This window comes from Mya arenaria, chromosome 5, assembly GCF_026914265.1.
Source record: "Mya arenaria isolate MELC-2E11 chromosome 5, ASM2691426v1".
Taxonomy (NCBI): domain Eukaryota; kingdom Metazoa; phylum Mollusca; class Bivalvia; order Myida; family Myidae; genus Mya; species Mya arenaria.
The window spans coordinates 42,638,294-42,694,448 of NC_069126.1; the positions used below are offsets into that span (position 1 = coordinate 42,638,294).

At 34.1% G+C, this 56,155-nt stretch overlaps 2 protein-coding genes across 2 annotated transcripts; one reads left to right on the plus strand and one right to left on the minus strand.

Moving 5' to 3' along the window:
- Window positions 1-1,587: 1,587 nt before the first annotated feature.
- Window positions 1,588-33,014, plus strand: LOC128236072 (uncharacterized). The gene is made up of 10 exons (XM_052950892.1): window positions 1,588-1,737; window positions 4,666-5,123; window positions 24,269-24,356; window positions 24,858-25,021; window positions 25,649-25,958; window positions 26,889-26,975; window positions 28,822-28,955; window positions 29,576-29,905; window positions 30,563-31,254; window positions 32,568-33,014. The coding sequence occupies exons 2-10, from the start codon at window positions 4,994-4,996 to the stop codon at window positions 32,805-32,807; spliced, it is 2,175 nt and encodes a 724-aa protein (XP_052806852.1). The 5' UTR covers window positions 1,588-1,737; window positions 4,666-4,993; the 3' UTR covers window positions 32,808-33,014.
- A 1,738-nt stretch (window positions 33,015-34,752) lies between these two features.
- On the minus strand, window positions 34,753-38,372 carry LOC128233416 (pyrimidine-specific ribonucleoside hydrolase RihA-like). The gene is made up of 5 exons (XM_052947082.1): window positions 38,284-38,372; window positions 37,780-37,993; window positions 37,298-37,475; window positions 35,777-35,913; window positions 34,753-35,380 (listed from the first exon to the last, which is right to left on the minus strand). Exons 1-5 carry the CDS (start codon window positions 38,313-38,315, stop codon window positions 35,135-35,137), a joined length of 807 nt encoding a protein of 268 aa, XP_052803042.1. The 5' UTR covers window positions 38,316-38,372; the 3' UTR covers window positions 34,753-35,134.
- Window positions 38,373-56,155: the final 17,783 nt, after the last annotated feature.

Genomic DNA, 56,155 nt, shown 5'->3' on the forward strand with positions numbered 1-56,155 from the left:
TAATCTGGTGTCACTGCAGTGTGTCAAATTACCTTCGTAACTTTAATAGGCTAATTCACATTTAGGGCTGTGTTCAAAGAAAAGGGACTGCATCAGAAATGCTTTGACGTTTGGCAACGAGAGCCAGATACCGATCAATAAACAACCCTTTACGGTACACATGATTTGTAAGGGCCGGGGTGGGCCAGCCTGGGGTCACCTGGGGCTCGTGGTCGGTTGGGTTTGAGGTTCACTTAAAGACTACTTAAACTAAACATCTACGGTCAACATTTTTCATAATCGATCACAAGTACACTAGTTTAATGTTTAAATCATAAGGATTCTGCTACAAATAATGAAATGGACATGCTATTGCTTACAACAGTTCAAAGTAATTGTACCGACGTTTTATGTTCACAATGGCAGGCGACGAGCCCGTAATTTCCATTGTGAGTGCTCACTTTCGCAAGTTATTGGCAAAATCAAATAAGGCTAAGCATTTTCTATTGTTGGTGCCTGTGTAAATAGCTTCATGTGATATAAAGTTTTGAAAATTGGAATGTAATATGCAGAACAAATGTCAAAATCGTTATTACGTCATTAGGGATTACTTTTTTCCCGTCCATACCATGTTGTTTTTTTTCTTCTTTTTTTATAGTTTGTCATCTTTGTTCCAAATATCATTGTATTTGATCAGGAATTTTACATAACATTTAGGATCTCTGGTATGATACGGACTTTTTTCGAAAATATCATTATTACAATAAAAAGAAACTCTTTTGTATAAGTCAAAATGACAAATTAAAAATAAAAGCTATTTTATTTTAGCATTTTTTTACCACTGAATAGACGACGATTTAAACTTATGCCAACGTCTCAAAATAGTCATTCAACGTTAATTACATCTTCTCAGGATGGCAAATCGTTAAACCTATATATTCTTTTCATGGCCTTGTTTCATCAGAAAGTGGATTAATCTAAGCTGATGCCATCATCACAAATTGAGTTATATCCTTAAATGTTCTCTTTTCAAAGTGCCAAATGTGGGACCTGTCTAGATGTCATTCCTCGCAGGTCTCGCGGCATTTAGGGTACGAAACTACTCCTTTGCCAAATATCCCATCAACTGTTGGGGGTTAAACTCCCTCTTTGAATTAAAAATTGTGTTTTTTTAAGTCACACTTGAGGATGAAATGGGATCAAGCCATAATGCAACCACTACAAGGCGTGGGCAGACCTTTATAAACTCAACAACAACATCAAAGTGCCAAAGCGAATGTGGAACTTTAATTGCCTTTCCTTTGGCCTTAAATAGCCGTCAAAGAGAGGATGTAAAATAAAAACTTATATCATCGTCACATATTGGGTAAACATCATTCCCGATCCATATTCCGTAATTTTCTGTTAAACAAACAAACAAACAAACACACTGTGAAACCTATTTTTTTCCTTGGCCTTATTTAAGCAAAGAGAGGATGAATATAAAACCGATGGCATCGCCACAAATAGGGTAAACATCATCTCCGATTGTTAAAGCGACTGTTTGTACAGCCCGTTATGGTTTAACAAACCGGGCAACATACATCAATTGGAGTATATTAGGTTAATATTAGGCTTGCGGTTCTTGACTTAGTGATAACAACCAGCGGAGGAGAGTGCTTTCTGATATAATCCATTATGCTGGTATTCGATGTAATGGTTAATTAGTGTCTTTGGATGTAACTTCACTTGAATGTATGGATTTCTTATTTCATAGACGTAGGTTTCGATTTATTGTAATATGTTATTTTTCTACGTATTTTGTTTTATATTAATTTGTTTAAATGTAATTCTTTTTCATTTAAAAGAATTACGAATTGAAAATAATTGATCATTATGATGATGATTATGATGATGTTGGTGATGATGATGATGGTGATGATGATGATTATGATGATGATGATGATGATGATGATGATGATGATGATGGTGATGATGGTGATAATGATGATTATGATGATGATGATGATGATGATGATGATGATGATGATGATGATGATGATGATGATGATGATGATGATGATGATGATGATGATGACAATTATGAATATTATTATTATTATTATTATTATTATTATTATTATTATTATTATTATTATCATTATTATTATTATTATTATAAATAATAATAATAATAATAATAATAATAATAATAATAATAATAATAATAATATTTTTTTATTTTTATGATTATCATCATCACCATTATTTTTATCATTATTATTACTATCATTTATGTTTATAACCATCACTCATAATACTTCGTCTATCTATAATAAACAGCCTTTGAACATATTCAGCTACAAAATATATTCATGTATCTATGTAAGTAATCGAATATTTGCAAGCTAGAAATGAAATAGCATAAAAATGTAAAAATGCAACTTCTTATCTTCACAAGGGGAGGATTTTTATTGCTGAGTCCAATTTTATTGCTAAAGCTCTGATATTTATTATCAATGTAAATCAACTACAAAATGCAAATTAGAAGTATATATCTGGGGATATGGATGCATGGTTTTAACAGGTTTAGGTTTTACATAATTGTTTTTAAGATATCAAATTGTATCCATGCCATGGTTGATTTAGTGATGGATTAATACTTTTTTACTCTGAGGCTATTCTATTTAATTGTTCTTTTAATTGATTGATTGACTGATTAACTGACCGGTTGATTGATTGATTGAAAGACCGATTGATTAATCATTGACTGACCTATTGGTTGATTTATTGATTAATCTATTGACTGATTGATTGGTCGATTGATTAATTTACTGACTGATCGATTGATAAATTTATTGATTGATTGATTGAATGATTGATTAATTGACTGACTCATCGATTAATTGATTAATCGATTGAATATTCATTGATTGACCAATTGGTTGATTGATTGATTGATTGATTGATTGATTGATTGATTGATTGATCGATCGATTGATTAATTTTATGACTGATCGAATGATTGATCGATTGATTGATTGATTGATTGATTGAACGATTTAATCATTTATTGCTTATTGTATCTTTTTTTTCAAAGAACTATTCACGTACTTTTCATTTCTGTTTTCTACGATAGTTTTACATTATATTTTAGCTTTACATAATTTACGTAAATTAAAGATTGATAACGATTTTAGTACCATAAATCTAATAACCTTTCCTTGTTTTGACAAATTGTGAAGAAAACATCATCTGTCAATATATAAAAAAAATGAAAAATTGAATGAAAATATAAAAAGAGATATATTATTCAATATGACAATGATTAATCGCATTATGGCATACGTCTAATTAATAGATTAAATGGTCTCTAACATCGGGCTAAGTGCGGATTTTTATATAACTTAAAGATAATTATTGTATTCATTTTATTTGTAAACCTTTTTAATGCTAAGTTTCATTGCATTCAGATTTCATTATAATTAATGAGTCTAGCGACCGCCGCTGACGATGTTTTATCAATACACAAAATTTGGGTATAACATACGTTTTTAAAAGTTGAGTATTTGAGCACTTCGTTTCGATTGTTAATTATCAATTCGCTTTTTGAGTTTAAACAGATATCGTGAGAAGTAGGTTGATCGTGTGTAAGAAAGCTATCTGCGAAGCATTTTATTGAAATAAGTTTTTATTACAAGCTAGGATTGTTCCGTCGTCTTAATAAAAAAGTTTTGTTTATTAAGATTGAGTTTGAAACACAATTTTATCTAAAATGAAAAATCCCTTCGTAATGGTTAAAGCTTGTTTGTATGTTCAAGCAAAAACGATTTGTTTGATGCGACGTTTACTATTGTGTAAACTACCCACAAAGTGTGCCAGCCACTGTTGATGTATACCGGTTCACCTGATTTAAGTCAATAACGGCTGACTGCTGATTAACTTAAATAAATAATCTGGTAAATTATGAGTATAATTATTCTGACTTTTAATTGGACAAAGAATGTGTTGCCCACTTATTTTCCATTTCTATTTGATACAAGCTATTAAAGGAAAGAGCGTCAATAAGTGAATGCCAACGTTCGTCTGTTTTTCTTCATCGTTATAACAAGGGGAAAACCCGACAATTTTACACTTTGACAGACCTTGTATTAGATAAAAAAGCTTACTTTCTTTATGCACAGCGCTAAATGCCTATCGAGTGCCTCTATACTAAACTATGCGCATGCGCGAGCTTCTAAAGTTCTTGATAAAAATAAAATGGCTACTTTGTATTTTGGTGGTTATTTTCGTTACAAAATGGACATTTGGTGGATGTAATCTTATCATGGATTTTCTAATATCAGAGCTGTTCTAAATGATTAAATGTGAATTCGTGCGGCGATTCAATTGGAGGTTGGGGGGGGGGGGTCTTTGTTCTTTGTCAGTAAAGATCGTATGGCGTAAGATCGTAATATCGAGGCGTAACTCCATTTTGGGCGTTAGCTGCGTTTTAATAAAAGTATCGTTATAATTATATCACATCATTTCTGCCGATGGTATAACCCGGGCGCTTTTCAGCAGCGTTAATGTTTACGACTAAGATAATCTTTTTAAAACGGGACCCTGAACACGACAGCATCTTATTGGCCTCATCAAATACAAAAAAGCAAAACAAAGATTTAAATCTTGCACCTCTAATAATCAGACATTCCTTTTCTTTTTCAGTTTATTGAAAATCAGCCTGTCGGGAATCGAAAAGTATGACAAACTACCTGGTTCTATAAGACTTTGACAAGCAAAGGAAAGACGACTTTGCACTTGCACTATTATTGAAGACGAATTCCACAATTTAGGAACATTCTGACGCTTTAATCAAAATAACACTTGATAGTTGTGTTATTTTATATGTATATTTGTATACTTTAATAATGTTCTATCATACATGAATAATCGATATATCGGACAAAAGTCCATATAAACCTGCTGAAAAATGACAAACTTGTGAACGACGTCTTTGCTACTAGATTAGTTTCTGAATTTCATCTGTGTGAAAATGGCAAATACATTTGAAAAAGTGTTAAATGTAATTGGAAAGAAACCAGATCTTCGACAAGATTTTGAAATCCAGGATTTGTTACCATGGTTACGGAAGAAGTCCAAGTTGTTCTCCACATTAAAAACAGGTAAAAGTCGGCTTTTTTTTTCAAATGCAGGCATTCATATTTCATTTGCAATCGTATGGTTTCTGAAACGTTTCCTTGTTACCCGATAAACTGAATATGGGTGTACTATCCATTCGAAGCCATGCAGTGTATCCCTTGAAATAGAAATTGTGGGGCTGTTGTTTACGAAGCTATAGTCTACACATTTAGACATTGTAGTGATAATTTTATCAATGACAAATATGTTGTTGTAGTATTTTGAAACAGGTGACAGGACTCAATTTAGAGGAATAACAGTAATGACAACCCCCAAAAAGCCACACCCCCACCCCAGCCACGACAAACACTTAGCCCTCAAACATACACCCACACTATTCCCGTTAAACTGTCCAAGTTAACTTTTTAGTATTAAAGGCGGAAATGAAATATGAATAGAACTCAATAGGAAAATTGTTTGATATTAATCTACAAATATCTTTCTGTTTTGGGGGAGCGCTTGTCAAAAAAATGCACCTGCCTCCGAAACGCGACCATGTTCAATGCAAAATCCTGGACCGCTGCTATTCCATGACTAATATTTGTTTATTAAATTGTTGGCGCGTGTTACTGAAGATTGCATTCGCAGTTCTAAAAAAAGACAAAATAGAAACCTTAGTCAATATTATCAAAGACTACCATAGCAAATTTTCAACGTGTATTATAATGGTTACTCATTCAGCAAACGTCTGGTTGACATGACACAGCGGAAACAATCCGAGTCATTGACACATATTAAGAGTAAGGCCATCATTAACAATTAGTTTGAGAAGTTGCGAAACATTTCCTGAACGCGTACGTATCGATGGTTGTTCATTCAAATAGCGTCTAGGTCATAGGATGTAGCGGAAACAATCCGAGTCATTGACACAGATTTATAGTTAGGTCATCTTAAGCAATTAGTTTGAAAAGTTGCTAAACATTACCTGTACGCGTACAGACAATTGTGAAAGAGCCACATCACCATGGACACCATCAAGTTTATACTGACGCCAAATTAAAGCAACACATTCATTAAACACGAGCGCCGTGGAGGGAACGCCTACGCGTACAGTCAAACCCCGTTGGCTCGAATTCCTCGTTGGCTCGAATTCCTCGTTGGCTCGAATTCATCGTTGGCTCGAACTTGATGTAAGGACCGTTTTCTTTATACTGAAAGTTAGCATTCCCGTTTGCTTGACTTGTCCGAGGCTCGAGGTAAATTCGCCGGTCCTTGGAAGTTCGAGCCAACGGGGTTCGACTGTACCTGTTTTGTTTTTCAGTCGAACAAATGGCATAATTTAGCCTTATAGTCAAGATTCTGGCAATATTTGTATCAAATTGCATTCATATATCATCAACGTTTATAGCGTTATGGCCGAGTTTCTGGCAATAAAAGTACCAAATTTCATTCAAATATCATCAATGGTCTTTAAGTTAGATCAAAATTAAAAATGTTTGCACTCCGACGACGAAGCCGACGCCGATGAGCTTGACGGGTCACTGTAAACAAATAATTGTTGAAGGTGTGGCCTTGAAGTTACCGTTTGAACAGCTGAAGCCGATACACTGCTTATCAACAGGAACAAGCGGAAATAATTTGAGTAACTGACACAGAAATACAGAAATAGAAGTTATCGTTTTTCGATTGTTAGTGACCGTTACTGACCAATGCGAACAAAAACAAAAATGTCATCGCTCGGACATTCCACTTAACACGGACATGTGTGACATTGTTCGTATTGACATGGGGCTTATGTGATAATCTGGCCTTATCGCCCTGGCTGATAAATGATACTTTAAAATCTCAATTTCATGTAGCGGACTTCTTTGATAGCCAATTTAGGTTGCAGATAGTGGAATTTTAAGACGTTCAGAAATTTCTGTAATTTTATTTTGTTTGAAATGTATTTACAATTATAATACCTTTAAAGTTATATTTTTAATAATAATAATCATCAGGTCAATAATAAAACATTCGGAACACCTCGGCCACTCTCCATCGAAAACAACCTCTTTGTATATGGACGGTTTGCTATGTCAGAAATCTTAACATTTAACTACGCTGCAAGTAGATCGCGTAGTAATTTCAATTAAGCAGTTCAACAAAATGACTTTACTCTTGGGAATCCAAATTAGTGATGCAAGAAAACACTTAACTTGCAATCAATTTTAACTAAGTATTACAAATGCACAACACAATTAATTAGGACTTTTATCCAATAGTCTTTGAATTACTTCTACTGATGTACCGGCATACATCCGAGGTTGTTTTCAATGGGAAATGACCGAGGTAATCCGACTGATATTAAATTTAATGACATGGGGAAGGCGTGTTTAAAACATAAATATAATTACCTAATAGCTTTTACATACTACTCAAAACTTGTACTTTAGAAATAATTGACCATGAAAAAAGTTGAAAAGTTCAAATCAACCCCTTGACTTTTTGAAATGTTTTGAAAATAGGACAGAAAAAAACGATTAATTATTTGCAAAATAACCTAATCTGTTATCGAATCCGGAAAAAAATCAAGTTGAATGTTGACATGGGTTAAGCTGTTAATACAATATTAACGCAAGTTCCTTGTGTTATCTTTGACAATTGTGGAATGGCGAAATAATGATTAAGGTCGATGACTGTTGAATCATGGAAATCATTCTAGCATTCCTCTATTGTCTGATACCATTATTAGGGTCAATTTATCTGCTGAAAAGTTGCGCAATGTAAAAAACCGCATCTAATCTGCGTAGTATAATGTATGAATTCCGTATTTTTATAAGGAAATTTGCTATATAATAAGTATGAAATCGGCGCTACCCGGCTACCGATTGAATTGCTTAGTATAACAAGATTTAGTAATAAATTCCAGAGTGTTGTCGCGAATGTCTCCATTTTAAGCACTACAAGCATGCGCGAATTGCTAAATACTACGATACTATAACAAAGCAATTGCTTTAACTGAAAATTCGGCATTTCGATTTCATCAAATGCTTTTAAAATTATGGAATCAGAATCTGTCGGGCGATCAAAATGGCAGCGATATGAGTATAAGACAAAACTATAAAGACATGTTGCACAACGTTTGTTGACGCCATTAAATGTAAAATTAAATAAAGATAAGGTGTAAGATAAAGCCGATGGAGGTGTGGGGTAGGAGGATGGAGGTACATGTAATGCACCAGTCAATTGTAACCACGGTCCCCAAGGTGCGGGGAATAGCGGGGACTTTGACTTCCGGTCCAGCCAAGCCCGGGCAAAATCCCCGCCCTGGGGACGAACCGTCGGTAAAACCCCCGCCAAATGCCCCCGCACTACAGGGACTCTAGGTAAGGCCCATTCTCCTCTATATTTGGGGCGAAGACAAAACCACCGCATTCACTCGGCACTGCGGGGCCACCTGGCAGGTAAAAACGCGGCCCATTTCCCCGGCTATCCCCGGTATACCCCCGGACCTTGGGGGGGGGGGGGCGTGGTTGCAAGTGACTGGTGCATAAAGTAACCCCGCGAAGACTTAAGTGCCCTTTTAAAAGTTGACTTCAAAGACAATATTTGAGCATATATCAACATTTGTTGAATGGTTCCTGCCGTCAGTATCTTAGTTTAAAATAATTCAAATGAATTGCCAGACTTTATTCGATCAAAAATTTTATTTTACAAAACATGGGCGAGTCCCTTGAAATTGCCTTTAGTGTTATAGTTTTAAATCACTTACGATATAAAATTAATGTACTCAAATTCTTAACGAAAATAAATATTGACAGTGATATAAAGGTCGTGGCTTTTACGAGCAAATATCGATGTTTATAAGCTGTTGATATTTCATGTATAATTACGACAAGAGTCTCAATCACCAAGCCTTAGCGAAAACATGTCGAAAGAGTTTTGTTTTTCTGAAACAATAAGTAATAAAACACTGCATTTTAGCGCATGTATTGAGTATTCGGTGGAGGTTTGGTGCGCCAACTCCCCGAAAATTGACAAAGTTAACATTTTTTTATCATTGTTGAAGACTTTGTATAATGCATCACACAATAATGTACCATTACAGGCTAACTATAGCCAAACATTTCTCGGGAGTGGACTCCAAAAATAATGACACACACTTTAATCAAGTATTTTGGGTTATGTGTGAAGCGTCGTATTCCCGAAATTACACCCCCTCTAGCTCGACACTATAGATCCGTCCCTTATTTCCAAGCAGACTCTTATTATAATTGTTTGAAATATATTGGTTTCACAATACAACATTTTAAAGGAATTGTTACCAGTGAGTCATCGAATACCCCCCCCCCTTCAGGTTGTGAGCGGCATATCATTTAAAACTTCCTTTATTTAGTGGGAGCGGGGACGGGTTGGGTTGTGGGAAATTCCCCTATTACAGCCGCCTTACGTCATTTCCTGATACCAACCCGACGATACTATTGGCTGCATCCACTTTATTGGTCAGTTATTAAAAAAGAAATCCGATTAGCTACATCGTTCTTACATCCAATTAAGACCAATATTAAAAACCACACCAGAACACTAAACACTACTTGAGCTCAGACTGTTGTGGAAATCTCCGCTATGGGTACAAATCCCGATTCAAGTACTTTCGCTCTAGATTTTTCTTCTCAGAAGCAAATGTACGCAGCTACTTACTGCTATTAGACATAAAAGTAGTGTCGGTGAGTACGTTAACAAATCATGCAACTCGCATACTGTTCAAATATATTATTCGAGCTAAGGCGGGACACTTAAATAAAACCATCAAATTATAAAAACTTAACTGAGATTTTATGATAGGTCTTACTGAATTCAGAACATCGTTTTTTTATGTGCTGCAGTTCTCCTTATTATAAAATGAATTAATTATTTATGATAAACCACACAGAAAGATTTAATGATACTAGGTAAGAACTTTGAGCTATATTTTCCTAATATGAGTTTATTTTTCATGATATTTAAAGTGTTCTTGTATATTTAACTACTCTCTGATTTACTATAAACGTCGTCAAATTTTGCTCTTTTACGGAACTGATATACATAAATGATATGACAATAATCCCCATGCAAGCTATTGAACCTATTTGATTTTGTTTACAAAAGTCCATAAATTAATAAATCCAAGCACTTTAAGTACATTAACCCCTTTAACTGGACGTATAAGTCTGATCTCAAGTGGAAAATCAAGTGCTTTATCGTAAATCCGCAATCAAAAAACCGCAAAATTAATTCGTAAAGAAAGATTAATACTTTGTAATTAGTGTTAAGGACTGTTCAGTTGATTTATAACGGCTGTGGGGATATCATATAAAATATATCTTAATATTTGATGACGCTTATAAACAAAAAGTCTTTCACCACGATTTCCCCTATTGAGTATAAGTAATGTCACGTTTATATGATGAAATTGTCGAGCGCTTCCCCCAACATTCTTCGAAAGTGGTCAAGCATGTCCGTTAACTAACTTGCACTTTTACTCCCAAAAAAGATTTACCACAATTAATCACATTTTTTTAATATTCCAAAAAGGATAATTAAATGTCGAAACAAATTGTTCTTATGAAGGATACCGAGTTTAATTAGAAAGAAATCAGCATAAAATACAGTATTTCTTCCTTATGAGACTTTAGTAGACCACAGTAAATCTTTTAGCATTCACCAATCATTTTATATGTTTGGGCATTCTGCTAATAAAAACACAGTTACAATCTAGTTATCAGATTATTTTTTTTCCATAAATGCATTATTTAGTAAGAAGCTGAAGTTTTATCTGTCAAAATTGATGTTTTTCATACATGTGTATGTATTCATTTTGAATAAGAGCGTCACTTTAAAAGAAAAGTAAACTTATTGCATCTGAAACTATTTCTACTGAGCATACCATACAAAAAGTGTATACTTTTTAGCTTTTTGGCTAAAAGGTTATGGAAGGGTACTGGACCCTATTCTTTTTGTAGCACCCTAAAGCCCTCATGGGGACCAGTAATATTCACCCTTCTGTCATCATAGAATTATATGCTTACGGTCATAAACTATTTCTTCTGTTTTGATTGAAACTTAAATAAAAATGATTATGATAAATTTCATATAAGCTTGACATTTTTTGCCAGTTAAAAACCTAATATTACTTCAATTAAGCATACTTCTTAACATGTCTTTAAAGTTGAAATTCTTCAAAGCCCGACACAATGTACCCATTTTTCGCTTTGCTGCAGCACCATGTGTGTGTTTTTAAACCTGGTTAAAACACTATGTGTTCATTGAAAGCCCCCAATATTTCACGTTGTCAAAGCTAATTAATATGTATTCCGCCTCCTACCCCACCCTCATACTTGTTTAAATAGTTTAAGCAAATGCTATGCAAAATGTTCTAGTTTTCATTTTCCATTGACGCACTTCATATATATTTCTAATTGGGTTCAACTTACTTAAACCTTGCTTCAGTTTGTTTAAAGCTGCACTCTCACAGATTTACCATTTTTACAACTTTTTTATTTTTTGTCTTGGAAAGAGCAAATTTTTGCGTAAATATCTGCAAACCAATAATAAAAGAGTGCTGACAAAAAATCAGATCGCAGATTTTTATAATTCCGTTCGAAAAATAATATTTTATGGCTTACTAACGGTTTAAGAAAACTGCATAATCATCAATTTTTGAACTTAAATATAAAAATCTGCGATCTTATTTTTTGTCAGCGGTCTTATATAACTGGTTTTCATGGAATTCGCAAAGATTGGCCTGTTCCAGGACATTAAATAAAAACAGTTGTCCAAACGTTCTATATGTGAGAATGCAGCTTTAAATTAAGCATACTTCTTAACAAATTCAAATTCTTCACAGCCCGACGCAATGTGCCCATTTTTCGCTTTGCTGCAGCACCATGTTTTTTTTTTAAAAAACCTGGTTAAAACCCTATTTTTTCATTGAAAACCCCCACCCTTTCCCGTTGTCAAAGCTAATTAATATGTATTCCGCCTCCTACCCCACCCTCATACTTGTTTAAATAGCTTAAACAAATGTTATGCAAACTGATCTACTTTTCATTTTTCACTGACGCACTTCATAGATAGTTCTAATTGGGTTCAACTTACTAAAACCTTGCTTAAATTTGTTGAAGAGAACTTTATCTACTTTTATTTATACCACTTAACGAATGATGCCAAACATTTGATAAATATTTATTTTATGTAAATTACTGAATTTCAAGGTAAAGTCAAACTATCGATCCGTTTGAAACTTCCATGGAAAACAATCATTAATGCAGATGCTTATTGGAGAATCGATACGGACTGCACCGATTCGGAAGTGCATACTCATTGTAACATGCCGTATTTCTTTTAATTGACTCATGACAGTGAATCAAAGCATGGTTATGCTATCTCAGACCATTGGTTACTTTCCGTATTAATCGGGTTTGAAGCTGAATGGTTTGTAATTTAAAACATACATTCTGAACATGCTGGAGATCTAAAAACGACAGTAGCATGATACGGGATAAGAAAACGACAGTAGCATGATACGGGATCAGAAAACGACAGTAGCGTGATATGGGATCATTAAACGACATTAGCATAATACGGGATCGGAATACGACACTAGTATGATACGGGATCAGAAAACGTCAGTAGCATGATACGGGATAAGAAAACGACAGTAGCATGATACGGGATAAGAAAACGACAGTAGCATGATACGGGATCAGAAAACGACAGAAGCATGATACGGGATAAGAAAACGACAGTAGCATGATACGGGATAAGAAAACGACAGTAGCATGATACGGGATAAGAAAACGACAGTAACATGATATGGGATCATTAAACGACTGTAGCATAATACGGGATCGGAATACGACACTAGTATGATACGGGATCAGAAAACGACAGTAACATGATATGGGATCATTAAACGACATTAGCATAATACGGGATCGGAATACGACACTAGTATGATACGGGATCAGAAAACGACACTAGCATGATACGGGATCAGAAAACGACGGTAGCATGATACGGGATCAGAAAACGACACTAGCATTATACGGGATCAGAAAACGACAGTAGCATGATACGGGATCAGAAAACGACACTAGTATTATACGGGATCAGAAAACGATACTAGCATGATACGGAATCAGAAAACGACACTAGCATGATACGGGATCAGAAATCGATATTATCATGATACGGAATAAGAAAACGACACTAGCATGATACGGGATCGGAATACGACACTAGTATGATACGGGATCAGAAAACGACAGTAGCATGATACGGGATCAGAAAACGACAGTAGCATAATACGGGATCAGAAAACAAATCTTACTTGATCTTCTGTTTTGTTTACATTTTCACCGCATTGTTTGTACACCTTAACCGCATAAGGTCACTCCGTCGAATACACAGTGGTTACGTTCAACTAATATACATGTATAGTTTTTTTTATCTAACTTTATTTAATGTGTAATACACATGGAACCTTCCTATCATATATAGTGTAGAGGTCATGAAGCACTAAAAATCAGTGTTTTTGCGTACAAATTGGTCAATTGTCTAAAGGAAATATAGGGAATTTATTAAGTAATCTGTGAACAATACTTGCACCATAAGGGATCAACAAAATGAATTCGTTTCAGTATTTAGTTTATAAAAACATTAATAAAGCAAAAATAAAGAATAACCTTCTAAGCGCTTTTTACCAGCAAGAGTGCATGTGCAAATCGCTAAATTACTAACGTTCCAAACCAATTTTTGACTTAAAAGAACTTTAAGTCTAATTCCGACTTCGTGTGTAATGAAATCATTATCCATCCGTTGATCCACTTGGGGAAGACATGAACGTTAACATTAAACAAATGAATTAACTTGTGTAAAATGCGGATCACCACGAAAAAACTGTAGAGAAAGCGGTACCTGAAATGGCAGAATTCAATAAACAATATCATAAGTTTGTGTAAAATGCGGACCACCACGAATAAACAGTAAAGTAAGTGAATACCGACAGGGCAGAATGCACTAAACAATAGTATTAGCTCGTGTAAAATGCGGATCACCTAGAATAAACGTTAGAGAGGGTGGTTACCGACTTGACAGAATGCAATTAACAAATTTATTAGCGTGTGTAAGATGCGGATCACCACAACTAAACGGTAGGGAAAGCGTAATGATTTCTCTGTTATGTAATACCGACTGAAAATAAAATTTGGTTTGATTTGATTTGGTATCCGACAGGGCAGAATGCACTAAACAATATTGTTAGCGTGTGTAAAATGCGGATCACCACGAATGAACCACAAATAAAAGGTACAGAAAGCGGTAACCGACTTGGAAGAATGCACTTTTAAGAATATGGTTTTAATTTATGAATGTTTTCGTCTAAACAACGATTTAATTAACAAACTCGAATATCAGTGCATTTAGTTGAAATGCAAATGAAACTGCATGCATATTCAAAGTATATACCACAGTTTATTTCTTATACCGTTATAAAAAAAACAACCGTCTCCATTATCAACAACAACAATGACAACCATATAAAAAACAACAGCGGCAGCAACAACAGCAGCATGAAATCAAAACCACAACTAAAATTGACAAAAATAATAACAGCAGGATTAACACCAAAGCAATCATCATCATCATCATCATCATCATCATCATCATCATCATCATCATCATCATCATCATCATTATCATCATAATTATAATCATCATCATCATCATCATCATCATCATCATCATCATCATCATCATCATCATCATCATCATCATCATCATCATCATCATAACCACCACAACCATCACCACCACCACCACCACCACCACCATCATCATCACCACCATCATCATCATCATCATCATCATCATCATCATCATCATCATCATCATCATATGATCATCACCACCACCACCACAACCACCACCACAACCACCATCATCATCATCATCATCATCATCATCATCATCATCATCATCATCATCGTCATCATCATCATCATCATCATCATCATCATCATCATCATCATCATCATCATCATCATCATCACACACACAACAATTATCAAAACTACTACAAACAACGACAACAACTATTTAAAAAAGTCAAAAAGCTTATTTATAATTTGAACACGGTATTCTATGATATACATGTATATAATTTAAAGCAATGTCCTGAAATATCTATAAATATTTATTATGTACTATAACTCTACTACACTTCAGGAAAATAAATCAAACCATAAAATTAGCTTAGCAAATTTATTTAAGTTAAGTGATAAAACACGCCATTTGCCTTGTTAATAAAGAAACATTGATGCAGTTATAGGTAAACATATATTTGATTTTAGCTCAATAGCGGTAATAAATTTTGAATTCAAGATTTATTTCGGTAGCCAAGTTTCACAAACATGGACAGTTCATTTCGAGGTGTTATGTTTGTACACTGCTTAGTGTACTTATACTTTTGTGAGACGTTTGACATATTTATAGATGTACTTTATGATTCAACTTCCACACCTGTTAAACATTTTCCGAATAACAAATGAAAAAAAAAACGACACTGTATTCTATTTTGGTTAAGAAGTGTTTAATTAAATCAACTTGAAGTGACAGACAGAAAGAAACCCAGATATTTAGTCTGGTATGCAGGCAGCGTGCAAGCCAAACAGACGGACGGGTATTAAACAGGCAGGCAGGCAAATTCTGAAAACATACATCCATTTTTTTCTTTATAGCAACGGCCAATTGTAAAAGTGACTGAAAGCTCTTTAATTTCAAATGGTAGAACTAAAAGTCAGGGTTAAATTTGAAAGCATCTTCCAGCCTGAGGCAAGTTTCTGTTGTCTGTGTCGTGGTTTTTGGTATCACCATTCTGTCCGCAATGGATTAATCAAGATAATAAAATAAATAATTTATTTTGTTAATATCAATTACGTTAATATACCCAACGTTTCCAGGCAATTAAATCGCTTAACGGCCTTCAGTGAGTACCACGCTTATGCACCAGTCAATTGTAACCACGCCCCCCCCCCCGCCCCGGGTCCGGGGAATAGCGGGGACTTTGACTTTCGGTCCAGCCGTGGTTACAATTGACTGGTGCATTATTTGTTAAGATTTACATCTTAAAATAGATGACGCCATGATTTGGTTCCCCGCCTGCTGGAAACTGGTTAAAATCCAATTACTTAAAACGTAGTATAAGATTATAAATACATACCGATTTGACCTAAACGGCAGCTGAAACTTAAAGCTACTGCAATGATAGCTATTAATCACAATTTCTTACATATTCTGTCAAAAACATGATATATTAGTTCGCCACAGCCCGATACGATGGGCCGATTATTCAGACCTCTGTTAAAGTTAACAACATGATTAAGAACAACGTTGTTAACTTTCAAACTTGAACTATTTCGTGATGTTCTCATATACTTAAAAAAGAACAAGTACAGCTCCAATATGTGTCTATGATCGTGTTAGAAATACAGTTGAACCCCGTTGGCTCGAACATGCTTGGCTCGATATTCTTGTTTGCTCGAGCTCGATGTATTAGACCGATTTTTTATACTGACGGTAAGCATTCTCGCTTGGCTCGAGTTCCCCAAGACTCAAGGTATATGCTCCAGCCAACGAGGTATGACATCACTGCAGATCAAAAGAGCATCTATTTAACTTACAGAGCAATGAATACTTTAAAGCTGCACTCTCACAGATATACCATTTTTACATTTTTTTTATTTTTTTGTCTTGGAAAGAGCAAATTTTTGCGTAAATATCTGCAAACCAATGATATAAGATTGCTGACAAAAAATCAGATCGTAGATTTTCATATTTCCGTTCGAAAATAATGTTTTATGGCTTAAACCGTTACTGACGGTTTAGGAAAAATGCATAAAACATCAATTTTTTAACTTAAATGTAAAATTCTGCGATCTATTTTTTGTCAGCAGTCTTATATAACTGGTTTCCATGGATTTTTGCAAAAAAATGGCTCGTTCCAAGACAAAAAATAAAACAGTTGTCAAAACCTTCAATCTGTGAGAGTGCAGCTATAAAGTTAACATTCATGTTGTTAACCGAGTTGTTAACTTTTACTTATATTTTAACATTCGGCCCAATGTACTCTTTTTACCTTTATCCCATTTTCTGCACTGACCTTCCCTTTTTAAAATCCGCTAAAACCTCTATAATTACAGACTAACCGTGGTTTGTTTAATTTATGCAACCAGATATAAGATTGACGGGCTATATTTGTTTAATACACATCAAATATGTGAACAGTATAGCAATGCTTTTGGCGTGTTGAAGGTGCAAATATTAACGTCATGTACATAACTATATACACCTAATGACATTGACTGATTAAATATGTTATAGTTCATATCTGTTAAATTTTCGTCTGAACTATTGCATGACTTCAACATAATAAGTAGACAACATATCGATTTTCTATCAATCGGAACTCCTCGGCCATTTTCTGGCGAAAACAACCGCGGATGTATATGGACAGTTTACACTGTCATAACTATTTACATTTAGTCGATTTTCAAAGCTTTATTTTTATTTTTGAAAAATTCAACACGAATTTTTTTCTCGGACTTGAATTTAAATAAAAGCAACAATGTTTGTTACACGAACAATATTTAAACGAAAACAAAAAGAAAAGGGTCCAAATGATAATTGCATATGATTTATTTTTTTGAAAAATGGTTCTTTTTTTTAAAATGAGCATTGTTAAAAATGTATAGAAATAATAACAAGGTTGAACAGTTACTTTAAGTAGCTTTATGAATACAGTTCCTTGAATACATCGCCAGTGTGTGTATACCACGTGATAAATTGCGTCATAAATGCTACGTCGGAAGGCAATATTTTGATTTGAAAAAAGACTTTAAACAAACATATCTTCACTATTTATTTACCATTTTAAATGAAACATAGCGCAGTCTACGCAGCTTACGGAGCCCTGCCTTCGGTCTTTTACCAGAGATTGATTGAGAGTTAAGTTTCTTCGTACACTTCGACAAAACTTTTCTCAAAACGACCGTCTGACGGAGCACTGTCAAAACATTATTTTGGATACAGGTTTGTCTAAGTGTTTGGTGAAACTTATCACCCTATCGAGCTCCGGTAATAAAACAAATGTGGGGCTCTTTAAGCGGCATAGACTGCCCTTTGTTTCATTTAAAATGGTGTAGTATAAGAAAAGTAATCTTTGTTTTAAGTCTTCATTTTAAGCAAAATATTGCCTCACGACGTTGCAACTATGACGTAATTTATCACGTGGTATACACACACTAATCGCATCTGACCGAATCGTGCAATATCGAATTTACTTCAGGATTTTGAAGTTATACAGCCCTACAGATCCACCGACTATCTTAAGATTCCCTATTTATTACAAAAATACAAGATTTTGAATAATTCTTTTATTTAGTAACAGGCTCTTGTCTATGCAGATAATAAATAAACATTTAATTGTTTAGTTTTTGTTTACAACGCTGGTTTATGTATTCTTAAATTTCTAATTCATCATTTATATCGTAAACTTAAAAAAACGACTGTATTTTTTTTTCTTTTTTTTTGATAATATATTTTTTTTATGATATGAATGCTTGGTCGCTAGGCGAAAGAACAGAGTCACAGAACGCTAAACAAAATTAATACTAAGTTTTGGCACGTTTTTTTTTTCAAGACGTGACATTTGATTAAACATAATGTAGCTACAAAGTTTGTCTTTTAATAATTATAAGACCTGTATTTGCGATAATGTTTTATTCAATGTGTTGCAGTTCATCTATTAAATTGCATATTAACAAGGTGTTATAGATCTCAATTGGTAATATTAATTAAACACATGTATGCAATATTGGGTTAAAATAGAATAAAATGCATGCTCGAAAGAAGAGTAGAGTAAAGCGTCTTTCATCTGCATGCTACAAGTATTTGTTAAATATTTCAAGCATATAATTTCTAATTCATAATAATTTCAAAAATTAGTCCGTGTCATCCGCAACATCGGTCATGATTGAATATTGATGAAAGCCATTTGTTTGGTGCATGAAAAGAGCATTATGTAGCTATTTTAGGGTTTATTTCACAGCGCTGTGATATTTTGTATCCTAACACCAGGAATTTGCAATATCAAAATTTATATAGTTTAGCACCAGAGGAAAAATAACGAGTGTTTAACAATTTATCGATTTAGCGCAAATAGTTTTAAATAAATGCTTAAGAAAGCATTTTAAGATACAATTCAAGTCGATGCAGGTAGTTCAAGAACTAGTCGAGTTAGCAAGTATAGACTTTTTAAATGAACGGTTGTCGAAGTGGATGGAAATTAGAGCAGTTTTTCGTAAAGTTATTTTTTTTACTTGGAGTTTAACAATTTATCGAATTTACAAATAAAGACGCTTAAAAAGGGCAAATTATTTATATTATAAAATTCAATGAATAGAATGACAGTTTTGTGTTTATCGTATCTTATTATATATTTGACTGCCCAAAGACGAGATTCCCTCAATTTATCGAAGTCACAAATCAAAATATTCAATAGGCCATTAAAGCTGCACTCTCACAGATTGAACGTTTTGACAACTTTTTTATTTGTTGCCTTTGAACGAGCCAATTTTTGCGAAACTCTATGGAAGCCAGTTATTTAAGACTGCTGACAATAAATCAGAACTCAGATTTTGATATCTAAGTCCAAAAATTGATGTTATATGCATTTTTCTTAAACCGTTAGTAACGGTTTAAGCCATAACTCATTATTTTTCGAACGGAATTAAAAAATCTACTATCTGACTTTTTGTCAGCAATCTTATATAATTGGTTTTCAGATATTTACGCAAAAATTTGCTCTTTCCAAGACAAAAAATAAAGTTGATAAAATGGTCAATCTGTGAGAGTGCAGCTTTAAGGTGCGCAATGTTACTCGAGGAAAATGATGACAGTTTCTGATCATTCTTTTAAACTCTGCTGAGAGTTCAAGAATTTCACAAATTAACACATGTAAAAGGCTTTAATTTGCAGTTAGGGTTTTCATGTACAATACAGCTTGATAATGATGAACATTTTCTCGTAAAGATATTGCAAAAACTTTTTAAGTATATTTATTATGTATCATACCGCCCCAAACATTGCTACGTATGGAAGCGTATATCGTATATACTGATTATGCGATAATGTAGTCAGGTCGACTTGCGGTTAAGTCGATAAGTGTTATTCATACGCGCTTCCATAGATACGTGTTACATAAAGCTTATATGTTAAATGGTTTTGAATGCCTTCGGTTACTTTAATCTTTTAAAGCTGCATTATGGAGCACATACTGGTTGATATTGTTGTCAGGTAAAAGAACGACCAATCGCCTTTTTCTCAGACAAAAAAAAACACAAACAGTTAAGAATCTTTTACATTGTTCCTAATTTACAGTAATTGATTTAAAAGAATGAAATCAAAATTAATTCTGCTATGTTTTCGCTAGGTAGCCCCGTTCTGGTAAACATAATGTGACGTTATGAATGTGTTCTCTCTTTGGTCGGCGCGTTGTTTTCTTTTTTATCGCGCAAAGGGGGATACATTGCCTATTTGGTGATATGAAACAGCGACATTTGTACTAATCTGGATAAATAAAGATGTTCCGCCCCCTTTGAGCTGGACAAGAGTCAAAACTCACTATATGGAAGTCGCTGGGACCCCGGGAAATACTTCGAGATAACGAACAATCAATGTAAACGAAACACAAAACATGTCTAACTAAACCAAACACATTCGAAAACAGTTCGATATAACCAGAATATCGAGATAACAGACTTCGACATAGCGAGTTTAAACTATATTATAAAGAGTAGCCCCAGGATTGAGTGGGGTGGGGCGGGGGTATCTAATGTTACCATTGAGAAAGAGCCACCGCTGGTCTTCAATTTTTAATTAAAAGTTTGAAAACAATATTTCAAACGAATTAATAAATATCTTAGATTTGAGAAATAACACTTATACATATCGAATCTACCTGTCGTATTTGAAGTAGATCTACACCACGTTCCCAGATTAGGCATAATAATATGTTTTGATAAAAACACTTTACGTGACATACAATCTAGCTAAGGACCACTTGTGCTGATAAATGAATGAAGGTTTTAATAAAATAGACTAGTTTGTTTTTAAATAGCTATAACACAGCTAGCTATCTATGTCATTAATTCTAATTGCAACTCTAACAGCGCTGCATTCCATGGATTATTAATACTTTTGAGTTGCAATATATTCTGAACGGAATTGCCATTTGTGATAAATTACGACATTCGATCTGTGTGAACAATGTCATTTAATCCTCGTGATTGCATGCTAAGGCTTATTTTGAAATGTCTGGTATTAAAGATAAATACGTTTTAAAATCGTTAAAGACAAAGTGCTATCATTTCTCCTTCAGATTATTCCCATTTTGTAAAGTATACAAAACAGTTTAAATACAATGTCGATATAAAGCGGTATTCATAAAACTTCTTAAGTCCATTTCTATTCTCAAGTACATTTTTTTTAACTTCAGTCAGTTTTTTAACTTAAGTCAGTTTTCTACCTTCAGTCAGTTTTTTAAGTTCAGTCAGTTTTTTAACTTAAGTCAGTTTTTTTAACTTCAGTCAGTTTTTTAACATTCAGTTTTTTAACTTAAGTCCGTTTTTTTAACTTCAGTCAGTTTTTTAACAGTCAGTTTTTAACTTAAGTCAGTTTTTTTTAACTTCAGTCAGTTTTTTAACTTCAGTCAGTTTTTTAACTTAAGTCAGTTTTTAAACTTCAGTCAGTTTTTTAACAGTCAGTTTTTTTAACTTAAGTCAGTTTTATAACTTAAGTCAGTTTTTTAACTTCAGTCAGTTTTTTTTAACAGTCAGTTTTTTAACTTCAGTCAGTTTTTTTTAACTTAAGTCAGTTTTTAAACAGTCAGTTTTTTTAACTTAAGTCAGTTTTTTAACTTAAGTCAGTTTTTTAACAGTCAGTTTTTTAACTTTAGTCAGTTTTTTCAACTTCAGTCAGTTTTTTAACAGTCAGTTTTTTAACAGTCAGTTTTTTTAACTTAAGTCAGTTTTTTAACAGTCAGTTTTTTAACTTAAGTCAGTTTTTTAACTTCAGTCAGTTTTTTAAAAAAGTCATAGTGTTTCAGCATAAAAGTATCTAATGTTGATAATACCTTTGAAACTAAACTATTTCTAACATTGTATATAACAAAGTTATTTTTATCATATGATAAGAGAGATGATTTACTTCGGAAAACGCCTTAAGATGTATTATGAATACCGGCAAAAGTACGAACTTTTTGATAAAAATCATTCACAAAAAAAATATGTCTTATATAACTTAGTTATTTAAATCATAAGAGAAGTTATTAACTTAGGAAAACGCCTTAATATGTATTATGAATACCTGCAAAAGTACGAACATTTTGATAAAAATCATTCAAAAAAAAAATGTCTTATATAACTTAGTTATTTAAATCATTAGAGAAGTTATTAACTTAGGAAAACGCCTTAAGATGTATTATGAATACCTGCAAAAGTACGAACTTTTTGATAAAAATCATTCACAAAAAAATATGTCTTATATAACTTTGTTATTTAAATCATTAGAGAAGTTATTAACTTAGGAAAACGCCTTAAGATGTATTATGAATACCTGCAAAAGTACGAACATTTTGATAAAAATCATTCACAAAAAAATATGTCTTATATAACTTTGTTTTTTAAATCATAAGAGAAGTTATTAACTTAGGAAAACGCCTTAAGATTAGAAATTACTTAAGATGTTTTATATATTCCGGCGCAAGTGCGAACAATCGGCACAGTGTGTTCAAACAACTCGTATTTCAATAAGGCCGAACATATTGTTTGTTTCTGAATGTACGCCTTTTTCGTTGTACATTTTGACCATCGTATTTATATTCGTATAATTAAATAAGGATTTATTCTTATGTCTGGCGTTCATGCAGTATCAACGCATGGGCGCGATTTGGGAAATCCATGAATCCTCATATTTACATTTTCCCCTTTTTCATAACTGTTTTTGGTGCTTATGGTTTGGTTCGTTTCATATGCGCGAGTCCCAGATCTTTCTTGCAAAACTCCATCAACGGAGGTCACGAAAAGTCGACAAGTTCATACAACTTGATATTGTTGCCGAAAAAATAAGAAATATGTTTAAGACTTGAACGAATTATTTGAGTTATTTTGCTTAAAATGGTTTCCGTATCGGTTTAAAGGAAAAAAAGCGAAAACAGATGAAAATCTTGTGATACTTATGGAATATCTGATCAATGTTTCGTGAACCGGAATAGTTTTTGTTCTTTTTGTTCAAGCTCCTAGCAAATGTATTTGTTTTCCGTGTCATATTCGAATGATCACAAACGAAAATTTAATTAGATAGGATTTCCTTTTGTTTTACCACTAAAACCAATACTTGTAGATTGGATTTTCATTTCACTGTCTCGTTTTTCTAATGGCCCTTTTGTTATTGTAAATTGCTATTCGTTGCCAGTCAGTTTTTCTCGTTCCATTCTGATGCAGATATCATTCATCATCTATTCTGCATCACTCATAATGCGGAAACATAACGATAAACATCATTATCTGATTTGTAAGCGTAAATTTCTGTCACAACTCGCATCAGTCGTCATCATATTATGGTACAGTTTGATTTCTTTTTTAGTTTAAACATTATATATTTTACAACGATTGTGAAGAAAGTTAACATAACTTATACTTATAGTTTATACTTCTCGTTGGATGTTCCGCGATAGTGTGGTCTTGTGTTGTGGGGGAAACCGGAGTACCTGGAGACAACCCACTTGTCCGGCTTGATGACCACTTACTAAACTCACATGCGCTTAAGCACCCGTATAGTTAATCTAAAAAACGGGATTCTGCTTTTAATTTTACGATTCTACAGGAATGGTTATCAGGGAATGAGCACTTTTAAACAGCGGTTCAAGATATCTTATTGAACAAGGCCATGGCCAACAGGTGGTAGTTGATGATGGGTCAGGAATGTCGATCGATTTCTTTTTTAGAAACAATTTCAAATACAATTAATGCCTTATCCCTGACCGATACTGCCACCATTGGTTCAACATATCGAACATATGGCGATAAATGAAACATTTGTGTATTTTCAGAATATCTAAAAGACATTGTCAGGAGTTGTAGCGTTGGGAAATACAAACGTGATGACGTCATCATAAAACAAGGAGAAATCGGAGATTGGTAAGGATTATTTTTGAAAACCGGACAGGCATTTCCTGGGAAAATGGCCGTGTCATAACATCAACCCACTTCGGTTATGAAAATAACATTATGGCATTTCAATAAACTGATATCAATACATTGTAATATTCGTCAAAACACGGTATTTAGATAAAAACTATTTGACGTCAAAATTGATATAAAATTGATGATATCATAACGTCAGTAAACCAGATCGCACGTGTTTTGTTTTGCGAAATGTACAAAAAACACTTTATACGTTCAATAAAAATCCATAAATAGTCATTGAAATGACGTCATTTTTCTAGATGACGTTAGAAAAAAATGGGAACCAAGCAGCCCTTAATTTGAATTCATTTGTTTGTACATTCATCCAGTATTTGACCAAATTAAAATACAAGAACTATGATTTGTATCTTTAGCACACAAATGAATATATTTACCAATCGATTGCACAGGTTTTTGGGTGTTTTAACAGTCATCTTGTAACTATATTTGCAGTTTCTACATCATCCTAGCAGGCAAAATCTCCATCTTTATCCTTAACAAGGACCGGGATGGCGGTAACGACGGCGAGGAGAAAGATGCTTTTGGGGCCATCGGGACGCTCAATAAAGACGGCGTCCTTGATCGATCGAAGCTCGGGAACTTTGTGACGAGTCTTGGTAAGGAAATGTAATCAATTTATCAATCGAAATAATTGATAATGCATTGATACTATGTTTTCTTAGAAACGGACTTATGGAATTAGAAGGACTCGTTTTAATAGAATCCGGCCTATAACCAAATCTATATCTCTTGGCCTGTCAAAATTCTTTCGATCGGCAATAACCCGCTTTTAATGACCCATTTATGCCAGTTCCCCCTCCCAGGTTCAAACATTGATAGATGCATTAAGGCAGTCAAAGAATCATTAGGATGACATGTTACCCCGAATGTCTTTCGTTACCTTCGAAATGTTCTGATTTCTCCCGGATATCGCCTTTGAAAGTTTCAAGAGACGCCTTACAAATGCATGCGTATGCCAAGGATTGTAATCATTACGTGTATCATTTGCCAAAGTGCTAGTAATGCGATATGATCTAAACGATTATTAGCGGAAAATTGTCTGAATGCCATGATAACAACAAATGCGATGATTAAAACACTGAAAAAATATTAACATGATTGAAGAGACTTTTAGCATGACTGTTATTTAACAACAACAACATTTACAACAACAACAACAACGGCAACTTAAACGACGACGACAACAACAAAAACAAAAATAACAATTACCATCTATTTTTCAGGAACCGGTTTTCCGTTTGGCGAAGTTGCGCTCGTTTCCGACGATGCCATCCGAACAGCTACGATCGTTGCCGAAGAGGATACGGACTTACTCGTCGTCGATCGGGCGCTGTACAATAGAGCAGTTCGCGACGTACTGGCTGCGGAATTTGAAGAAAAACAAGCATTTATTAAGACAAATGACCTGTTTTCTTCATGGACACCGAAATACAAGAAGCAGTTGACGATGGCCATGTATAAAGAGATTTATTGTTACGATTCTGTCCTGGTGAAACAGGGGGACCAGGTGAACAACATATATTTCATAATCAGGTAAGATATTTCTTATTGAAAACTTGTACTTAATAATGATACACACATCCCCCTTAAAAGTATATAAAGTATATGTATTCCTTACATCGGCTACTTACCCGGTATTGTCCGCTAACAACGACATTAATAATCTAGTTAAGGACACGCGTGGCACAGTATGTGTTGTAGGGTAGTTTTTATATAAAGATAGGCTTAATGTATTGCCGAATCAGTTAAATACCATCAGATTTCTGGCACAGCTGGTTTAGGTTGGTCTGTTTTTCAAATAAATTAATCGAGATGTTACCATAGCTTGGTTGGTAACGTTGTTGTCGCCGTTGTGCAAAAACTACACCTTTGTCGTAACTTAAAACCGTTCAATCTGCAAAGGAATTTGGCACACAAATCGCCGTAGGCAATATGTTTACTGATAACTTTAGCTACAATAATAATTGCGTTATTGCCAATTTTCAATTAAAAACATCGGACAAGAAGCAAGCGTTCAAATTTCGGCGCTCTTGTTTATATACCTTTTAGATACACATACGAATAAAATGGAAGACTCGGGCGGCTTTTCCTTTGTGATTGTCCTGAATGAAGACTAAGCATAAAATATTTCCTTTCAAAAGGAGGACATAGGAAAGCAATATTATAAGCTCTGCTTTCGTTTTTATTTGTTACAATATACATAAACGCAAAGTGTATAATGCTGCAATCTGGTGTTTGCTATATATGCTAGATAAACTATCAAGCTTGAGCAAGCGGGGTTTTACTATAAATAAACGATTAAGTTCAACAATTACCAGGGATCAACTTTTGAAAACGTGTCTATAGTTCGAATCTGTGATTTTATCGATCATTTCTGTTCAGCGGACGTACTTTACTGACAAACCACTATGCTTTAAAATAGTTTGTATCTGTGTTTTAAGTACAAACGATGTTTTTTTTCAGTGGCCAGGTCGAGATACGAGCTGACACGAGCCAACATCCAACTCAGTACCCAAAACTGTACAAGCTACTTGAAGATGAAAGAGAAAAGTAAGATTTTAAACACATTTAGTCCAATATGAATTAATTCATTCAATTTTTTAAAGCGGGGTTGATATTTTATTTTGTATTTTGATAAAGATGACTGTTTCACCGTTGAATATGTGTTCATGCTCTGTCTCATTGCATAAGACACCATATTCATGTACATCTAGACGAACTGCGAATACGATCGTAACTATTCTCCTTTCGTACATGTGACTGTTATACATAGACGTTGGTGGACATTTTCGGACCAATACTAAGATACAAACCCTGTATTGTTTGAGTGAATACAAATTAAGGGGAGGCGGAAAAAATGGGGCGGGCGGGGATAAAATCCTACCAAATAATTTAAAGTCGCCTTACCGAGATTGCGAAACGCTAATTGTACTTGATCATATGTACTTGTACATACTCGTACCAGTCAAATTGCAGTTAAAGATGCACTCAGATAAGATTGATCACAATTAATTTAATGGTTTAAATATACCAAAAAGGATAAATATTAAATAAATATCAAAACAGTTGTTCTTATAAAGGATACCGAGTTAAATTTGAAAGAAATGTGCAGAAAATACGGTATTTCTGTCTTATGAGACGATAGTAAATCACAGTAAATCTTTTAGCACTCAACAATCATTTAATTTTTTTTGCGTTTTCAGCTTTTAAATAGACGGTTAAAATCTTGCTGTCAGTAATATTATTATTAATATTTTCCAGAAATGCTTTCTTTTGTAAGAAGTTAAAGGTTTATCCCTCAAAATGCATGTGTAGGTATTGATTTTGAATAAGAGTGTCACTTTAAGTCTATTTAAAGCACAAAAGCAACTTATTTAATTTTGATGCATTATTTATTTTATGTTTAAATTTATAGCTACGTAGCCACAAATGTCCCTGTCGAAGTATCGCCAATATATGTTTATCTTTCTACAAACAATGCGTGGTATTCAATATACAACTTAATTCAATCTTTTAGTCATACATCATTGACCCAATTCACTGTATTGGTCCGTTATTTATATCCAGCAATCCGATTAGCTACATCGTTCTTAGATTCATTTAAGACAAATATCGAATACCACCCTAATTTGCTTTTTTCGATCATTTAATTCAAATTGGTTAAACATAATAATACATTGAAAAAAATTGTGCATACTTCTTTACTTTCTACCTTTAAAGCTGCACTCTCACAGATTTAACGTTTTGACAACTTTTTTATTTCTTGTCTTGGAATGAGCCAATTTTTGCGAAAATCCATGGAAACCAGTTATATAAGACTGCTGACAAAAAATCAGATCGCAGATTTTGATATAAAAGTTTTAAAAAAATTTTTTCAGCAGTCTTATATCATTGGTTTGCAGACATTACTACAAAAATTTGCTCTTTCCAAGACAAAAAATAAAAAAAAGTTGTTAAAATGGTCAGTCTGTGAGAGTGCAGCTTTAAAGGGCGTTTGCAATATCGCTTTTTCCACCAGTACCACTAGGCCTATCAGCTTTTTCCTCGTGATTTTGTAGCTTCATTACCGGACACCTTTCACGAGTCTAATCATACTGTATGACGTCGATGACATTTGTAAATGTTTATAAAATATTTTTTTAGACCATGTTATAAAATTATGTATGCAAAAACGTGATGCTGATGAATTATGGTTTTAAAACTACAAAAATACGTTATGTTTCCCATTTGCGAACTTGTCGTACTCTTTAGATGATTTTTCCGCCTCCGAATTTTCGTCCAAAACTCGTCGCTAACAAAATACGGCGTTACACTGCATACTTGTACTAAAAGAATAATTATGAAGTCATACAAATTTACAAATTGCTATCATGTTCTTTGTGTCTGATGTTTTCAGACTTATTAAGCAGAAAAGACACAAAAAGCAGCACGAAACAGAAAATGTCCAAAATATCCCTCCGTCACTGAAGAAAAAAGAATCTACCATCAGGAAACACAAAATGTGCTTCCTCGGCATGAACGAGTCTTTAGGTAAGAACTTGTGGGTTAATTAATTATATTTGAAAATAAATTTCGAGAAAGGAACTAGATTGGACGTGTGCAACTCTGAAATATATTATTAAAAGCTGATTCTGTAAACTCAAATGAACACCTCTATCGCTCCGTTAAGTTCGAATTACAGTAAGTATGCTGTCGTTTAAAAAGCTTAACCAGAAAGAAGTGTTTCCTCACAAACTTTTGCGCATTATGTATTTTTACGCCCAATTACAATTAATTTAAAGAAAAAAACATAAAATACTTTAACATGTATTTTTTAGCATTAGCTTTTCATATACTAAATCAGCTTGTGCGATACCATTTTGAATAGTATCCTGTGAGGATATGTATTATGCAAATATTAAGTCAATCGCATGGTCATACATCATTGACTTCATTCACTTAATAGGTCCGTTGTTAATAGAAAGCAATCCGATTAGCTACATCCTTCTAAGATCACATTTAGACACACCACTTCAAATGAGAAAGGGTCGCTAGGCAGTAGTACGACTTGTTGGAGTCAATTGTATCATAATATATTACAAGCAGGGTTGTATAATTTGATACTGATACATTATTGAACGAAAAACTATACTAAAATAATATTGTTTTAGGGGAAGTGGAAGTTTTGATGGACATGGACACATACATGACCACTGCCGTCTGCACGGAAAAGACCGAAGTTATCGTGCTTGAAATGAAACATTACGAACGCTTGTTCGTTAAAAAGCACCAACGGACCATTGACGCAATGAGACGTCGCCTTGAGGTGAAGCTTAACACGAAGACGTCAGTATTGAAAGAGTATGACGCCATACCGCTGTTGAAATTGCTTCAACTGAAGTTAAGCCTTTTGCACAATCCACCTCAGACACCGGAAGACAAGAAAAAACGAAATGAAACGTCAGTCCAGGTTGCCGAGAAACTCTTCTTTAACCACCAGGGTAAGGGTTTGTAAAGGTCAGGGTAGGGAATAACGTGACTTTAAGGGGTTCTCACATTGGTCAACACAGGTCACAACCAGTGTAAACAAACAAGTAAATGACGTTAATTTCTAAATAACTTTTTTAACTGAAAATATAAGAAATTAATTTCTATACCTTTAAAAGACTTTGCAAATTTCTGCTCTTACACGTGTGAATTATTTTAGTTATGTTTGTATTTCAAAGATGCAATCCTTAGCAGAAATATCAATTTGACGGAATTTTATAGAACGATGCATCTCTGAAATATAGGCTTTGAAATATTTCCATATCATTTCTGTCAAAGAATTATTTAAAAAATAACGTTACTTACTTGTTTGACCCGTGGTAACCTATGTGAAAACCGCTTTAAGTCTCATGATTCCTCGCCCCGACGGTACTTGTCAGATAATTTCTTTATTATTTTACGATTCTTGATAATTTCATTTCAATGGTGTGAGAGTTTAATTATACTTGCACACGGGGCTTCCATTTAACGTCCCTTCCTGAAGAATATGAGTATTTAGTGGTGCGGCGGGCAATCAAACATGCAAGCCCTGGATTAACGGGCAAGTAAGTTATCATTTGACCATGGATCCGAAACTTCATTCAAATAGTTCACGCTGCTTTCTTTTTTAGGCCCTCTACTTGATATGGACGGACCCGGAAGCGTATTTTACATGATTCGAGCTAGGGAGAAATCCCGACTAAGGCTGCAGCAACACCGGAAGGACCGCCAGGAAGCCCGAAAAAACAACCATTTTAACGCTCACCTCCATTCCATTCGTCTTCCACAATCCCTTTTAATGGCCGCCCAAATTGCAATTGAAAACGAGGCCGGAAATGACCCTCATTTTGACTTGCCTGAAATATCTTTACCTCCTCCTTCGACACGCATTGAGGTTGCGAAACGTCCTCAAAACAGTGAAATTGACGTAGTTGCGAGTCAAAACAGAGCCGAGTTGGAAATAATTCCCGACCCAAAAGGCGACGGTGACAAAATTAACGAAAATGGTGACATTGTGAAAGAAAAAGCTCAGGAAAATGTTGACCTGCTTCCAGAATCATTGCTCAGGTCATTCAGGCGCATTCAGAGTGCAACAAAGAGTACTTCCAGTCGTTCAGTTGACCATGATCAGAAAAATGGTACGGTAGAAATAAAGCACGAACACAGAATTCGATCGTTACCGTCCTCACCTAGGCTAAGAATAGAACGGTGTAAAACTGAAACGAAGTTGCAAAGGTTGGAAACCAAGGTGGAAGAATGGTTGAAGAAAGATAACCCTAAGGCATCCGCACACGTATCAAAATTAAGGAGAATACAGCTGGAGGTAAAGCACCTATACGCTTATCATATCCTCTGTTGTTTTTTTATCAAATAATATTTTTTCTTTCGAATTCTTGTCTCCGCATATGTGTTTTATGCATGGGACTTCTAATTCTGATCAATTGTTTTCATGTCAACGAGGTTTGTATATGTATGAAACTTGTTCCTTTCAGCAGAAAGTCTTATCAGGTATTTAATGTGTGAATAGTTGGTCTAACGACTCGGATGAGGTAACGATTTGCAGTGATTAAAATTGTGTGTTTTTGTGAACATGAAGGAAATAACAAGAACTAATTACAGTGTATGATCATTTGTTTGTATTGTTACTAACATTTTGTGTGCTATTTTCGGCGAACAACTTCGGAATATCCGCGTTTTCAGTCATGGCTGAAGCCTTTGAAAGGGAAGCAACCTTTATTGACATTAGAAAAATGTGAGTCATAGGTAGCTCCCCTTTAAAAAGCTTCATCCATAACATTAGATTTTGTGTATGAAACAAACGTTGTATTTTTATATGTAGATGGAACTTTGAGGTTAATAGTGATTTTAACAATTTCTCATCACAAACTCATCACTTTAGAATAGAAGTATTGGTTTAACACGGTATAAGTGTTAGAAAAAGTGATAACTTTCCAATATTTTCGAATACAAGCGTAGCTGAGTTATTGTCATTACTCAGGGAGTCATGGGTAGCTTCCCTTTGAAAAGTTATATCCATAGCAGTATATTATGTATAAGAAACAAATGGGGCGTTTATATATACTTATACAATTTTCAGGTTAACAGTTATTTAATTTAATCAATTTCTCATAAAATATCATGATTTTATAATATGAAGTATTGGTCTAACACAATGTGAGTGCAAGAACAGAAATAACTTACCAATATTTTTGAATAAAAGCGAAGCTGAATTCCAGCCATGATTCAGGCATAAATTTCGCTATTGATTTGTCGTAAACTCCCTTGGAGCATTTAAAGCGAAATTTGGACTACCTCTTTGTATATCAACCTATTGACACCATCTCTAATTTGATAACACATACTAACGATGCAACAGTTATAATAGAACGCCTTTGGTTAAGTGACAATAAAAGTCTAAAAGTCAAATAAATCATGAGTGTCTTGGATGTATTAAATAGTTTTTATAAACAAAGAGATAACCATGTCAAATGTACTTTGACTTTTTGATTGAAGAGAACTAGAACCCGCTGTATTTTTAAATATATTCATGAATTCCATACAACTAAATACTAATCCGAATATATTCTTATCCAATTTTGATTACAAACATAAAATATTGACTTTCATTTTTTACAGGAAATGGAAACACCCCCAAAGCCTGGAAATAAAATCGTAGTAAGACGACGGTCAAGAGGAGTGCGCAATGATAAGACTACGCATACCGGAATCGGAAGTTCAGAATTTACCGGAAGTGCACTATTTCCCGAAAAATCGTTTTTTTCGCCGCAAAGGTCAAACACAAATGTGACTTCTTTTGCTAATTCAAACAAAGAAGATCGATCGCTTGACAGATTTAAAATACTCCTCACCAACTAGAAATTATTTAAATGATCATTGATTTCGAAAAAGGTTGAGTATTCTGCTTCCTGTGTGTATTAAGAAAACAATTTCTACAAAATGCCAAAATATGTGTGATATTTTTGTTCTACTTACATAATTATCATTAATCATTAACCTAATAATCATTTTAAATACAAATTGCTTCGTAGATTGTATTCAAAGTAGTTTTATTTACAAGTCATGTTGTTGTTTTTAAAATTTCGTATCGAACTACTTTTAAATATATATATATATACCTTTTATTATTCACATTTTAAAATGTACTGACATTGAAAATAAAATAAAGCAGCTAGTTTTTATGTTATGTATTTATTTTCACCGAAATCTTAAATTGATAACTTGTAATAAATAAAAACAATTATGTACAATGAACGAACACTATTGGAGCAAGTTATTTTTTCCAATTATGTTCTTTCATAAATTTTAACGCTTGAATTGAGTAATGTACAGTGTGTGTATACCACGTGATAAATGACGTCATACATGCTACGTCGGAAGGCAAAAAATGCTTAAAATGAAGACTTAAATCAAAGATAACTTTTCATTCACAACACTTTTTTGAATGAAACAAAGGGCAGTCTATGCCGCTTAAAGAGCCCCGCATTTGTTTTATTACCAATTTGATGAGGTCATTAGTTTCTTCAAACACTTAGACATACCTGTTTCCAAAATAATGTTTTGACAGTGCTCCGTCAGACGGCACATTATGAAATGTTTTGTCGAAGTGTTTTAAGAAACTAAACTCTTAATCAAATTCTGGTAAAAGACTGAAGGTGGGGCTCCGTAAATAGCGTAGACTGCGCTATGTTTCATTTAAAATGGTGAAGAAATAGTGAAGTTATCTTTGTTTAAAGTTGTTGTTTTTTCAAATCAAAATATTGCCTTCCGACGTACCATTTAAAAGGCATTTTATCACGTGGTATAAACACACACTGATGTATGGACGGTCAAAAATGATAACGAACAACTGATATATCATACTGGTATATTGACAGATTTTTTTGCAATTCCCTGAATTGTCTGATAATACACATGGAAGGTGTTCATTAAAGACAAATAGTTAAACTTCAACTTATATTCCTTTGGCAATTAGCAGTTGTTGTATTTGCGTTTCAATTTTATGTTAAGAAGTGATTTTATTTTCGGCCTATTTTTTGTCCGTAGCTATGAAATGTGTTAACCTATCGGGTCATTCTATATACAGCATGGGTAAGAAAGAAATACTGTAAGTATTTTTTTAAATGAAAGTAAGTATTTAAATCACAATTCTGGAAATAAATAATAAACTTGTGGTGTATATTTAAGTAATCAAATATGAATTGCGTTATTGGTGTTATTGTCAGGGATATGAACGCAGTTAGGCTGGTTAAAATATGCGCGGAGTTCTCCAACTACTTTAACCAGCCCAACTGCGTTCATACCCAGATAATGACACCATTTATTCCTTAAATATCCCTGGATATTGTTGTTCAATAAACTCCCCTTTGTGCGTCAAACATACAGTGTGTACATAATGTTCACTGTTAGATGGAGAGTGTCCATGATCATAATTGTGACACATTTGTTAGGCCATGATGAAGTCTATTTGTACTAGGGGTGATCGGGAAGTTCGTAGACTGTTCGTAAACTATGATTTACATCTTCCAGTAAGCGTGCAGTTGAAATACAAAAACATTTTGTATATTTTTCATTGATTAAAGAAATATTGTAGGATAAATCAACACTGATAACTTAAAGTTTGTATCAGTGAAAGGTGAAATACAGCTTCTGCATGAGACTGTCATAATTTGTAATATGAACAAAGATATTTGTTTTTAACCGAGTTGGGTTCAGAAAAATGAATTTTAAGATTTAAAACAAAAGACAAATCATGTCCTGCGATTTTTTTCCTTGTTAATAAATAGGACATATATTTATAATCAAACCAAACCCACGCACACTTATGTAACAACCAACTAGTTATCACTTCTAACTTTTTGAAGCCCTGATTAAGTCTGTTTGTATATTAACATATCAAATCGTCATAGGCAATAACTGTCCATTGCTTTATAAAAATAGATATTAGGTATCAACTGCTGTAATGTGAGATTGTCCTAACTTTTTATAAGAACAGAAATATTAGCCTTTACCTAATTATGTTCAGATAAAATGAATTCTCTGATTAAAAACAAAGACGAGACGCCTCAAATGATTGGCCAATCATGTCTTTTGATGTGTGTTCTTGTCTTTAAATAGGTCTTCTAACATTCCTTCAAATAAATCTTGGTTTATTTTTGTTACAACGCGTACATTGCTGGGTCTTTTCAGGGCTTTTGCCAGTCCACGACCATTTGTCCCGTGGTGTATTGTCCTTTAAGTTCCACAGTTGCGTATACGTCACAGCAGGTTTTGATGACGTCGGGCCAAAGAAAGCAGGATATGATGAACACATCCGCGGATATGAACGTTGTCCACTTTTGTTTCTGAGCGTATTCACATGACTTCTTTTCGATTGACGAAAGAAATTTGCAAACATCCCCGCCTTTGTCACGAAGGTTGAAATAACACTCCTACAACAGATCAAACATTGTGACACAATTCAAAACTATTTCAGTTCCCAATTCACATAGCAATTAAACTTTGGAATAATTATACAGACTATTTAAGGTGCAAAACAAAACAAGGAAAATGAAACACATTTCGAACGTTTAACTCCTAATGAAATGCTCAGTTCTATTTTTTAAGAATGAAAATACCATTTAAAGTATTTATTACTGTATGCATTTGTACCACATACATCTAAAAAAAGATTATCTTAGCCAGCAATTGTAACCGCCAACTTCTTGAATGGAAAGAATCGTACCGTTCTCGGCTTAGATTCTTCTGTTTTGTGTTACTTCATAAATATCCGCCGAAAAGGTTTGAGATACGGTTGGCTGCCTTTAACTATATCTTAATATATTTACCCATGGAATGGAATGCTCCATACAAGTCTCCCACGTGACAATGGTAATGGGCGCCTTTAGTTGATTCAAGACAACGTAAGCGGCCTCAGGATCAAAATAGAAATTAAACTCCGCGGCGACTGTAATATTCCCTTTCCCTAAAACAGTACAGATATCACGTACACATTTATATGGACATACCATTATAATAAGTATTACTGACATCCTTTTATCGTTTTTTTAACGATAATGATGTTTTTTTCAATATTTCGCGATTCTAAATTGCGCGATCCTTACTGTGCTATCGCGAATACTATAGTTATAACCAAAGACTTGATACTCGTAAACTTTGTACTCTGAAGAAACTTTGATATTTTCTCTAAAAGGGAAATAAGCCCAAGAGTATTAATTCATTTAACTGTATGTGTTTCGTTTCGTTCGTTATTTATAAAATTGTGGGTTCAGATACTTTGAAAGTAACTTATCTTTTATAGTATTTCAAGTCATTATTTAAAAAGGGCAGAGAGCTGCAGAAAAGGTAAGGGAAAACATTGTATCGGAACGAACGTAAATCTAATTTTTTGCTGACGACCTGATTAAAGATTACCATTGAAATGGTTCCAAGCGAACTGTTAAAATACTCGTATGATTTAAATTCATTTGGCACTATTTTAAGTCTGTATGTAGTTATTATCGACTTATCTAATTAATAAGCATGCGGTCCAAACCAATGCAATATTTGATTTTCATAAGCACAGAGGTATGTGGGGGCCGGTCTCAATGAGGGCAGAGAGGTGGGACCAAAAAGGCAGGGTGAAGAACCCTTCGAAAACTGTCAAACCTAAATCCTATTACAATAGTATTATGTAATACTATGTGTGTAAGGGGAGCAAGGCACACCAGAGATAACTCCCCTGAAAATAGAACGAAATAGAAATCGTACACGTAATAAGTTATAATCACAATCGCCATGATAATCATGATGTGTATCTCATTTTCCTTACAGCAAGTTATCTTGCGCTTCTAAAATTTTAACATATCTTCTTTGAGACTTCGACTAAAATTTGGAACTCAAATTCTTTTAGTCAAAATTATTTATCTACAACAGTTTGGACAACAATATATGAACATAAACGACAACCATTCAGAGTTCGACAAACAAGCAAAGGGCATTAGGCTGTGATATCAGATTCATTCGTAAACCTAGTCAGTGTCCAAATGTTATTAAAGTTAAATGATAAAACTGACCAGTGTTCACCGGACCCTCATACCACTGTTAAGATACATTAATAATAAGGGTGGTATTCAAAATTCAACTTAAGCTGATATTGTGTTAATACAATGTTTACTTCAATTTTCGTATACAATGTTATTTTTACCATACAATCCGATTAGCCACATCAATCCTCTTTCCAATTTTGACTAATGTTGGATACCGACCAGGATAAGCAAGTGTATATGGAGTTAATCAAGTATACCCAACACTATATTGCGTATTCACTGATTTATATTGTCCTTTGTGATTAAAAAAATGAGCCATACCTTTATACTTCTTAGAAAGTCGTATCAGCGCGTTAACTGCGTGTTCTGATTGGATAAGACTTTTATCCGGGGCTTCAGGATCCGGTACGTCGCCCAAACCGTCCGAACCGTGGTAATAATCACTCGATTCTTTTTCGTCTCCAAGCAACGCCTCGTTACATCCGATATATACTGGAATCTACAAATGCAAGTCTATAAGAGGCGAATCCTTGTCCTAGTAACAACACACATTACTATTGATCCGGGGGGAGCAGGTTCGATCTGAAGGTCCTCCGGGAAGGACGTTAAACAGGTGTCCCGTGTGAGGGTGCTGTACGATAGTGCACGTTAAAGAATCAGAGTATTTCTTACCAAAGTAACATTTTGTCTGCATGTTTGGACCCACCCATTAAGTAGGCAATGACGACTTACTTAGTTTAAAGGAACCCAGGGCAGTAATTGATCTTAAAAATATTGTTTTTTTATAAAAAAAACACGCTTACGTCAAGTCGATTCACAACCTGTAACACTCTCAACACATTTTTCCCGACTTGCATCGCGTCAACATTTCCGGCCACGCACGTAATACCTATGACGTCAACATCCGGGCTCTTCAATGCCATCAGGATCGCTTGGGCATCGTCAACACCGGCATCGGTGTCGATAAGAAGCTTGCGTTGACCGGAAGTTGCCATTTTTGTAGCGCAAAGCACGTTTCTGTTGTTTTGTTTTATAAATACAATAAGCAAAATGATGGTTCGTAAATATGAAAATTATATAAATACGTTTTACGAATACTGTGGATATGGTATAATGTAGGATGACTGAATACATCTATTCAGCCATTTCTGAAGAGTATAATATTCTGTATCATAAAATATAATATACTACATCATTCAATCAGTTACAAAACAAAATCAACATAGGTTATAAACGAATTTAACAAAAGTATCCATTCATATTTACACACTTAATGATATTGAACAAAGATAAAAGTGTAAACTTACATGTGTGTTTGACGAATAGTTTTCCTTTTCATCCAAATTCAAGATTCAATGTGTCTTTATGCCAGTGTATGACGTAATTTGCACACGCGTGCTGGTTTTTAAAATGAAAAACAAATCGTGCGTGATAGTGCATGAAAAACTAGAGGGATATGTTAATGTTTTTATCTAGGCTTTAAAGCGCGAATGTTTTATATGTTTGTAATGACATCGAAAGAAAAGTTTAAATCTCTGTTATTGTAAAATATTGAATGAACGTGATACATGTTTCATAAATCATTTTTTTAACAAGTTAGATATTTAAATTACGGCGGGCAAACATTCTGTTATGCGTTGAAAATGCTCTAACGCGTCACCCGTTATATTGCCAATGAGTGGAATATGGATGTAAACAGTGAGTATGGTTTCTTATTTTACATTTTTAGAGGATTATACTAGGAAATTAAAAAATGGAGATTGTAGTTCCACATAGAATTTGCTATGAGTAGTTCTTGTAAAAGTCCTGAATAAAATTTAAAATCTGATCGTCTAGAACTTGCAAAAGTTGCTAGAGGTTAGCGTCGACAACTTAAAAATCTGGATTTTCTTGAGAATTGTTTTCGTACCTTAGGTTTAAGCAATTACTTTACATGTGTGTGGCTTTTTTTATTGACAAAAGGTTGTCTCTTTAAAATTTTTAGAAAATTTGTTTTACTTGGTGCACTATGCTTGACTTTCTGATCGTTGTGGTGCCAATGAATAGGTTGTGGTGCTCATGAATTGTAATTTAGTAGAAAACGAATTGTAAAAAAACTGTAGTAATTACATAGCATGACAATTTGCAATTAATTAAAAACATTTTCGATCTTTTTAAAGTATGACGAACTACCATACTGCTTCACGAACTTTAAGGTTCATTTGGTGTCTAATAAATTTATACTTGATTGCAAATGATCGTCGTAATTCTGATTCTCTATTTCCAGGTATTATAAAGCAAATATCTAACGATTGTGTTTATATTTTTTCAGATGGGTGTAAAGGAGACTCTTTAATAATAAGATAAACAGTTAGTTGTATTCTAATGTAGACGTTCGAGTGAGAGAATGAGAGTGGTTAAGTGGTAAAACGTATATGTGTCCGCGTCTCAACCAAGAGGTCGTGGGTTCGATACCCACCAGGGATTCGTTCTGATGGCCTTTTCAAAATGAAACAAATACTAGGTCCTACCCTGACAAAGCAGTCCTAATGCCGGCTATATCCCCCGCCGTTGTTTTTAGAACATTTTGTTTTTTTTAATACTTGCATAATAAAATTGATGAGATCCAGGATAATTTTTTTATGTATTCTCAACAAAAGTTTCTAAAGTAGGTCACTCAATGAGGTTAACATTTCTACCAAGTTATATGGTAATCAATCAATGCACAAGTAATTGATAGCGCGGACACGTGCCTTTAAATATATCGTTGGACATTGACTTTTGAAGTATAGACCCGGGTCAAAGTATCTGCGCATCGTCTCAATGAGGAAAACATTTGTACCAGGTTATATGGTCACCCATTAATTCAAATCGAAGTTATCGGGCGGACACGAGCTTTGAGGTATGGTCCCGGGTCAAGGTCACTCCACAACGTCTCAACGATGACAACATTTGTACCAAGTTATATGGTAATCCATTATTGCATTAGTAAAGTATAACACGGACACGAGCATGTGTACTCTGACATTTAAATGTCTCGTGTGACTTTGAGCTTTGAGGTTTTGACCCGGGTCAAGGTCAATCCACATTGTCTTAACTGAGGATATCATTTGTACTAAGTTATATGGTAATCCATCAATGCATAAGTAAGTTATAGCGCAGACACGAGTATGTGTACTCTGACATTTCAATGTTTCGTGTGACCTTGACCTTTCAGGTATTGACCCAGATCAAGGTCACTGCACATCGTCCCAATGAGGACAACATTTGTACGAAGTAATATGGTTTTCCATTAATGCATAAGTTAGAGCCCGGACACGAAATGTTACGGAGGGGAGGACAGACAGACAGACGATCAGACAGACGAAGTGCATTCCTATAATCCCCTCACCACTCAGTGGCGGGGGTTAAAATGGAATCAAGAGAGATTATAAAAATGAAATATATCAGCTTTCGTCACACTTAAGCTAAAAGAAATGAGTATACATTTAACTAACGCAGGTGCAGAACAATGCGTATGCGCAAAACTTAACCCTCGATACTACTGTTTGCAAATGAATTTAGCATTTGAAAGATACGTTGCATTGAATGATCGTGGCTTTAGCTCCGCCTGAATACACCGAGTGAATTCGAATTTCTCTACAGCTTGTCAATTGACTTCACAGGTCATAAACGCCGACTGCCACAGTAAGCGAATGAGCTTATTATTTTACTACTTCTAAGGGGCGGGACTCATTGTCACAGACAAATAATATTTCCACTCGTGGCTAGGCCACTCGTGAAAATATTTTTTTCTTTGACCACTCGTGAAATAAAATACACTGATCATGAATTCAACAAATATCCCCCATAAATATTTTCGTTATTCATTAAAACAGTTAAGTTATAACATTGTCCATACCATTTGATATTGTTTAGGCGTATAACCTCTCTTTTTTCCTGTTTGGTTGTTAATTATATCGCTATATTCTGTGGCAAAATGTTTATCGAAAATAAAACAATGTCAAATCTCTATCCATTAATTTTGCGGGCCACAATTTGTATGCAAACATTTAAACACATTAATATTACTAGAAGAATTGATAGAGGACATGTGTTTTTTTTTTCAATTTAAGATAATTTCAACCCAACAACATTCCGTTTATATGCTGAGACTAGAAAGTAACCTGTTAAAGATTGAAATGCAAAACAGTGAATTAAAATCGATTGAGCTTTCAAACAGTAAAATAAAAAAAGGTTTATTTTCAATAGCTTATTATTATGAACAACCGATGTCATCAGACAGAAAAAAAATCATGTAGTCTATCTTGTGGTTAGATCATATTTACGTTTTTCATAAAATTTCAATATGTTTTTATATTTTAAAGCGACATATTGAAAACATTAATTTTACGCACCATAACTCACTGTAATTAATGTAATAACAGTTCAGTATACATTAAAGATGCACCCTTACTCCCAGATTAGATTTACCATAATTAATGATATTGCTTCAATCTTTCAAAATGTATGAATAAATGTCGAAAACATTGGTTCTTATGAAGGATACCAAGTTAAATTTGAAAGAAATAAAAATAAAACAAGGTATTTCTACCTTATGAGACTATAGTAGACCACAGTTAATCTTTTAAAATTCACCAATCATTTATTATTTTTTTTGCGCTTTCTGCTATTAAATACACAGTTACAATTTTGTTATCATTCATTTCATTTCATTTATTTCAATATATCCTCCGCATGGGAGATGAGAACACAATATAATATATATAAGCATGTTTAAATATGTCAGTAGAAAAAGTTATTTCATGCATGAAGTAGCATGAGAGTAATACATACATGTATACAATGGGTTCAAGTCAAACACAATATTTATGACAAACTAACAGCAATTGTATGATCATACAATATAGACATAATCATCTTACGTAATATATGCACAAATGCCACTGTTTCAGTATTATTTAAACACTATCGAAAGTATTGTATACATTGAACGCATCTTGTACTTAACGAAAACTGAGCTTGCATAACAGCAATTGATTATAGTCTTCATTTTGTATGTACTTGCTCCCTAAAACAAAATCTCTTAAAATTGTGGAATCTTTTTTAGCTAAGTCGGATCCGACATGTTGACAAATACTATGTTTTTATCACAATAAAAACTATCGCGTACAGCTGCTGTACACGGACAAGCAAACACGATATGCTCGGTTTTGTTAAAGAACACGCGTTTGCAAATTAAGCAGACGGAGTGCAGTAAAGAGGGCTTGTCTAGCCACAAGTTAGCAATAAAATGCGCAAGTTTTAAGTCCGAGCGATTATTTGCGGACTGTCACACAACACCTGGCTCAATTTGTTTATGGAGAATTTTGAATAGTAAAAGATCCCTGTCGCTAATAAGTCATTCGCGCCATTAAGTAAGTTCTGTCTGTTTCACGGTTTTATGAATAGAGCTTTTCCAGCTCGACTTTGAACGCGCTACATTATGCAATATGAAATCGTTAAGGCTATCCTGTAAGCGGTATTTGTTTACCAAAGCGCATATATCAGGTATAAAGCCTAGCATTGGATTACTTGTTCGGCGATTAAGAAATGTTATATATTTCCTTACAAAAAGTTTTCGTGTTAAACTATCAGAAGGCAACGTCATTATCTTTTGCAGAAAAGATAATTTGTGGATCTCGACTAAGCTTATAAGACGATATAGTCCCACCATTGACTCACACATGTCGGAACGAGTGTATTTATTGAAGCCTTGAATCATTTTAACAATATAATGTTGAGTCATATTGATAATATCGAGATCCGATGACTTGAGGTTATTCCACAATTCGCTTCCATACAAAATAGTTGGAATAATGACTTTTTTATATATGCTAGTGGCAGTTAATGGACTAAGAATTTCGCCATGTAGTCCATAACCTTTCATAGCATGGAATGAGTTTTTGCCCTTTTGGCACCGTTCTTCAATACGTGTTGTAGACCGCATCCCATACTTAGAGTTAACTAGTATCCCTAAATGAGTGGACGATTTGACGTAACTAAGCGATTGTCCGGCAAATGTTACTATTAGTGGAACTGACAAGCGTTTTGTGGAGAACGACAAGCAACAAGACTTTGTAGTATTGATTTCATATTTGTGAAGAACTGCATAGTCTTGTACGACATCAAGCATATGCTGAAGACCGGAGAACGTTAAAGCAACGAGTGAAATGTCATCTGCGAGAGTAGGATTCCCTGCAGCAATTGTACCAACCTTGGCGCCATATCCGGATGTTTCTAATCGATTCAGCAGGTCGTTAATGTGCACTAAATAATAAAAACCTGATAATACGCCGCCTTGGCGGACAGATCTACGTACATTTATAGAGTCAGACGTTGAACCAGACCACCTCACGTATGTTGTAAGGTTTTGGTTACCATTAAGTAGAGTTTTCCATAGCTTCCCTTGAATGCCAAGATCGTGCAATTTCAAAAATAGGGAGTCGTGCCAGACAATATTAAAGGCGCCTTTCATATCTAACTGATGTACATAGCTTCCCTTGAATGCCAAGATCGTGCAATTTCAAAAATAGGGAGTCGTGCCAGACAAAATTAAAGGCGCCTTTCATATCTAACTGATGTACATATACATTACATCCACTATCGAGAGTATGCGTAATTACTTCATGTAGATTAAAGGCTTCAGTTACACAACTCAGTCCTTTTTGGAATCATTGTTGTTGTTTATTCTGAAATTTGGAAAATGATATTATATCAAATCTATTTACGATGACACGCTCGAATATTTTGCAAAACGTAGAAAAAAGTGAAATCGGCCTGTAGCTACTAGGACTTGACCGTGGCTTGCCATTTCCTTTGTAAATAGGGATGATGTAACTACGTTTCCATGACGCTGGATACTTTTCGTAGCGTACTATATCATTAAACAGAACCTTAAGGGCCATAATAACTGGTTGCTCACCGTATAACACGTGTTCATTTAAAACCGAGTCTGGACCGGGCGCTTTTTTACGTTTAAATCTTTTAATCGCGATCCTAATTTCATGTTCTGAGATTTCTTTGAATGTAGTGTTATCTGGTAAAGATTCGCGAATCTTTTCATTAATTCTGTCTTTAACTTCACGCTCAAATTCTGAAAGCGGCATATTATAGCTAACATCAAATACGGATCAGTAAAAACTAGCAAAACCATCCTTTATCATCTCACCCTCGTACTTTACGCCATCAACCTCAAGTTTTGAAACACTGTTAGGGTTTTTATTTCTTAACTTTCTAAGAAGGCGCCATAATAACTTGTCATCTGTTCCTGCCGCGTTATCGATTTTATCGAAAACATTATGCACATATGTTTCGGCGAGCCTCCGCTGTGTAGCTCTAAAAAGGGATTTTGCTCGCTTAAATCTTTTTAATGAATCATGGCTTGGATTGCGCGGACGACCATTTCGCATCCATTGTAATCGTTCGTGTTTAGCAGTTAGATATAATTGTTTTATTTTATCATTCCAGTATGTCTTTGGTTTGTGTATCGGGTTGTGTGTTGGTGGATATTTGTCGCACGTTGATACTAGTACTGATACAATGGTCTCATTTAATGTATTAACGTCTGGGAGTATGGATAACTCCTCGTTTATAAACGCTTTATCTAACGTTGTTTGATACATGCAAATGTCGTCAGGTGTAAGTCTTTCCCAAGCGACATGAGTTCGCCTTACATTTGTATCGTTAACGGCATTTCGACTTGGAGTATCTGCCGTAAGGGTCATTACAAAAGGCAAGTGATCAGACGTAAGTATTTTTCTTTCGTCAATGACTTCAAACGATGTGACACGTATATATAAATCGGAGGATACCAACATTTGATCTATCATTGTTCGGTTAGTTACGTAGCTATAGTCGTGTGAGTTGTTATATGGGCGAAGGTTAAAAGGTATAAGGTTATAGCTTTTTACGATTCTTGTTAATGCCACAGATTTTGGGTTATAGTCGTATAATTTAGTATTAAAATTACCAGCAACTATTACATGGCCCTGGGTACAGTAAAATAAAATAAGCGCTTCTGATTCGCCAATAACTTCACAATAAAATGTTCTGTCGTTTTCAGCCGGTAAATATACACCGAAAATGTACGTTGGTATATCTAGAGCATTGCATACCTCGATACCAATTACTCTGTTATTGTGGCACGCATTCACTTGCGAGATATTAATAAGCAGTCTCTAACGAAACATGAAAGCGATGCCAGTTCTCCCGCAGGATACTGCATTAGATTCGCAAAATGTATCATTATGTTCCATAGACAGATAACTAAAATCAGAAACGAGCATGTGAACTCTGACCTTTTGAATGTCTCGTGTGACCTCGACCTTTCAGGTATTGACCCGTATCAAGGTAACTGCACATCGTCCCAATGAGGACAACATTTGTACGAAGTAATATGGTAATCCATTAATGCATAAGTTAGAGCCCGGACACGAAATGTTACGGAGGGGTGGACAGACGGACAGACAGACGAAGTGCATTCCTATAATCCCCTCACCACTCAGTGGCGGGGGGTTAAAATGGAATCAAGAGAGATTTTAAAAATAAGATATGTCAGCTTTCGTCACAATTAATCCAAAAGAAATGAGTATACATTTAACTAACGCAGGTGCAGAACAATGCGTATGCGCAAAACTTAACCCTCGATACTACTGTTTGCAAATGAATTTAGCATTTGAAAGATACGTTGCATTGAATGATCGTGGCTTTAGCTCCGCCTGAATACACCGAGTGAATTCGAATTTCTCTATAGCTTGTCAATTGACTTCACAGGTCAAACACGCCGACTGCCACAGTTAGCGAATGAGCTTATTATTTTACTATTTCTAAGGGGCGGAACTCATGGTCACAGACAAATAATATTTCCACTCGTGGCTAGGCCACTCGTGAAAATATTTTTTTTCTTTGACCACTCGTGAAATAAAATACACTTATCATTCAACAAACACCCCCCATAAATATTTTCGTTATTCATTAAAACAAAACTCCCTAGTTATAACATTGTCCATACAATTTGATATTGTTTAGGCGAATAACCTCTCTTTTTTCCTGTTGGTTATGAATTATATCGCTATATTCAGTGGCAAAATGTTTATCGAAAATAAAACAATGTCCAATCTCTATCCATTAATTTTGCGGGCCACAATTTGTATGCAAACATTTAAACACATTAATATTACTAGAAGAATTGAAAGAGGACATGTGTGTTTGTTTTTTTCAATTTAAGATAATTTCAACCTCACAACATTCCGTTTATTTGCTGAGACTAGAAAGTAATCTGTTTGAGACTGAAATGCAAAACAGTGAATTAAAATTGATTGAGCTTTCAAACAGTAAAATAAAAAAAGGTTTATTTACAATAGCTTATTATTATGAACAACTGATGTCCTCAGACAGAAAACTGAAGATGGTTTTAATCATGTGGTATATCTTGTGGTTAGATCATATTTACGTTTTTCATACAATAATTGCAAACCATTTATATTTAAAAGCGACATATTGAAAACATTTATTTCACGCACAATAACCCACTGTTATGAATGTAATAACAGTTCAGTACACATTAAAGATGTACTCTTACTACCAGATAAGATTTACCATACTTAATAATATTGCTTTAATCTTCCAAAAAGTATGAATAAATGTCGAACACATAGGTTCTTATGAAGGATACCAAGTTAAATTTGACAGAAATGAGCATAAAACATAAAACAAAGTATTTCTACCTTATGAGACTATAGTAGACCACAGTAAATATTTTAACATTCACCATCATTTAATATTTTTTGCGTTTTCTGCTATTAAATACACAGTTTCAAACTTAATATCAGTAATTAGAATTTTCAGTAAATGGATTATTTAGTAAGAAATTAAAGGTTTATCAGTCAAAATTGATGATTGTTATACTTTTGTATGTATTGACTTTGAATAAGAGTGTCACTTTAACTTCCTTCCTACTATTGCCTTTAATGCTCGTATGAAGCGTTCTTTTTAATAATAAATAAAGATACCTTATAAATAAATTTTATTCAAAATGGTCGTAGATTCGTATTTGTTTGACCCGGAAGTTATTAGGTACTTCATTTTCTATTTGATATAATTTCAACGAATCAGAGTTCGGTTTATTGGAACTAGGAATTGTTATTGCAATTCACATGAAAATGACAAAATCCAGATAATATTAAATATTAACATATGTTTACTACCATACACAACGTGAATAAAGTTGAATAATTTTAGTCGTAGTCAGCATCGTATTTTTAACATCCGGTTGAAAGAAAAAGATTAAAACGAATCGGATGTGAGTAACATGAATGTTTACATGTATGTTCCTGATTTAACACAAGTTAACTTGTTTCAGAGTTTATTGAGGGTATAAACAACTGAAACTAGGTTATATTTTAAACCATTTTTCATTCGTCTGCATCTAAGTTTTGAAAATTACTCAGAAGTGAAACCGACTCTCCCTCTCAATACAGCAGACGACAAAGAATCAGCGTTACCGTAAAGCAAACTTAAAATATTGACTGACTAGCGCTTTTGCTATGGTAAAAGGGGGCTTTCCCAAAGCTTAAATATCTCTCATATTAATTTGCTCACAATAAATGTGCCGTATACTAATCTACTTCATCACATCTTGCATTAACGAACTGCAATAACCATTATTGCAGCAAATTCTCATCATGCATCACTGTACATGATATTTTTGTCGTCGAAACTTAATTAACACTTAAATTTTACTTCTGTGTACAAGAATACTCTTTGCTAGAATTACTAAGATGAAAATCCTAAAAGATACTCTTTTATGCTTTTGATTATACAAATTTATACTGTAATATATACATATTATTGTCACAGGCATGCTTCATTCCGATGTTAGCTTGCGCACAACACATGACGAATTCATACTCTGGGCTGGCTACAAAGCTTCACGTACACCATGACATGAAATTTGAGAATTAATATTATATAAACGAATCGTTATAACATTCTTACCAACATAATGAAATAACTAAATAGCCAGAACTTCTCTTTGAAAATTTTAAAATTAAATATTATTAAACATTGTAAAACATAATATTATTGACCTTTATAGAAACTTAGTGTGGAAAAAAATGTCATCCATCAAACACTAAATAGATTATGGGATATCATAGGACTTTCATTGCATAGGTCATGTATCGTTCATTCCTTTAATGAACCGTTCATTTATAAACCAGGAACTCGTGCGTTTTTAAAAGAAACACTTTGTGGACAAGAGGGAAATTCTTAAAATAGCTGTAACAAGGCACTCATATACATTTAATTATATAGAAATATCTTTCATAGACAGAAAACTATGGTTGAATACATTTTATGACGAAAATGTGACACAAATGACATTCAAAACAAGTCTTTTAGCTTTTCTGATTGCTCTTTGCCATTAAAATGAAAACGGCACACATTCGAATCAATATGCTAAACTGAGAATGGCAGAGCACACGTCATCCAAGTGAGGTGTAACCTGTATTTCGGCATCTTTCAATTCAATCTTCACCCGAACATTCTTGTTGAAAAGGTGTCGCACGCAGGCAGGCATAGATTCTTCCGATATTTTCTCCACAAAGAGTAAAACAACACGCTTCTTTAATATAATTGCATAATCAAGCTCGTTTTTGCAAAATACGCTTCCACAGAAGGCGTTTGATACAACTGCCAAGATGACTGCTGTGTCATTAAAACATCTATTCACTTCATCCATGATGCCGTATCCAGGACGAAAGTGTCTATCACCAATGCCGACAAATTTCAAAACCTCGGTTTCAACATCTCCTACTTCTTCCTTAAAAGAGTTCGTTAATAAAGGCCAGAGGTGTTCAAGCACTATCACTGAATCACTGTCGCTGTAGATAAGAAACGACAAAAATCGAAGCTTGAAACAACCGTTCATGAGCTGTGTGCGAACACTTCTAGCATTCCGTTTAGTTTTGTGTCTGTCGAGAACTCGCTTCCCCAATTTAGCGCCTACTATTGCTACAATTAAAGTACCAATTGTTATGCTGGGTATTATGATATACATGCTATTGATCATGTTGATGTTGCAGTCGTTTTGTAGCTTTGCATAGGTATCTTTGTTAACTTGCGTTTGGACCCCGTCTCTCGAACACATTAAGTTTCGATGGATAACAAATTCTGAAGTCAGCAACCAGTGAACGAAATTAATACGTGGACATGTGCATTGTAAAGGATTGGAGTCAATGTGTAACTGTAGTGATCCATTCTGTTTGACGCTGATTCTCTCAAACCAACTTATGCTCGTATCATCTAAGTATCCAATGTCATTATATACTAGGTCAACTTGTCTGCAAGGTAAAACAACTGTTTGATAGAACTGCATCAAGTTGTTATGGCTTAAGTAAATCTGGCTTAGATTTATGTTGTGTTTAAACATTGTCTTTGGAATGTAAGGTAGATTATTGTATGACATATCCACCACTTGTAGATTGAACATATGTTTAAACATTTGCGTAAACTGTTCCGTGTGGCTTTGAAGCATGATAGACAGATTATTGTGAGCAAGTAACAGGGTGGAAAGCGTACAATCAAATATATAAGGAAGATCAAAATACTCAATTTCATTAAACTGAAGATCCAAACTTTGTAAACCGAATGTTATATTGGTTTCAACTTCGAACCGAATGGTTTTGACCTTGTTCCATCGAAAGCTTAGTGTTTTAAGAGAAAAGGTAAAGTTCAGCGAATTAATAATCAGGTTAGAATCAAAATGTATGCTAGAACTTCCAAAATATATATTGTCTGATATGAGTGTTTCCAAATGCCGTATGCGTTTTAGTGTCAAATCGGCCGTCTTAACCGAAATATTGAATTTTACTGGTAATCGACTTTCAGAAATGTCAACCATGCGGAGTGACCTATAATGGTCATCACTTGTCAAGTTTCCAAAATCGATTTGGAATACTTGCACATTTTTCAGAGACAATATGTCAATGTAGTTGAATATTATGTTGGTTGGGTCCAAGTCAAGAGCTTTTAAAAAATTACCATTTGCTTCTAAACGGGTCAAATTTCGCCGACCAAGTGCAGTCAAAACACTATTATTCAAATTAATTGGAATGTGTTCGTTTGGAAGGATAAACTCGTTCATCAACAGTGTTTTCAAACATGGAAATGCCGTTTCCGTATTTAGTATCATGCTGAAAACATCGAATGAAAATCGTTCATTGTTGGAAACATTTAATTCCACAAGACTTTCCAATCCATTGAACGCTCCGTGTTCCAACTGATATATGTGAAGAACTGGGCAGCCCCGAACATGCAATCCAAGGGTTTGTAAAATGTTCATGTTTTTAAATGTATCATTTTTTATAAACAAAGTATTCCCCGATTCTTCTTGCCACGAAAGATCTAATGTCGTTATTTTCCCCCATGATTGATTATGAAAAGTTTCAGGAGACAAACTTTCATCGCATTTCAAATCTGTTATGGTTACGTTAGTTATTCCATTTGGAATATACATAGGAATTTCTTCTTCGCACTCCATAAGTTTTCCGTAGCATTTGCATCCGTTCACTACACAGTTATTTCCATAGTTTCTTACAATATTTTTAACGTCATTTGTGGAACAATTGGAGCATAATGTGACACATATAATTAACACAATACAATCCGTAATCACGTACGTACTAGTCATTCTGACTATGGACGTATTTTATGTTGTTTCAAATATTCAGAAAAGTCAAATAATATACAATCGGAGTGAACGTATTTAATTCCCGCAATACATCAAATTAAAGTTAAGCAAGTCAGTCAGCAATGGGTAGCAGACACTATGAAATGAATGTATGTTAATGTGATTCGCACGGTATCAAATTTAACGCTTTCATTAACACAATCAAGTATTTCAAATGACAAAATCTTATTTAAGGGAGGGTTGCATTTAAACCACAATGTGAATAACATTTATGAAACAGTTGATCCGTGTGAACGATACGTATTCGATATCACATTATGTTAGCTACTTCAGTTTGTTTGCTTAAGGTAATTTTGAAGCGCACGTCAAACATTCTAAAGAAAATGATCATATTTTCCCATGATTTTGATTTGATAAGAGTATACGATAAATATATATCTGAAATGAAATAAAAATATCAATATTTTTAGTAGCGATCATGAACACTCATGGAAACTTGTTTTTGGATATTCGGTTGGTAAACACTATGTTTATATTAAACAACAGGGCTAGAGATAATTGCAGTTATGGTTATAGCACATTTAAAATAAAATGTACTTGGCTTAATTGTAAGTCAAGCTACCCGAGTTCTTTTTAATAATAACCGATTGCCACAATATCGATATGTCTTACACCTTATGCAAAATCCACATGCATGAGCCGTACTTCGTACCCGACAATGTTGGTTATCGAAAATATTACTTGAACTAGCGTTCAAACATTTGATGCAACGGTGAAAGATAACATGAATAGAAACATAATAGCACTGCAATATATTAACAATCCATTTTGTACTGCGAAACTATAAAGTTATATTTTACTTAAAATGTTAACACTGTATATTTTACAGTTTTAGAAATGCATAATGATAAATGTATGAATACATCGGAAGTTAAAATGCAGATAAATATACTTGCAAAAGGAGATAACTCTCAAGCCCCTTGGTTGTACACCTTACCTTAATTACTATAACTCTTATCTCCCTTTCCAAATACTTGACTATCATCCGATTTAATTAATTATCATTGATAAATTTCGCTTTGGTATCGCAAACGTAATCTAATGTAATCTAGTTAAATTGAACTTATTTAGTATTGTTGAAAACCCGCAAATTCTTTTCCTTAACACTAAGTCATTTAATACCGTTAAGTGATTATAAAACCGAACTGATGATCGAATAAACATTCGCTTTTATGATCAGGTTTGTCAAACTAGAATTTAATGTATGTTTTCTGAGTATCTTGAAGACAGATACTGCAGGAACATAAGGTGGATTTATGTTTTTATTGTTTTGTTGTTATTTGCGCACATGTCTTGTAAATTATATTCTAAATAAAATGAAAATAAAAGCAATACAAAGGACCTATCAAATAGTGCAGTCATTTCACTAAATCGATTAAGAAAAATTGCATTGCTTTGTTGTATTTGGCCAATCGCTTGATTGTTGATTGCATTTAGGAGTTCTGCATAATTGAATTTTCATAAACACATTTTCATTATCGATGTCTAGTTTATATATTGTCGTTATTTTTTCAAAACCTGTCTTTCTTTATTGTACTTTTCCAATAATTACGTAAATGAGCCACTAATGATCACATATAATGATCAAAATAGTTAATAAGATCAGTTTATATTTTTGAAATACATTTTGGATACGAAATCTTGAATTAAATGCTCTCAGTATACTTAAATGAAAGAATTATGTAAATCATGAAAAAAATGAAAGATGTTTCTTGTAAGAATATTCAAAATTATTTTAGTTTTTAACTGTTCATGCAATGACACATAAAAAAACTTCATTTTAACAACACTAAAACAAGTCACAACTTTAGTCACCATAAAAAGATTCTAAATTTATCATAATAAAAGCGTTCATATACAATATGCACTGAGAACATCCATTGATAGACAATTTGTAATGTAATACATACTTTTATTATAATAAGATATGAAATTCGTGCATTCTACTCGCAAATTGTTTTATATTTAATATATTGAAAGCACAAATCTTCTACCTGATGCGTAACCTTTATTTGGTCATCTTTCATCAGTCTTAAGGAAAGTGCTCTGAGAGAAAAGTAAAGTTTTCCGATGTAAAGAATCATTTCAAATTTAAAGGAAGGCTTATATTCGGTCCGTTATAGATAGTGTTTGCTACGAGTGTGTCCAAATGCCGTTAACGTTTTAATATCAAGACAGTCTCTTTACCCTGAATTATGCACTTTTCTTTTTTCCAACACTCGTTTACTTTTAATATTTTTCAAAACCGTTTATTAAAGCCGTGAAACAGCCATCTGAAGTATCAAGTGTGCTAAGCGACCTGTAAATTATATCCCCTGTCCTGTCTCCAGTATTCCTTTGATGTACTTGGCTTGGTCCAAGTCAGGAGTATCTATATAATTGCCGTTTGCTTCCAAATAGGTCAGATTACGCCCACCAAGTATCGAGTATCTTGGTGCCAACATCGTATGGAACTCGTTCATTGGTGTAAACAATTGATTCCACGAATTTACAATCCATTGAACGCCACGTGTTTTAACTGATATATGTGAATAAATTGGTAGCCCGGAGCATGTAATTCAACAAAATTAAAGTGTACTTTTGCATTAAAAGTGTCATGTTTTGATAAACAAAGCATTCTCTAAAGCTTCTTGCCACGAATTATCCAAAGCCATTATTTCTCTCTCGCTTGATTTTGGAAGGTTTTAAGAGATAAACTTTTAAGATCTGTTAATTTTACATTTGTTATTTCACTTGGAATATACACATGAATGTTGCAGTCCATATATTGTACTAAGCATATACATCAGTTCACTACACAGTTTTTTTCCAATTGTTTCCTTCAAGTTCGACGTTCCGAAGTAGGAACATCTTAAGGCTTTAACCCCCTGTGAAATTTAATAGTTAGTAGACAAATGAATAATTTGCATTATTAGAATTTGTTTATACATTGAATGAAAGTAATGTGTATATTAAACATATTCCAGACTTGTTGTTATAAGCATACATAAGTTTATCGTCAAAGTGTATTTAATAACACCAATATCATATGGAGTGACTTATGACATATGACATAGGTATAGGTAAAGTAAACCAATCCTAGCACTAAAAAACGGCACAGAAAATCAGTCAGACGTTAATTTTCAATGCATATTTAAGTATTTAGCACATCTTAACTATTTCACAAATTCAAACTGAAATGTAGGCATTCTTTCTTAAAAGCATCAGCGTCATGCAAGGGGTATTGTCATGGTTATAAGGTGTTCTGCAAGCTCCAGGGTTTCCCTAGTCTGTGGGCCATGTCAGACGATTTGACGTTGTCAGAAGTTTCTCCTTCTATGGAACGGGTTGGCCGTTATCATCCCTAGGATCCGTAATTCAGTTACTTGAGACTAAGGTACAACTCGAGCTTGGTGTTTGTAAGATGAATGCCTACAATGGTAATAGTTTAATAGTGTCTAAATTCAATAGAAAGCTACACATACTGTACGGGAAAGGAAAATAATTCAGGAATATTGTAGTGATCAGAAAACATGAAAAGGTACTCGCTATCACAACGATGACAAAGCTTGACATCGACCTCAACATCATTCCATAACCCTGCATTTAATGGACCTACAGGCAGACCTAGACCAAAAAGTATTACGACGGTTGGAAACCTTATGTTTATCTCTGGTAACAAGAGTAGCAACATCATATGCCTGAACATGCCCAAGGGCCATATGAAACAACTGCTATGGGGGGAAAGAGGCAATAACAATGCCTTGTTCAGCTTGTTTTTGTCCACAATAGAGCAAGCTATTTGTCATCAGTTATGATGGTGGCATTTCGGACATGACCATTTTAGTAATTTTAGTAATAATGTACATTTCTATAAAATATTGCCAGCCAAAGGGTTAATTCATGATTTGAAACACTTAAAAATTAAGTTTATTGTCTGTACTGTAATCCGAATTAAGACAGTAGTGTTGTTGAATTACATCAAGAAATAGTGTTCATTGTTTTAGTTGATTAACTTTGTTTTTAAAAATGTGTCTATAATTTAAAAATGAAATTATGACACTTTTTTATTTAAACACGAATACATTTAATACTTTTACGAAACCATACATTCTTCTCAAATTTATATTTGTTGGCATACAATTAACTGTTCTCATTTTTAATACTTTAGTGTTCAAACTATTTTTACTGTAATTGTTAATTGTGACAATTCCTAACACCAAGTTATTTTATATAGTATATATGCACTGTGTTGTTGGTGGAGTTTTGTGCTGTTGTTCCATGTTAATTGTTAGTGATTTCATTTCTTTTTCTGTTCTATGTCTTTGGCGTTTACCCTGTGTCATTAAACGGGGTTTTAACTTTTGGCTATTGTGCTTGTTTCTGTAGATTTTCATATGAATATTTAAAACAAAAAAGTCATAATAATGTTCAAATTAATCCAAAACGAAAATAGTGAGCAAAAGAGAAGTTTTAAGAAATTGAGTCAGATGAATAACTTAATCATAACATTTCGAACGAATAGAGATCATAATTATCTTCCAAGGCCGAGAGTGTAAGATAGGTTCGTTCTGACCCGAGCGTAAGGTGTTTTGCGGAAACGAGGTTCACCGAGTTTTACCGCAAAACACCCTGCGCAAGGGTCGGGATAAACCTATCTAACACGAGCGGCTATGGTAGATGCTTTTTCACCAACCTCATGTAAACAAAAATAAGTAAAAAAGTATTTTTTGCCTGGAACTCTTTTGTGCTTAGTAAAATCATTGTGCATGGATATGCGACAATTCGTGGTTGTCATGGATATGCGCGCAGAGATTCAGATTATGTTAATAGTCAAATCGGTCTTTAAATAGTTTCAAGGAAAGTGAAGCATTATTTCTTGAAAGGTGCGTGAAAACTGTTTTATAGTGACATTTGAAGCGAGAAACAAATAATTAGCGTTCTAAATATTGCCACAAGACATGTTTTCATGATGTTACAGACGACAGTCTTTAACAAGGTAGGTAATTACAATGTGGCGACCATTAAAAAGGAGTTCCATACGGGCATTTTGTCTTCGCCCGTGGGCAAGATAAGAATTTCTAGCATGGTTATATTATTGGCTCTACTTATCTGAGTTGGGAGAAATGTGATATCTATTACAGTTTTAATCGAGAAATCACATTTGGAAATACATTTCCTGCAGCAATGTAGCATGGTGTTTACAATTAATTGAACGAAGCAGTTTAATCTTCAAACTGTGTTTGCATTGATCAACAAGTTTGCTCTTTGCTACGTTTAACGTCATGCAACGTTTATATATATACATAATTTTCTATTTTTCACATTTTTAAATGCACTGACATAGTAAAAACTATAAAAACAGCTATTATTTCTAATAAAAAACTATGTACAATGGATGACTCATAAAGAACAACGTTATTTCCCCT

Excerpts from the sequence above, each read along its gene's own strand:
- LOC128236072 (XM_052950892.1), top strand. The coding sequence starts at position 4,994 with ATGGCAAATACATTTGAAAAAGTGTTAAATGTAATTGGAAAGAAACCA. Across the intron at positions 25,959-26,888 it reads AACATATATTTCATAATCAG|TGGCCAGGTCGAGATACGAG; the intron begins GTAAGATATTTC and ends GTTTTTTTTCAG. Across the intron at positions 28,956-29,575 it reads CGGCATGAACGAGTCTTTAG|GGGAAGTGGAAGTTTTGATG; the intron begins GTAAGAACTTGT and ends ATATTGTTTTAG.
- LOC128233416 (XM_052947082.1), bottom strand. The coding sequence starts at position 38,315 with ATGAAAAGGAAAACTATTCGTCAAACACACAT. Across the intron at positions 37,994-38,283 it reads ACTATTCGTCAAACACACAT|AAACGTGCTTTGCGCTACAA; the intron begins GTAAGTTTACAC and ends ACAAAACAACAG. Across the intron at positions 37,476-37,779 it reads AGGTTGTGAATCGACTTGAC|ATTCCAGTATATATCGGATG; the intron begins GTAAGCGTGTTT and ends TTGCATTTGTAG.